This window comes from Pelobates fuscus, chromosome 1 (genome assembly GCF_036172605.1).
Source record: "Pelobates fuscus isolate aPelFus1 chromosome 1, aPelFus1.pri, whole genome shotgun sequence".
Taxonomy (NCBI): Eukaryota; Metazoa; Chordata; class Amphibia; order Anura; family Pelobatidae; genus Pelobates; species Pelobates fuscus.
In genome coordinates this window covers 206,000,192-206,072,280 of record NC_086317.1, presented here as the reverse complement: position 1 = coordinate 206,072,280, position 72,089 = coordinate 206,000,192, and the positions used below count along the sequence as shown (strand labels likewise).

Below are 72,089 nucleotides of genomic sequence, written 5' to 3'. Positions count from 1 at the left end.
CTATATTTCCCCTGCATATAATAACCGAGGCAACGTTGCAATGCATAAAAACCAAAAACATGTAAATAATGCAATCTCAATTTTTAGTGCACACATTTTTAAAGCGTCACTGTGCAAATATTGGCAACAAAAATAATATGCAATATGTGTGCCAAAGTGCATAAAGTGAAATAAAACACTTACAATACAAATTAGTTGTTTGCAGATGTAAAAAACTTGACTTCATCCAAGTAAACTCAAAAGAAAAGAAAACAACTGAAAAAATTGCATATTGTAATTCAGTATATAAATTATTTTAAAATCTATGTGTAAAATAGCACTCACAAGTGAGGAGCAGATGAGTCTGCTCTAACTTTTCAGCATGTTCAAATTCCTTATAGGATCAATAATGCAGGAACAAACAAATGTAAAAGTTGCTTCCAGAACTCACAGCTAGCAAGTCTTGCAGCTCAAAAGCCTTATGCTGAGGTAGCATCTCTGGAGAATCTTCTCAAGAATACCCGCACTATCTATATTTTAGTCCTGTTTATTTAATTTACTTCTGATTTCTTATTTGCCTCCCTCCCATGTAGTTTATCGGCTTAATTGATCATGTAAATTGTTTTTGTTAGTGTTAGTTATTGCACTCATAGTCCTGTCAATTTATGATCAACTTTTATTACTTTATCCTATCTGATCTTTACCAATCTAAAATGTCCTCTCCTCTGCTTTCCTCCCTTAATTGCTCTTTCTCACTTCAATATCTGCATGTCTCTCTCTAACCATAATTGATGTATTTTATCTAAACCCAGACTTTCTATTTCAGTCTGAGCCCCAACAAACAAACTCAAATGTTGCTCTCAGAACTCACAGCTAGCATGTCTTGCAGCTCAAAAGCCTTATGCTGAGGTAGCATCTCTGGAAAATTGAAGATTATGCTAGCATTAGTGTACTAATAATCCTAATTTTAGTAATGACAGGAGGCTTTGTATTTTGCATAATCTCTCTGTACTAGCTCCACACAGCAGCAAAGAAACACATAGAAAAAAATAACCAATCACAAGAGAGTAGGATGTACATGAGGTGTAATGACCTAATCACTTCCTCTTTCAGAAAGCGACATCAAGCAGAAGCAAACATATAACAAGCAATAGTAATAACTCCTAAATCCAACATCCAAAGGAGCAAACTTCCCCGTAAATTCCATACAAACAACCAAAATGTGTTCAGGGACGAATCAAAATCCGAAGGAGCAAACTTCCAGAGAATTTCACACGAACAACCAAATGTCTTCAGTGACGAATCATACTGAAAAGAAAATGTGTGACAGGTTTAGACACATAGTCATGAACGTGGAAATCCAAATAATGTATCATATACATCATTCCATAGTAGTAAATTGTTTATTACAATCTGATAACTGAATAACTATTATGAAAAATGCCAATGACAATTCCTTACCAAATGAAATAAAATCATCAATCTAAACACAAAACATAAAGAGCCCAACCAACCTTAGACCAATGACACATATAAAGAAAATGAACAGAAAGGGTGGGTGTCATGCCTTAATTATGATATCCTCTTACTTCCTGGTTCCACGGAGCTTAGCCACACCTCTTTATGACACGGTCTGCCTATTTAATCTGACCGCACCAGCTGATCGAGGCTGGATTATTGAACTACGTTCCGTACTCACGAACCGGCTGCAACATCGTTGTGAAAGCCCTCTGTTACCGGACCGGACTGGAAGACTTCAAGTTCCCTTCGCCTTTCCTCATCCACGACTAAAGCTGAACTCTCACCATTCAGGATAAACCGCCTCTGAGGAGATCTCGGGAACCAGTGTTCTATGTGCCGGAAGCTAAGTAAAACCTCTGTGATAAGCGTTGCATCTCAAAGCTGTTATTTCCTGTCTCCAAAGTCCTTCGTTAAAACAACCTCGTTACAGCTAACTTCAACTCATACTTTGTCTCAGTTAGCTGCATCTGTCTTACTTCAGTTTAAGTCTATGGAACAGCTATTGTAACTTCTTATCACCTAATTAATTAATACTACTAAAGGACTCTTTCTGCTTCAGTCATCGTTTACTACTTAAAGCTACAGTGCATATAATTGTGGACTTCAGTTATCGTTTACTACTTAAAGCTACAGTGCATATAATTGTGGACTTCAGTTATCGTTTACTACTTAAAGCTACAGTGCATATAATTGTGGACTTCAGTTATCGTTTACTACTTAAAGCTACAGTGCATATAATTGTGGACTTCAGTTATCGTTTACTACTTGAAGCTACAGTACCTGTAAATTGGAATTAAAGTCAATACCTTTTACTTTTTATAATAAATATTCAAACTATAAGAAATCTGCAGTTGTGTTCCTTCATAACAAATGTTTAGACGTGACAGTGGGATAGCAAAGCAGGGAGAGAAAATACGCACCTCCTGTCATTACTAAAATTAAAATTATTAGTACACTAAAGCTAGCATAATCTTCAAGTTTACAACATGAGAGGAGGCTTCGTGTTTTGCATTTTTAACACTGAGAAAGAGACCTAACACAGACCAAGCATAAAAGTCCATCAGTAGATGCCCAGTCCCCGTAGACAACAGAGAAGGACCTCCACATCCCATAAGCCGGAGGTGGATGTCACTGGTTAGTTGGTACACAAGAGGATCCTTGTCCATCGGGAGTCCGTAGACCAGGACACGGGCCGTTGAGCTGTCGATACCACCACATAATGGATCAGGGTTCTGTTACAAACACCAATTAGACCGGGAACGCCTAGATGGAGAGGTAGCATCGTCACATCCCTGGGGCCCAAGAGACTCCTAAGAGGTCCCTAGCAGCCTGCGATGGTCCGCCGATCTGCCAAGAATCCCAAAAAGAGTCCAGGCCACCAGGGTCAGCCGAACCTCCAGGAATAGAAGATGTGGGTTCCCATTCGGGTTTTTGAGAATAGTATTCAAAACTGGGACCTTAGGATGCAACGCCTGTGTCAGAGCCGCCTGAGCTGTGAAAGCAGCTAAGGCTAAGCTGGCAGCACAAGCAAAAGCTACTCCCGAGCACCGAAATCGCGGTGCATGGCTGTAGCAAGATGGCTGCCCTCAATCTCGCAGGATTGCGAGAGTAAATATGGCCGCTGCGACTCAATCGCGGTAAGCGAGTGAAGCAAGATGGTTGCCCTCAATCTCGGGAGACATGAGATTAAAGATGGCAGCCGCAGCTCGATCGTAAAGGGCCGCAAGTCCGGTCGGCCCCAAACTCAAGAGTGCGGAAAAAGGCCTGCGGTCGTGCCGGGATTACTGGAAAAACAGAGAGAAGGAGAGCTATCGCCCGTGAGCCTGCAGAACCAGCAGGAGGGTTGGGAACAAGCCCCAGCAAGGCCCAAAAGTAGTCACTTAGAGAAGAGAAAGTAAGGAGGGGAGAGGGTCAAGCACCTAGAATAAGGTAAAAGTGAAAAAATATGGAAAAAAAAACAGATGTCCATAGAATGGAAGCAAAACAAATAGCAAAGCCCATTGAAATACAATCCCAAAACAGCCCCAATCAGGCAATGTAAATACAAATAATGGAGAAGAGTAATACTCTGACCTGTCTGCCTGATGGAGCAGCAAAGAAAGAGGAAGTGATTAGGTCATTACATCTAATGTACATCCTACTTTCTTGTGATTGGTTCTTTTTTCATGTGTTTGTTTGCTGCTGTGTGGAGCTAGTAAAGAGAGATTATGCAAAATATGAAGCCTCCTGTCATGTTGTCAAATGTTCCCGCCCTCCCCATGGTAGCCACTACATTTATAGATAGTTCAAATTACCTGGTTTTCCAAACACACCAATTATGTCTATCATCTTCTCCTCACCTGTAATACCTCCATTCCCAAGCCACCAGTTCACCCTTCACCTCTCTAAGCTCTTCTATGGTCCTAGCTGCCCTTATAATTTTCTCATGTATAACAAAACACTACTTAGCAATGTTCTCTCTACTGTTTTTCTGTTTCACCCTCACTTCTCTCGTTAGCTGATGAGGTGGCTCAGTTGGTAAATTCATGAGTATAAAGCCTGTTCAAAAATGCAAAGTTACGGGTTCAAATTCTGGGTGGGTCAACTAAGCTCTTCATCTTTCCAAGGTCGATAAAATTAGTACCATCAATTGGGTAATAATAACATCTATTATTATTCAGCTGCTGATTTGGTTACTTTTGAGAGCGTGTGCTGAAAAGCGATTTGAGTCCCACTGGGATAAAGGTGCTATATAAATACTAGTTATTATTATTACTAAAATCACTCTATCTTTCTGCTTACCTGTCCCTACTGACACCATCTTAATTTCTCCTGGTTTACTTCCCTCCGCTCTCTGTTCATCCCATACACTATACTCATGCCTATCCACCCTTTCTCCTCCAACTCCTTGTAAATCCTCAATATAGAAACATCCAACCAAAACATGTAAATCTTACTCCCACCTTCTCTTACTTTCTATGCTTCTGCTCCTGGCAGCTGGCGATGTCTCTTCAAACCCTGGTCCGAACTCTACCTACCTACCTTGTGTCCACCCTAGAAAACTCTCCAATCTTATATCCATCCCATGTAACTCTCCTTTTAAGCCCTCCTTCCGTTCTGCCCTCTAGAATGCACACTCTGTTTGCAACATAACTAAATCTACTTCCATCCATGACTTATTCATCTCACGTTCCCTTCACTTACGTTCTTAACCCCTTAAGGACCAAACTTCTGGAATAAAAGGGAATCATGACATGTCACACATGTCATGTGTCCTTAAGGGGTTAAAGAGAAACTTGTCTCTCTCCTTCTGACACAGCTACCCCTGCCTCATTATCCTATGGTGGTCTACAGTTTACGCACAACCCAAGACAGTCTGACAGTAAAGGTGGCAGTGTAGGGTTTCTGCTTTCACCTCACTGCTCCTTCAAACCTCTACCCACCCTCCCCCCCTCCCTCTCTTTCTCCTCCTTTAAAATTCACTCAATTCGCTTTTTCAAACCCATATCTGCAAACATTGTAGTTATGTATCGCCCCCCTGGTTCTCCTTGTCTCTTCCTTGACCATTTTGCTGCCTGGCTTCCTTACTTCCTTTCAAGCTATATCCCATCCCTAATTCTCTAGGATTTCAACATTCCCATTAACCCACCCTTGTCCTCAGTAGCCTCAAAACTTATTTCAATCCCTCCTCCTTTGGGCTATCACAATGGGCTAATTCTCCCACACCTGTGACCTAGGGCAATACCCTAGATCTTATTTTTTTCAAATGCAGATTCAATCTCTGTAATTCTCCATTTCCTTCCTAGACCATAGAAAGAAAAGGGCATTTAAAGCATTTAAATCGGCCAAATCAGAGGTGTCCTATATAATAGGCATGTGCATGGGGAAAATATTCGGTTCGGTTCGGCATTCCGAAATTCGGGATTTGCGCAATTCGGGACTTCGGAACTTCGGCAACTTCGGAACTTCGGCAACTTCGGAACTTCGGCACTTCGGAACTTCGGCACTTCGACACTTTGGAAATTCAACAACTTCGGAACTTCGACACTTCGGAATTTTGGAATTTCGGGACTTCGGCACCTCGGGACTTCTCTTGCAGGTGCTTGGTAGATAACTCCTTAATTCCCACGGTATTAGGGAGTTATCTACCAAAAGGCTGAAAGACCTAAATTGGTCTTTCAGACAAATTTACTAATACTAAGTAAAAATTACTTAGTATTACTAAATTTTGTCCCTACTCGCTATACCGGGGCCTGTGGCTGCTCACTGTTTTAAAAAAAAAAATAGTGCCCCCCTCGGCCCCCACCCCTGAGCCCCTGATGGGGGGGGACCTATTGTCCTCCCCCCTGGCTCTCACCCCTGAGCAGTGGGTGGGGGCCCTTCAGTAAAATAAGGGGAGGGGGACCTAATGTCCTCCCCTCTGGCCCCACCCCTGAGTGGCGGGTGGGGGCCCTAAATTGTAATAAGGGGGGGACCTAGTGTCCTCCCCCTGGCCCCCACCCCTCAGCGGCAGGTGGGGGCCCTAAATACTAATAAGGGGGGGACCTAATGTCCTCCCCCCTAGCCCCCACCCCTGAGCGGTGGGTGGTGGCCCTAAATACTAATAAGGGGGGACCTAATGTCCTCCCCCCTGGTCCCCACCCCTGAGCGGTGTGTTGGGGCCCTAAATATTAATAAGGGGGGGACCTAATGTCCTCCCCCAGCCCCTACCCCTGAGCAGTGGGTGGGGGCCCTAAATATTAATAAGGGGGGGGACCTAAGGTCCTCCCCCTGGCCCCCACCCCTGAGCGCACGTGGGGGCCCTAAAAAAAATTTCCCCCCCAAGGTGACTAGGGGTCCCCAAACCACTAGTCACCCCCTCCCCCCCAATCACAATTATCCCCCTACCTACCCCCCTCACCCTAAAAACTAATGAGGGGGGGGGCCTTTAACTAAGTACCTGTAAAAAAAAACAAAAAAAACTTTCCATTCGATGTTTTCTTTCTTCTAAAATCTTTTTTTAGCCCTAAAAAGGGCCAAATAAAAAAACATAATAACCGAAGCAATTATAAAAAAAAAAAAAAAAACGAGCGCAAAAAAAAAAATCCTTCTTCACCCATGGAGGGCTCCGCGCAGACTGAGCTCTGAAGGGCGGGGCAAGGCTTATAAAGCGTTGTCCCGCCCTGCAATTAGGCTCAGAGCACTCTGATTGGTGGGTTTAAGCCATCCAATCAGAGTGCTCTGACAGGTAAATGAAGAGACTGACAGGTAAGTCTCTACATTTACCTGTCACAGCACTCTGATTGGTTGGTTTGAAATCCACCAATCAGAGTGCTCTGTGTCATTTTAAAAAGCGTGGGAAGTTCTTTGGAATTTTCCCATGCTGTGTAATTTGACTCATAACTCTCTGATTGGTTACTTAATCCACCAATCAGGTTGATCTTTCTCTCCTGTCGCTCCTCTCACACCTCACCCTTCTGTCGATCCTTACACTGGTTTCCTGTATCCTACAGGTGTCAATTTAAAATACTAACCCTTACCTAAAAAGCTCTAACCAGCTCTAGCCTCTCTTACATTTGTTCACTGACTCATAGGTATGCTCCCTCTCGGTCTCTCCGCTCTACTGGTGACCTTCCTCTCGCTCTCTCCTAAAGGGCCACTCTCCACTCTCACCTCCAGTTCTACTACTTTCCCACCATGTCTATTTACTGTCTTCCTCAATACCCTTCCTATTTTGTTTTTATACTGCATATCCTCTAGACTGCAAGCTCGTTTCAGCAGTGTCCTCAACTACCTATTGTTCCTGTTAAATTTTGTTATTGTCTCATTTGGTAAATAGCTGGCAATATATAAATACCAATAATAGTAATAAAGGATTGCAGCAGTAGATGTAAAAAAAATATTCTTTATTCACAAAATCTTTCAAATCGTTCACACTGTACCTCCATCCACAAGTTACTTGGGCTCTGTGTCCTCAGTCCTCCCAGTTCGCCATCGGCTGCGAACCACCAGGCTATCTGACACCTTTCTCGAGCCCTTCCTGGAGTTGAAGCAGACATCCGATTCAAGTGACGACGTAACGTGACGTATACATGATGACGCATTTCACCAATCGACTTTCTCAGATCACTACCTCCTCTCCTGCTAGTCCATATTTAAAGTCCGCCCAACAGGGTGGCTCCCACTTAGAATCATTAGACATTTTTGCAGCACCATTTTTACACTTTATTTTTATGACAATTTATTATATAGATTTTAGGATATTTTTTAGACATCATTGTAGCGTAATTTTTTACTTGTTATTTTTGTGTATGTTTTTACATTGTGATGCATAACAACCTTCTTTTCTTCCAGGTTTTAGGGTTTAGCAGAAAAAGTGATTTATTTGTTAATTTATTTATTTAAATGTATATATAGAGCAATGGCTTTTAAACATTAATACTGAAGTGACACAATTATAGTACAATTTAAAAGGCAAACAGTTCAAATACATTTAAAAAATGTATTGGCAGTAAATGTCTGAGAAAAAACCTGCGTATACCTTAGCTTATGGATTGTTCATATTTGTATTACTATTTGTCATTCTCTAAGACTCTTAGAAAATAGGCATATATTTGATGACAGATGTATTACCTGTTTTATATATATTTTGTATTTTATTTTTTTAACAGTTTTGCATTACTGTCCCTTAAAGCCTGGTTTGCTTCTGGGATACCTTACCATTACCAACTGATTTTGTGCTCAGAGCAAATTGACTTAATGCAGTTGTTTCCACTACTATCACTGGCTGACATGTGGCACCACAGGTTCCACTATAGAAAAAGGTTACATTAGAGAAATACCTTCCCTCTGCTGTCTTATCAATAGGAAAATGCAGTTGACAGAGTACACAGCTATTGCACTGACTCTCCTATCGAATTCTCTAGTCTAGATAGTGACATATTTCACTGGTGTAGCCTTGGCAACGGTCTACTTGTGGTTCTCAATGGGATCTGGATTCATATTAATAAGACATGTTAGTTTTGGTTAATAATCAATTGCCTTCAAAATTATCCGGTTCCTTGAATTTTGTATTTTGTTGAAGCTATAATCACCAAAACAATGTTAGCTTAATGAGGCAGTTTTGGTATATAGATCATTACCCTGCAGGCTCAGTACTCAATTCTTGGCCATTTAGTGTTAAATCATTTTGTTCATGCAGCCCTAGTTACACCTCCCTGCGTGTAACACTTCCTGTAAAGTGAGATCTAATTTTTAAACTTCTTTTATTGCATATTCTGTTAATTTCAAATGTTATATCTACTGCTCTCTTAATAGCCTTCTAGACCCTGCAGGAATGTGATTAAAGTTCAATCTACTTCTAAAACATGTTAACATCTGATACAAAAAATAAAACCATTTTTTTCATGCAGGCTGTGTGCATCACAGCCGCTGAAGGGGGGTGGAGGTGAGAGGGGAGAATAATTGGCAGACCATTGAACAGTGAAACTTCAGAGGCATGGTCTATACACAAAAACTGCTTCAGTAAGCTAAAGTTGTTTTAGTGATGTAACGGACCGTTTCAGCATAAAAGGGGAAAAATCCGTTTAGGCGATAATCCCCTTTAGATGGACCAGCAGCTACCATAAGCACCAACTTCCCGAACTCCCAAACTGCACGAATTCACCAACTCTCGAACAGCAGACACACTAACCCTGGAAGCTGCCGAACAGGAAAAGCAATAGGAACAGCTTACACTCCTGGCAGTCGGCATACAGTCCCCTTTTCCCCCCAAGAAAGAGACACACTCCAGCTTCAGGGTTAAACAGCAACAACAACTGATTTATTCACACAAGGGTTTATATGAGATTCTCCCATGCAAGGGAGGGGTTTACAGTACACCAATCCAGTTTAAGGTACAACCCACACATCTCCTCCCTCCAACATATCTGTTAACCCAATTAACAGGGACATATTTTTACCCAAGTTTTGGATGTACCCTAAATACTTGGGGTACATCCACAAATCCAATATCTCCAGATAGCCCTAGTCTGGAGGAACAACATACGTTAAAATCAGCCCATTCGGATAAACGGTTCGGGAGTTATGGGACTTTAAAGTATTGACCGACCGCATGGGTAAAGTATCCGAAAACAGTTCCATGCATTTTGGCCCTGCGGTCGGTCACAAACAGGTGAATGAAACATACGAATTACTGGTGTTATAGAGACTAAGGGGAGTTCGTATGAATCCCCTAGTTCGTACGTTTCTTTCTACCGAACGACGGGCCGTTCGGTAGTTTCCCCACGAAATCCTGGAAGTCTGGAGGTCTCAGCGGTGTTTGCCTAGTCGAGTGTCCGATTTCAGTTCCAGACACTCGACGGCAAAACACCGCTGTTCGGCAGTTAAAGATGGCCGCCGCCACGTGGTTGTCTCCTGAATGGCGGCCACCCAGAGGACAAAGACCACACTGCACTGATTGCCATTTACCCGTTTGCAACATTGTTGCAAACGGTAATTGGAGGCACACTTAGTCCTGGGTGGTCTGGGTGTTCGGTAGTTTCCTCAATACAAGGAATGGAGTGATTCTACCGAACAATCAGATGAAGGCTGCATATATATATAACCCAGGTTAACTGCATACATAAATACATATACAATATACAGGCAGTACAATAGAACATGCTTCACAGTCTTAAAGGGACAGTAGTCCCAAAATGTCCATCTGTTCCTAGATGCTTTTAAATGGCCGGTAGCAGCAATACACATTATTACATGCCCAAATATAGTTTGTACAGTACCATATGTCCAGGGCCATAGTCAGCGGGCAGGAGGCTAGCAACCAGGCTTCTCCAGTTCACAGTGGCGAAGTTGGTTTCGCCACAAGTGACTAAAGAGTCCTTTTAACATATAATTGCGTATATTATACATTAACATTTTTCTGATGCATAGCTTCATTTTTGTATCTTATTTTTTGGATAAATAATACCAATCCTGGTAGCATGTTATTTGCTGACTTTTAGCATTAGGTGCTGTACAGTAATCGTAAATTAAACATCTTCAATATAGTGATACTGTTGACACAATAACCATTTCATCTCATTGAATTGGTTATAATGCTTGGAGTCCATCAAATCGGTGTCAAACCACTGTTGAGCAGTTTACGACAGAATGGAGGTCTCTGGCCATCTACAGCCCAGCCCCCACTGGAAGTATGGCTAAGGCATAGAGTACACACTTCCTTCTAGCCTTATCAATTCATACAAGCAATGACAGTTGTGATAGGCTGAAAGCAGTCAGCTGATACTCTGTCAATCACTGCCGCCCATTACTGCTTACTCATTAGTCCAAGCAACCCAGAGGTGATGGGCTGCTAGGGACTTTCACTTAAAAATAAATGTTAAAAACAGTTTAACATTGATCTAACCCAGGACATACTTGAAAACGAGAGAAATCTCAATGTATCTTTCCTGGTAAAATATTTTATAAATAAAAAATATTTTATAAATAAAGCTAACACTGCAATGCAGCTTATTAGCTGTGAGAGATCAGCTGATATTCTCAGTCAATGAGAAACAAAAGGTAAAGGAGGCGAGGTAAGTGGTACTGGGCAGATGAGTACATCCAGCGAGGTATAGCTATTCGCCACTGCGGCTTCTTGCACTATCACTTGTACTGCTTTGGTCTGGGAACACGTGGTGGAGGTATATGAACGTGGTTACAATCAGCAGGACCAGTGGATACCACTGGTTCAAAATTAGGAGAATAGGTAAATTTCCTGCCATAAAGCTTTGCCCAAAATAGATTTCAGATGCGGTCAAAAGTCAAGAGTATGGGTTCCTCAAGGGTAGGTGGTGTACTCATGGCAGCAGGGTCTGGTAAAATGACCAATTTGGGTATAGGCCTTGTATAGGCCAATTTGCAGGTAAGAGGAAGAACACTATGCTCTTTTGTTTTTATTGCTCAAGTGGAAGAACTTGGTGAGGTGGATGCGCCAAAACACCAGCGGAGACCAGGATATCCTGCACCAGTCCAAAGGGGGTAGGGGATACAGGGCTCAGAGCTTGCCGGTTTCATATCAAGGTCGAGGACCAGCTGCCTCCCCATCCTCAGGTGCTCCTGTAGGCCACAAATAGATCAGTCTTGAGCTAGGTCTTCCAGTCACATGTAGGAAAAAGCCAAAAGATGGGCAGAGTATTCTCCAGGGTTTAGACAAGAGTGTTGCCCAGAAAAAAAGAACAATAAAGTCCAATTAAGGCTTAGTATTTTGAATGTAAATATTAACTTATGGACAGATGCACTGGGGTTACTGGAGAATATTTAGATCATTTGGGTTCATGTGAGATCTAGCCTATTTCTATTACTTAATATTGAGACTTCATAGTTACATAGTTACATAGCTGAAAAGAGACTTGCGTCCATCAAGTTCAGCCTTCCTCACATTTGTTTTTTTGCTGTTGATCCAAAAGAAGGCAAAAAAACCCAGTTTGAAGCACAATTTTGCAAAAAGCTAGGAAAAAAATTCCTTCTTGACCCCAGAATGGCAGTCAGATTTATCCTTGGATCAAGCAGTTATTACCCTACATTGAAAGATTATATCCTTGAATATTCTGTTTTTGCAAGTATGCATCTAGTAGCTGTTTGAACATCTGTATGGACTCTGAAGAAAACACTTATTCAGGCAGAGAATTCCACATCCTTATTGTTCTTACAATAAAAAAACCTTTCCTTTGCGAAATCTTCTTTCTTCCAGTCTAAACGCATGGCCTCGTGTCCTATGTAAAGTCCGGTTTGTGAATAGATTTCCACACAATGGTTTGTATTGGCCCCGAATATATTTGTATAATGTTATCATATCCCCTCTCAGACGACGTTTTTCTAAACTAAATAGGTTTAAATTTGTTAACCTTTCTTCATAGCTGATATGTTCCATTCCTTTTATTAATTTTGTAGCCCGCCTCTGCACTTTTTCTAGTGCCATAATATCCTTCTTTAGAACAGGTGCCCAAAATTGCACAGCATATTCAATATGTGGACTTACCAGTGATTTATAAAGAGGCAAAATGATATTCTCGTCCCGAGAATGAATGCCCTTTTTCATGCATGACAATACCTTACTGGCCTTGGCCACTGCTGATTGACATTGCACATTGTTGCATAGTTTGTTGTCTATAACAATTCCCAAGTCCTTTTTGTGTGTTGTTATCCCTAATTTGCTTCCATTAAGGGTATACGTTGCTTGTGTATTCTTTACGCCGAAGTGCATAACTTTGCATTTTTCAACATTAAATTCCATCTGCCATTTTAGTGCCCAGTCCTCCAGTCTATCTAAATCCCTCTGCAGCAAAGTAATATCTTGCTCACATTGTATTATTTTACAAAGTTTTGTGTCATCTGCAAACACTGAAACATGACTTTCAATGCTGTCTTTAAGATCATTTGTAAACATGTTAAATAGAAGGGGTCCCAGAACAGACCCCCGAGGGACACCACTTGCCACCTCTGTCCAGCTTGAAAATTTACCATTAATGACAACTCTTTGTACTCTGTTTTTAAGCCAATGTTCTACCCAAGAACAAGCATTTTCATCTAGACCGATTTCCTTGAGTTTGAACACTAATCTATTGTGTGGAACTGTATCAAATACCTTGGCAAAATCCAAATAGATCACATCCACTGCAACACCCTGATCTATACTTCTACTTACTTCTTCCTAGAACGCAATCAAGTGTAGAACAAAATACAAAACCCTTTCACTGTATAGCTTTGTGATAATACAATTTAACCAATGTGACATAACAACAGGTGTTGTAAATGAATAAAAAGACTTTCCTCTAAATAGTAGATTTTAACCCGAAGATATCCTCAGATCTTCCATATAAACATGAAACTAAAATATGGGTCAATCCAACTATAGGGAAATAAAAAGTAACATAGTGCAACTCTGTCTGTTATATGTGTAATAGTGATATGTGCCAAATGGATCACTCACACTTTTTCTGTAAAAACAGGGCGTATCACAACTCCTTGTTGTTCTCAGGTATTTCTCTGATTTCAAAATTGTTCAATCTCATTAACCCCTTCAGGACGGAGTCAATAGTGCACGTTCTGATCAAAACAAAACGTAAACAAAAACTGGAATTTGCACTATATGTCTGTTCAACCGTAATTCACCTCTTTCATATTAAATGTGCCCACCCTTATTATATATCATTTTGTTCAGGAGAAACAGGGCTTTCATTTCATATAAAATATTTATATATGAAACAATTTATTATGAATAAAATTAAAAAAACTGTGAGAAATTTGATTTTTTTTTTTTATTTGTAGTTCCGCCTCACATTTTAGCTGTAAATGTCATAATACTGTTAGTTTTTACTGCAACAAAATGCACATATTTGTAATCAGCGATGTCTCACGGGTACAACAGTACCCCCCATTAACAGGTTTTATGGTGTTTTGGAAAGTTACAGGGTCAAATATAGAACGTTCCATTTTCAAATTGAAATTTGCCAGATTAGTAATGTTACCTTTGAGACGGTGTGGTAGCCCAGGAATGAGAATTACCCCCATGATGGCATACCATTTGAAAAAGTAGACAACCCAAGGTATTGAACGTGGGGTATGTTTAGTCTTTTTTAGTAGCCACTTAGTCACAAACACTGGCCAAAGTTAGCGTTCATATTTGTTTTTGTGTGAAAAAAGCAAAAAACTAATATTTGGCCAGTGTTTGTGACTAAGTGGCTACTAAAAATGACTGGACATACCCCATTTGCAATACCTTGGGTTGTCTACTTTTGCAAATGGTATGCCATCATGGGGGTAATTCTTATTCCTGGGCTACCATACGGTCTCAAAGGCAACATAACTAATCTGGCAAATTTCAATGTCAAAAAAATGAAATGCAAGCCTTATATGTGACTCTCTAACTTTCCAAAACACCATAAAACCTGTACATGGGGGGTACTGTTATTCTCGGGAGATTTCACTAAACACAAATATTAGTGTTTTAAAACAGTAAAACATATTACAACAATAATATAGTCCATAAAAGTGCCGTTTGTTTGTAAAAAATGCAAAACCCGTCACTTTTACTTAAAATATCATCGTTGTAATACAATTTACCAGTTTTAAACACTAATATTTGAGTTCAGCGAAGTCTCCCGAGTAAAACAGTACCCCCTATTTACAGGTTTTATGGTGTCTTGGAGAGTTACAGGGTCAAATATAGTGCTTGCGAATTAAATTCTCTGCACTTTCTTCCTGTGTTGTCAGGCATGTCAATCAAATTTTAATTAATCAAATGACATAATTATGTTAAAAAATTACTTAAATATACACGTAGAATTTTAATATATATGCATTTATAGGTATTTAAATTCTACGTGTATACTAATGTAATCTTTTATGTAATTATCTATATATATATATTTGCGGTTATTTGTATTTTATATATAGATGGATATATATAGAATGTCATTCTAAGTGTATTCTGTTTCCAATATATATATATATTAATAACAAAATACAGTTAGAATGAAATTACATATGAATATATAATTTATTTTAAATTTTGTTTCAATATTTTATTTATTTAATTATTTATCTTATTTATTTATTATTTTAATTATACGTATATATATATATATAATATATATATGTAGATCTATTATATATATAATATATATACATATTATATATATGTAACGTCATTCCAAGTGTATTTTAATACTAATATATATATATTAATATTAATATTAAAATACACTTTGTATGACGTTACATATATATAATATGTATATATATTATATATATAATATATATACATATATTATATATATATATAAATACTTGTATTTTATTTTAACATGTGTATTCATTTATTTTTTTATACTTTCCTACCAGCAGGGGGACTGTCTAATATTTTAGACACCCCCCTGCTGGCAGATCCATAGCCAGCTATAGGGGGCCATGTGATCGCTCTTTGAGAGCGATCACATGGCCCCCGGGGGCCTCATTTGCCGGAGGGGGGCTGCCTGGGCTGTCAGGCAGCCCCCCAGAAGAGGATCGCGGCGGAGGTGAGTACACAGTACCTCCTGGGGGCTTCAGCCGTTACGGTGTTCTATGCCGCCGCAACGGCTTTAAAGCCCTTTAAAGCCGCGACGGCATAGAACGCCGTAACGGCGTTAAGGGGTTAATGGAGAAAAATACAAGGAGAAAAGACATCCAAAATGAAAAAGTAGAAAGGCTTGTGCAAAGTACAAAAAGCATTTATTACTTACACATAGGTAAGAATCAATCAGTGATAGATTAAAACAACTTCGCCAGAAAGAAACTTATTGGATACATTGTTTACAAACACTGGAGCCGAAGGAGTTAACCCCTTCAGGACCGCTGACGGTTCAGGACCGTCAGCGGTAAAACGTGCGTTTGGACCGCTGACGGTCCTGAACCGTCATAACGGTTTTGGGCTACTTACCTGATCGCCGTCGGTCCCACGGCGGCGATCAGCTCTCCTCCCGGTCCAGGGGGACTGCCTGTCTGCCCGGGCAGTCCCCCCTCGGCAGATCAGGACCCCACGGCCATGTGATCACTCGATCACATGACCGCAATAGGGGTCTTTGTATCTGCCTGCAGGGGGACTGTCTGTGCTGACAGGCAGTCTCCCTGCAAGTGAAAAATCAGAAATAAAGTTAAAAAAAAAAACAATCAGTGTAAAAAAAATTATAATATGTGTATATATATATGATATATATACATGTATTATATCTATATATATAATATATGTATATGTATCATATATATAATGTCACACTAAGTGTATATTTATATTTATATATACGTATATTAATATAAAAATACACTTATATTTAAATTACACACGAATATATACAATATATATAATAACTATATATATGGTATATATATATTATTATAAAATACAAATAATATGTTAATAAAAATAAATAACAAAAAATAAAAATAATTTTTAATAATTAAAAAAAAATTATATATATATATTCAATTTTATTCTAACAGTATTTTGATATTGATATATATATATTTATATCAAAATACACTTAGAATGTAATGATATATATATCTATGTATAAATAAATAAATAAAAATAATACGAAATATACATATGTCCACATACAAAATTACATTAATAATTTCATAAATATACACGTAGAAGTCAAATATATAAATATGTATATATATTAAAATTCTACGTGCATATTTATGTAATATTTTTACCTAATTAAGTAATTTTAATGATTGCAATTTGAGGGACCTGCCTGCCAACCCAGGCCAAAAGTCCAGATAATTTAATTTGCTAGCACTGTGCTTAACCCTGTAACTTTCTATGACACCCTAAATCCTGTACATGGGGGTACTGTTTTACTCGGGAGACTTCGCTGAACACAAATATTAGTGTTTCAAAACAGTAAAACATATCACAGCGATGATATTGTCAGTGAAAGTGAAGTTTTTTGCATTTTTCACACACAAACAGCTCTTTCACTGAGGATATTATTGCTGTGATATATTTTACTGTTCTGATACACTAATATTTGTGTTCAGCGAAGTCTCCTGAGTATAACAGTACCCCACATGTAGAGGTTTTATAGTGTTTGTGAAAGTTACAGGGTCAAATATAAGGCTTGATTTTTTTTATTGAAATTTGTCAGATTGGTTAGGTTGCCTTTGACAGCGTATGGTAGCCAAGGAATGAGAATTAGCCCCATGATGGCATACCATTTACAAAAGAAGACAACCCAAGGTATTGCAAATGGGGTATGTTCAGCCTTTTTTAGTAGCCACTTAGTCACAAACACCGGCCAAAGTTAGCGGTTTTTGCATTTTTAACACACAAACAAATATAAATGCTAACTTTGGCCAGTGTTTGTGACTAGGTGGCTACTAAAAAAGACTGGACATACCCCATTTTAAATACCCTGGGTTGTCTACTTTAAAAAATATGTACATGTTAGGTGTGTTTCGGGGATTTATGACAGATAACGGTGTAACAATGTCACTATTGATACATTTAAAATATATATATATTGAAACAGCAATTTCCTACTTGTATTTATAGGCCTATAACTTGCAAAAAAAAGCAATAAAGCATGTAAACACTGGGTGTTTTTAAACTCGGGACAAAATTTTGAATCTATTTAGCAGTTTTTTTCATTAGCTTTTGTAGATAAGTAAAAGATTTTTCAAGTAAAAGTCCAAAAACATGTTTTTTTTTTTTATTTTTCACCATATTTCATTATTTTTTTTAAATACAATATATGACATAATATAAATACTGGTATGTAAAGAAAGCCCTTCTTGTCTTGAAAAAAACAATATATAACTTGTATGGGAACCGTAAATGAGAGAGCGGAAAATTACAGCTAAACACAAACACCACAAAAGTGTTAAAACTGCTCTGGTCCTTAACGTACAAACATCGCAAAAACAGGCCGGTCCTGAAGGGGTTAAATGTGGATATTGATTTGGTTTGTTTTCTTGAACATTAGAGATTTATTGTATTATTATTGTACAATTGTTTTAGTTATGTGGAGTAATTATGTTGTCTATGTTCATTATATATTATTTATTATTAATGTTTTTTATGTATTATTATTAGTGACTCATTTGAGTTCACGTTAGGATTATTATTATCCTTTATCACTTATGCATTGGACTAGAGTTTTTTATAAATAATTAAATATAGGCATTTAATAAATCAAATGTGAAGTTACTCTAAATTTGGTGTCATTTTGACACGTTTTATGTTTTTATATTGATACTTTTTTCTCTTTCCAATGTTGAGTGTTAGTTGCTATATACTGACACTTTTTTTCCAAGTATAATAATTTGCCAATTGCGCATGTGTACGCAAGATTATGGGGACTCACGGAGGCCAGGGGCGGACTGACAGGTCGGGCAGATCGGTCATGGACCGAGGGCCCGAGGCAGTCAGGGGCCCGGCAGCACAGTCATGCTCTGGCTGAGGAGATCAGAGATCTCCTCAGCCAGAAAACATGATTCCTCCGTTATTCCAGTGATATGCTGCAGGGCCCCTGCAGCATATCACTCTGTAGTTAACCCCCTTCCTCCCTCACCCGTTTACTCTCTCTCAGGGAGACCTGGCAGTGAGTATTCAGCTCTTGCTGCCAGGTCTCCAGCCGTGCGGTGCTGTGTGTGAGGAGGAAGAGGCGGGGCCAGGAAGTGACATCACTTCCTGCCCTGCCTGAAGAGCACTGGACGATAAGTAGCTGGAGCAGCCTGGCAAACAGCACAGGTAAGCTTCTTATAATTTTAATTCAGGTCAGCACCCCCCTGTCTCCCTGTACCCATATCAGCCCCCCCCCCAGTACCCACATCAGCCCCCCCCAGTACCCAAATCAGCCCCCCTGTACCCACCTCAGCCCCCCTGTACCCAAATCAGCCCCCCCTGTACTCAAATCAGCCCCCCCCTGTACTCAAATCAGCCCCCCCTGTACTCAAATCAGCCCCCCAGTACCCAAAATCAGCCCCCAGTACCCAAATCAGCCCCCCCAGTACCCAAAATCAGCCCCCCCAGTACCCAAAATCAGCCCCGCCAGTACCCACCTAAGCCCCCCCAGTACCCAAATCAGCCCCCCCAGTACCCACCTCAGCCCCCCAGTACCCACCTCAGCCCCCCTGTACCCACCTCAGCCCCCCTGTTCCCACCTATGCACCCCTCTACCCACCTCTGCACCCCTCTACCCACCTCTGCACCCTCTACCCACCTTAGCCCCCAGTACCCACCTCTGCACCCACCTCAGCCCCCAGTACCCACATCATCCCCCCAGTACCCACCTCTGCCCCCAGTACCCACCTCTGCTCCCACCTCAGCCCCCCTGTACCCACCTCTGCTCCCACCTCAGCCCCCAGTACCCACCTCAGCCCCCCTGTACCCACCTCTGCCCCAATATCCACCTCTGCTCCCACCTTAGCCCCCCTGTACCCACCTCAGCCCCCAATATCCACCTCTGCTCCCACCTCAGCCCCCCAGTACCCACCTCGGCCCCCCTGTACCCACCTCGGCTACCACCTAAGCCCCCTGTACCCACCTCTGCTCCCACCTCAGGGCCCACATCAGCCCCCTGTACCCACCTCTGCCCAACCTCAGCCCCCCTGTACCCACATCAGCCCCCCTGTACCCACCTCAGTGCCCACATCAGCCCCCCTGTACCCACCTCAGCCCCAGTACCCACCTCAGCCCCCACCTCAGCTCCCCAGTACCCACCTCAGCCCCTAGTACCCACATCAGCCCCCCTGTACTCACATCAGCCCCCCTGTACCAACCTCTGCTCCCACCTCAGCCCCCCTGTACCCACCTCAGCCCCCAGTACCCACCTCAGCCCCCCTGCTCCCACCTCAGCCCCAGTACCCATCTCTGCTCCCACCTCTACCCCTCATTACCCACCTCAACCTCCTTTACCCACCTCAGCCCCCAGTACCCACTTCTGCTCCCACCTCAGCCCCCAGTACCCACCTCTGCTCCTACCTCAGCCCCCCTGTACCCACCTCCGCCCCCAGTAACCACCTCAGCCCCCAATACCCACCTAAGCTCCTCCTCCACACACCACATCTCCCCTTGCACCCACCTCAGCCCCCTTTCTCCCTGTACCCACCTCGACCCCCCTGTACTAACCACAGCTCCACCTGCACCCACCTCAGCCCCCTGTACTAACCACAGCTCCCCCTGCACTTGCCTCAGTTCCCGTGCACCTACCTCAGCCACCATTCCTCCTTGCACTTACCCCAGGATCTACCTATCCCTGTACCCACCACATCCCTTATGCCACCTCCAACTACCATAGCTCCTATCCCTTTCAGTACCCACCACAGCCCCTATGTCCCTTCCTGAGCTCACCACAACATCTATGTCCCATCTCATACTCTGTCCAGCCCCACCCCCCACTTCAGTCCCCGTGCCTCCCTGCGCCCACCTCAGTCCCCGCGCCTCACAGTGCCCACCACAGCCTCTGTGCCTCCCTGCACCTATTTCAGCATTTATCCCCCTACACACACACACTACAGCCACTATCCAACTTATACACAGTAGAACCTCTATTATCCAAACACGCACACACTACAACCCCAGTAACCACCAGATGCCTACTACAGATTCTATCCCACACACACTGCAACACAGCCAGCCCTCTCTACTCACATAATGCACTGCAAATAGCCCCATTCACACACGCAAAAACCCACAAGGAGCCTCACTGTATAGACACACCACAAGCAGCATCCCCACACATACAAAATGACATGCAGCCTCCCTTCACATACACATCACAAACAGCATACCCACCATTGCAATACTGCACACAGCCTTCACACACACAACTTTTACAATCTCTTATAAAGCGCCAACATATTCTGCAGCGCTGTACAATAGGTAAAACAAGAGAAAGGATTAATCTAACACAACACTTTGACATACAGGAACACATCACTAACCACATCCCCCACGCACGCAACCCCACAAGTAGACTCCAAACACATGTGGCTAGTTTTAAGGTTGTACATGTGGGGGATGCTGCTTGTGATGTCCAAAGCAAAATTAGTGGAAGTGTGTAATTAAATTTGCTTTATTTCAATTGCTGGGGAGGCACGCCAGCAAGGGTTACTCCATCTAAAAACAGTGTTTATTAAAACACTGGTTTTGGTTGGATTGACCCCTTAAAAGTAAATCTGGCCATTTTGGGGGGCACTCGGGGATGTGGGAGTCAGGGATTTGTGGCTCACACATCCATTCTGTGTGCTGGGCAGCCTACACATAATATATGTGTAAAAGCACCAGAAAGAAGGGGTAGAAGAATAGCAAGGAACCAGAAAACCTTGGACCAGGACCAGGAGGGCGGGCCCTTGATCAGTCCGCCCCTGACTCTACCACATATGGTACTTGGTTCAAGTACCCTATATCCTTTGTAGGTGCTAATGTGTTAAAATCTCACACTTTTTAATTCACATGGAATACCTGGCAGTCCAGGTCCATGTAACTTAGAATTTACCCATGCACCTGCACAGCATTTCTCAATAGATGCACGAGGCATCATACAGAAGCCAAGTCAATGTGAACGCAGAAGTACAGTATAAGTAAGCATGCTTTGTACTTAAAGGCTTTCCTAGAAGTGGCGGTTATGCACTATGGAGATATTTTACCATTTTGGCAATAAGTACGACATAAATAAAGCCATAAAACTTGAAAAAAAAAACAGAAACTCATCACAGCAAGTAGGACTGGAGAAAGACTTAAGAACCTGCTAGAAGGTTGTCATGATTTATGAAGATCTTCAGCAAGATGCAAGGCAGCAACTCTACCAAAGGTAAAGCATGGAATGAGATATAGGTATTAACCGACCCAAGAGTGTCTGAGCTTAACGCTATGGAGGAAATATGAAATAACAGGACTACACTAAAAAATATATTCAAACCAGAAAGAGACAAAATAAAAAATAAGAATAAGTAAAAAAAATAACCATAAGACACATCCAGGTTGCAATGACCAGATATAAAAGAGATTTAAAAAGAAAAAAGTGAGTTCAAGCACATTTTTAATAAAAAAAAAAAAAAAAAAAGTTAACATATCAAATATATCTATGACAGCCTTACCTGCATACCTCATAAACATTGTGATGTCACGGGCAGACAGCCTTATTTCCTCCTTGCTTTGCACATTGTTTGCACAGTGTATAGGTCATACGCCTTCAGTGCAGTGGTCACCCATCACTTATAGGTTAATATTGACTTTAATTCAAGAAATTCAAGAAAAGTGAGAATATTTGTACATTTACAGGTTAGTATTAAACCTCCTTTGATATTTAATTCTTGTTTAGAAACCTATTTGCCAAATACATATCAACCACAAGCCTTTACAATAACATGTGGACAGAAAAGGACTAGAAGGACAGTCTTTTGAATAAATAATTATATTTACATCAACATTCACTATACTACATTTACTAATATAATTCAAATTGAAGATCTGTGTTGGTTGACTACTGTGTTTTCAGAATTTTAGGCATTGACATAGGAACCAATTATCTGCTATTAAAAACATACTTTAATGAGAAGAAATGATGAAGTATTAAGAATAATTGTCTGTTTAAAGGGACACAAAGCACCATAACCACTACAGTGGATTCCAATATACAGTAGCCAGAGGTGGTATCCGGAGGTATAGGAAGAATTCTTCTATGGGGATGTCACTGGAAGTAATATAATGGGAGGCAATGACATTCCCGTAGAAGAATCCTTCCCATACCTCCGAATACCACCTCTGGCTACTGTATATTTACATCTATATTGGTATACTAATTTTGGACTTTCTCAACCTCTGGACTTTAAAATCTGGACATTTCTGTATTTATTACCATATTTTTCTTATTTAAGCTGTTTTCCACTGTACCTTAAGGATTATTAATCTGTGACCCCTTCTGTTGTTTTTTCTTTGTTTACTGTCCATAAGCGGGGAAGAGGGATCCCCCCTTTTATTATTTCTAGCAGGTGTTGTCAGCGCTGTCCCTTTTTCTATATCTCTTATTATCTCCATATTTGCACTCACACCTTTTTGGAGTAATAGTGACAAAAACATGCTCTTCTGATAATATGAAAATTACACTTCTGAAATCTGAATAAGAAATTGCCAATCTATCTGACCTTGAATGGCAGTGTCAGACTGAGAGAACTGGAAACAAGTTCTCATTGATGCTGCAGAAGTATAAATTCTACATTATCAATGTGGCTGCAAGGGGATTCCTGTTTTATGTTTAACTGCTCCAAAATGGTTTGTCAGCAAACTGGTGGACAACACCCATGGACTTATAGCACCCAGACCACTAAAATAATCTGCAGTGCTTGGAGTGTCCATTTAGCTTTACAGCCATCTTATTTCTGCCCATAGAGATTAGAAAAGCAAAAGAATGTGGCTTCTTCAGAGATAATTTCCTAATACTGTGTAAATGTAACTATTTTTCCCCAATATGTGTATGATGTAATATGGCTTTGTGTCCTCAGGGCGAACATGATTGCTATGAAGAAATTTATGCGCCCCAATGTTTATACAAAGGTGCCTGATGGAGGCTGGGGCTGGGTGATTGCCGTGGCCTTTTTCTTTGTGGAAGCCTTCACATACGGAATCATCAATACTTTTGGAATTTTCTTTGATGAACTAAAAGACTACTTTAATGAAAGTAACGACAAAGTATCATGGATCTTTTCTATCTGTGCATTTGTCTTCACAGTCACAGGTAAGTGGTTTAAAGGAATAGTTCTTTGGAGGTCAGGTAACCTGACTTTATATGAAGGGATAGAAAATGCTTTGATCTACAAGAACTGCATGTTACCTGCAGACATTTATTTGACATTTTAGCCCCACTCTCACGTAGAAAGACACCAGCTCATAGGCTGGAAGTTTATCTGGTTATTTTAGTCAATCCACAATTCAGTGATAAGGGAATCACCAAAGAAATACTCAGCATTAAATTCAGGCTCTCTTCATGAAAGGTTTTATATTCTAGAAAAATTATATTCTAGGAAGGGTGTCAAATTGACAAAGGAATTGCAAGATGAAAAAAGGCTATAATTTTCCTCAAAATGTGCAATTCCCAGTTGAGTGAATAACCCCTAAATGTATTTAGATTTGTTATGGAACACTCTTAATTACAGGAACAAAAGTGTCATCTGTTTAATTTTAGCTCCCATTGCTAGTATCCTGACCAGTCAGTTTGGACATCGTCTTGTAGTCATGGCTGGAGGATTGCTTTGTAGTATTGGCATGCTGGTAACCACATTTGCAAGCAATGTGAACACAATGTACATCTCAATTGGCGTTATGTCAGGTAAGTGCCCCAATCCCAAAATCATACAAAATTGTACCAGAAATGTTAGTAAGTGCCCCTCATTTACACCTCTTAGTAGAAAAGAAAGAGTAAACCCTCCTTGCTCCTATGGCCAGCATTGTGCGACTGAGTGAAAGAACTTTGTAGTGGCAAAACTAATATTTCCCAGTACAATACATTCACACATGGAAAGTGCCATAAGATTTCCGTCTGAGGAAACCTTACCTGAGGGATCCTGATTACTGATGTCGCGAACATAAAATTTTCCGTTCGCGAACGGCGGACGCGAACTTCCGCAAATGTTCGCGACCGGGCGAACTGCCATAGACTTCAATAGGCAGGCGAATTTTAAAACCCACAGGGACTCTTTCTGGCCACAATAGTGATGGAAACGTTGTTTCAAGGGGACTAACACCTGGACTGTGGCATGCCGGAGGGGGATCCATGGCAAAACTCCCATGGAAAATTACATAGTTGATGCAGAGTCTGGTTTTAATCCATAAAGGGCATAAATCACCTAACATTCCTAAATTGTTTGGAATAACGTGCTTTAAAACATCAGGTATGATGTTGTATCGATCAGGTAGTGTAAGGGTTACGCCCGCTTCACAGTGACAGACCAAACTCCCCGTTTAACGCACCGCAAACAACCGCAAACAGTCCATTTGCACAACCGCAAACTCCCCATTTGCACAAGGTTGGATACCAAGCTAGCCATGTCCCGTTCCTTGTCCTCACTGATGTCATTCCTCCACCCAGCCACGTACAACACCAAGGGTCCCCGAAAGGTGACAACAAGCCCCTTGGGACGCCTGCTGTGTTTGGTCTTCCACCTCCTCAAAGCCACCTTCCTCCTCTGACTCCTCTTCTTCAGACTCCTCTCTCTGCGTTGCCTCTCTCTGCGTTATTATAAGGTGTGTTAAGTAGTACTATTGCTATCAGTTTAATCCCTGTTACGTACCCTATCAGAGGACGTGTATATGGCATCGATTTTAGGAACCGGGAGATGGAAAAAGATGCTTGGTCGGTCCTCCTACTTCAAATTTGGGGCACTGCGCGTGTAATCTAATGTGCCACCAAAAAGGAGTGGTGTGTTAAGTAGTCCCCCTCATCAGGCCTTTTTTAGTCGAATGTATCGCCCACTGTCAGTTCTTAATAAAGGTGAGGTAATCTAGACTTTTTTGACCTAGGCGACTTCTCTTCTCAGTGACAATACCTCCTGCTGCACTGAAGGTCCTTTCTGACAGGACACTTGAAGCGGGGCAGGCCAGAAGTTCTATCGCAAATTGGGATAGCTCAGGCCACAGGTCAAGCCTGCACACCCAGTAGTCAAGGGGTTCATCGCTCCGATATCTGCAGTTAAGGCGAGGTAGTCTGCTACCTGTCGGTCGAGTCGTTCTCTGAGGGTGGACCCCGAAGGGCTGTGGCGATGCATAGGACTTAAAAAGCTCCGCATGTCCTCCATCAACAACACGTCTGTAAAGCGTCCTGTCCTTGCCGGCGTGGTCGTGGGAGGAGGAGGATTACTTTCACCTCTTCCCCTGTTAGATTCCCGTTGTGCTTTGACATCACCCTTATACGCTGTGTAAAGCATACTTTTTAATTTATTTTGGAACTGCTGCATCCTTTCCGACTTGCGGTAATTTGGTAACATTTTAAGCACTTTCTGCTTATACCGGGGGTCTAGTAGCGTGGACACCCAGTACAGGTCGTTCTCCTTCAGCCTTTTTATACAAGGTCCCTCAACAGGCACGACAGCATGAAAGACCCCATTTGCACAAGGTTGGATGCCGAGCTACTCATGTCCCGTTCCTCGTCCTCAGTGATCACACTGAAGGTATGTTCTTCCCCCCAGCCACGTACAACACCACGGGTACCAGATAGGTGACAACGAGCACCCTGGGATGCCTGTTGTGGTTGGTCTTCCTCCTCCTCCTCAAAGCCACATTCCTCCTCTGACTCCTCTTCCTCACAATCCTCTTCCAGCGTTGCCGCAGGTCCAGCAAGCGATGCTGATAAGGCTGTTTCTGGTGGTGATGGTGACCACAACTCTTCCTCTTCCTCTTTACGCTCATCTACGGCCTGATCCAGCACTCTTCGCAGGGCATGCTCCAGGAAGAAAACAAATGTTATGATGTCGCTTATGATGCCTTCGGTGCGACTGACTAGGTTTGTCACCTCCTCAAAAGGACGCATGAGACTACAGGCATTGCGCATGAGCGTCCAGTAACGTGGCAAAAAAATTCCCAGCTCCGCAGAGGCTGTCCTAGCACCCCGGTCATACAAATACTCGTTAACGGCTTTTTCTTGTTGGAGCAGGCGGTCAAACATTAGGAGTGTTGAATTCCAACGTGTCGGGCTGTCGCACATCAAGCGCCTCACTGGCATGTTGTTTCGCCGCTGGATATCCGCAAAGTGCGCCATGGCAGTGTAGGAACGCCTGAAATGGCCACACACCTTCCTGGCCTGCTTCAGGACGTCCTGTAAGCCTGGGTACTTATGCACAAAGCGTTGTACGATCAGATTACACACATGTACCATGCACGGCACATGTGTCAACTTGCCCAAATTCAATGCCGCCAACAAATTTCTTCCGTTGTCACAAACCACTTTGCCGATCTCCAGTTGGTGCGGAGTCAGCCACTGATCCACCTGTGTGTTCAGGGCGGACAGGAGTGCTGGTCCAGTGTGACTCTCTGCTTTCAGGCAAATCAACCCCAAGACGGCGTGACACTGCCGTATCCGGGATGTGGAATAATACCTGGGGAGCTGGGGGGGTGCCGTTGATGTGGAGCAAGACGCAGCAGCAGAAGAGGACTCAGCCGAGGAGGTTATGGAAGAGGATGGAGTAGGAGGAGTAGAGGAGGTAGCAGCAGGCCTGCCTGCAAGTCGTGGCGGTGTCACCAACTCCTCTGCAGAGCCACGCATTCCATGCTTGGCAGGCGTCAGCAGGTTTACCCAATGCGCAGTGTAGATGATATACCTGCCCTGACCATGCTTTGCAGACCAGGTATCAGTGGTCAGATGGACCCTTGCCTCAACACTGTGTGCCAGACATGCCATTACTTCCTTTTGCACAATCGAGTACAGGTTGGGGATTGCCTTTTGTGCAAAGAAATTTCGGCCGGGTACCTTCCACTGCGGTGTCCCAATAGCTACAAATTTTTGGAACGCCTCAGACTCCACTAGCTTGTATGGTAAAAGCTGGTGGGCTAAGAGTTCAGACAAGCCAGCTGTCAGATGCCGGGCAAGGGGGTGACTTTGTGACATTGGCTTGTTACGCTCAAACATGTCCTTGACAGACACCTGACTGTGGGCAGATGAGCAGGAACTGCTCAAGGCGAGAGATGGAGTGGCGGATGGTTGAGAGGGGGCAAGGAGGACAGGGCTGAAGATGCTGGACCAGGAGGAGGATGGCGGCTTTGAGTTCGTGTGCTGCTTGTACTCATGTGTTGATCCCATAGGCGTTTGTGATGTGCGATCATGTGCCTTCGCAAAGCAGTTGTACCTAGGTGGGTGTTGGACTTCCCACGACTCAGTTTCTTTTGGCACAGGTTGCAAATGGCATCGCTGTTGTCAGAGGTAGACACACAAAAAAAATGCCACACTGCTGAGCTCTGCAATGACGGCATTCTGGTGGTGGCAACAGCATGCGTTGATTGGCGTGCTGTCTGGCTGACCCCGGGTGCCGATGCATGCTGTCTGACTGTGCCACTAGCTCCTTGCGACGACCTCCCTCTGCTTCCAACTTGTCTCCTCCTCCTCTCTGTGTCCCCATCTGAACTTTCCCCCTGTTCTTCTTCTCTTCTAGCCGGCACCCATGTGACATCCACGGACGCATCGTCATCATCAACCGCTTCACTTGTATCTGACAACTCAGCAAAGGAAGCAGCAGCGGGTACAACATCATCATCACCACACCGTACGTCCATGTGTGTAATGCTGCCTAACTGAGACATATCCCTGTTATCTACATCCTCTGGCAATAATGCTTGCGCATCACTCATTTCTACCAACTGATGTGTAAATAACTCCTCTAACATATCAAGTGAAGCGGCTGTGGTGCTAGTGTTGGTGGTGGCGGCAGGCGGGCGAGTGGTAACTTGAGAGGTACCCGAAGCTAAGCTGGAGGAGTGTGGTGCGTCAAGGTTCTGAGCGGAAGCTGTAGAAGATTGGGTGTCCTGTGTTAGCCAGTCAACTATGTCCTCAGAACTTCGAGTTCAGGGTACGTGGCCTCTGAACACTGGGCATTATTCTAGGGCCAAAGGGAATCACAGCACCACGACCATGACGGCCCCTGAGGGGTGGCCTGCCTCTGCCTGTCATTTTTTTTTCGATTAGTGGTACTATGCGTGCAAGCTACTGTGACAACAGATATGAGTGGCACTGTGCACTGGCAGAAGTTGGCAGAGTAGACGCTGTAGGCCTGACACGCATGCTTGCAGACAACAACTGCTATTCAATCTATCACATTTAAAAAAAAATTTTTTTTTAAATGTACACTGCTGTTACACCAGATATGAGTTGCACTGGTGTGACACGGTGCCCTGGCAGGCCCTGAAACGCACACGTGTGAAGGAAACTGACTGCTATTATTTCACAGTCAAATTTCTAGTTTTGTTTTTAAATGTACACTACTGTTACACCAGATATGAGTTGCACTGGTGTGACACTGTGCCCTGGCAGGCCCTGAAACGCACACGTGTGAAGGAAACTGACTGCTATTATTTCACAGTCAAATTTCTAGTTTTTTATTTAATGTACACTACTGTTACACCAGATATGAGTTGCACTGTTGTGACACTGTGCCCTGGCAGGCCCTGAAATGCACACGTGTGAAGGAAACTGACTGCTATTATTTCACAGTCAAATTTCTAGTTTTTTTTTTAAAATGTACACTACTGTTACACCAGTTATGAGTTGCACTGGTGTGACACTGTGCCCTGGCAGGCCTTGAAAGGCACACGTGTGAAGGAAACTGACTGCTATTATATTACAGTCAAAAAAGTTGTTGTTTTTTTAAATGCAAGCTATTGTGACACCAGATATGAGTGGTGGCACGTGGACACACACGCTGGCTGGCAGGCAGGCAACTGCAATTAGATTACACAGAAAAAAAAAAAAAGCAGACTGATGTTCTAGCCCTAAAAAGGGCTTTTTGGGGTGCTGTCCTTACAGCAGAGATCAGATGAGTCCTTCAGGACTGTAGTGGACACTGAATACACTAGCCTAGCTATCGAATTCCCTATTAAATCATCAGCAGCTACACTGTCCCTCCTCTCACTAAGAATGCAGCTTCAGAATGAATCTAAAATGGATGCTATCCAGGAGGTGGGAGGGTCTGGGAGGGAGGGTCTGCTGCTGATTGGCTGGAATGTGTCTGTTGACTGTGAGGTACAGGGTCAAAGTTTACTCAATGATGACGAATAGGGGGCAGACCGAACATCGCATATGTTCGCCATCCGTGGCGAACAAGAACAAGTTATGTTCGCCAGGAACTATTCGCCAGCGAACCGTTCGGGACATCACTAATCCTGATATTTATGTTGGACTTTTGTTCAGTGTAGGACTGACGACTCGGGCAGATAGGTCATGGACAGAGGGCCTGAGGCAGATAGGGGCCATGCTCTAGTTGAGGAGATCATAGACCTCACCGCCTAGAAAACATAATAAATCACATAATTTGTCACTACTACTTCAAGAGTGTGCCTGACATAGTTGTGGTGGTGAAAGGGTTAAAGATCACTATTTGTCTGCACTAAAACGGAAATAATGATAAATTCCCACTTAACACTACCCAAACTTAACCATAATACCGTATATACTCGAGTATAAGCCGAGTTTTTCAGCCCATTTTTTGGGCTGAAAAACCCCAACTCGGCTTATACTCGAGTCAAGGTCTGTATTATGGCAATTTGCATTGCCATAATACAGACTGGGGGAGAGGGGGGCTGGCAGAGCTGTACTTACCTGTTCTGCAGCTCCTGTCAGCTCTCTCCTCCTCCGCGCCGTCCGTTCAGCACCTCGGTCAGCTCCCAGTGTAAATCTCGCGAGAGCCGCGGCTCTCGCGAGACTTACAGTGTGAGCTGATAGAAGGAGCTGCACGGACGGCGCGGAGGAGGAGAGAGCTGACAGGAGCTGCAGAACAGGTAAGTACAGCTCTGCCAGTCCCCCTCTCCCCCCCACTGAACTGCCACTGGACCACCAGGGAAGGAGAGCCCCCCTCCCTGCCATGTATCAAGCAGGGAGGGGGGACGAAAAATAAATAAAAATATATAAAATAAAAAATAATAATAATAATAAAAAGGGGGTATAAGGACCACTATGGGAGGGAGGGGGTGGGATAAGGACCACTATGGGAGGGAGGGGGGGTATAAGGACCGCTATGGGAGGGAGGGGGGTATAAGGACCACTATGGGAGGGAGGGGGGTATAAGGACCGCTATGGGAGGGAGGGGGGGATAAGGACCACTATGGGAGGGAGGGAGGGGGGGATAAGGACCACTATGGGAGGGAGGGGGGGATAAGGACCACTATGGGAGGGAGGGGGGGATAAGGACCACTATGGGAGGGAGGGGGGGATAAGGACTACTATGGAAGGGAGGGGGGGATAAGGACCACTATCGGAGGGAGGGGGGTGGGATAAGGACCACTATGGGAGGGAGGGGGGGAGAAAAGGAACACTATGGGAGGGAGGGGGGATAAGGACCACTATGGGAGGGAGGGGGGGATAAGGACCACTATGGGAGGGAGGGGGATAAGGACCACTATGGGAGGGAGGGGGGATAAGGACCACTATGGGAGGGAGGGGGGGGATAAGGACCACTAGGGGAAGGGAGGGGGAAGTAAGGACCACTAGGGGAGGGGAGGGGGAAGTAAGGACCACTAGGGGAGGGGAGGGTAAGGACCACTGGGGGAGGGGGGTGAAGGAACACGGGGGTGGGGAGGTAAGGACCACTGAGGGAGGAGGAGGGGAGGTCAGGACATATGGGGGGGGGGGCAAATATCCTTGCACCGGCCCTGCACACACTGCATTCATACACTGCATTCATACACACACTGCACTCATACACACACACTGCACTCACACACACTGCATTCATACACACACACACTGCATTCATACACACACACACTGCACTCATACACACGCTGCACTCATACACACGCTGCACTCATACACACACACGCTGCACTCATACACACACTGCACTCATACACACACTGCACTCATACACACACGCTGCACTCATACACACACACGCTGCACTCATATGCACACACTGCATTCATTATACACACACTGTAAATAAATATTCAATTAATATATTTTTTTTAGGATCTAATTTTATTTAGAAATTTACCAGTAGCTGCTGCATTTCCCACCCTAGTCTTATACTCGAGTCAATAAGTTTTCCCAGTTTTTTGGGGAAAAATTAGGGGCCTCGGCTTATATTCGGGTCGGCTTATACTCGAGTATATACGGTAATATAAATATTAAAATGTTAACACTGCCACCACCAAGACAATTTATAAATGGGGTGCCTTCGTCCCCCACGTAAATTAATAAAAAAAAACACCAAATACAACTTAGCACAATATTTATGTTATTGCATAACACTAATTAGTCTATTCTGGTAACGTGATTCTTTACCAGACAAAGGCAGAACACAATAAAGGAATATTTATTATGAGCATCAAATAGTCACAATGCATACAAAAAATAGATGATAAACAAATTATTTACACCAACAACAGATAAAAAACTAAAAGGAAAAAATAACAGAAGTCCCTGTAGCGGCACCCCGGTGTAGTAGGGGTTTACGCCGCTGAGAAGGTGTCCTTTCCCCCAAGATGAAGTCAGCTAAAGCATAACAGGTTCCCAGTAATTACGAATCCAAGTAATAGCCATCCCCTCCAAGCACGAGACGAGACTCTGTGTTGAGGGTCAAAGTCGGAATAATGTTTATTCTGCAACTCGGGCTTTTATGCCGTACAACAACTCCTCCCCGTATCCGGAGGAGATAATACATTTACAGTGGGAGTCACTCCCACTGTACCGGGCAGAATATTTCACGATTATTACATGTTTAATAACACACACAATATATAACGAAAATGCAATGTGCTACGTGTATTAGGGAGCGGAGATCTAAGGGAACAATATACGGGAAAATCCCCTAGATCGGTTGGGCCGTTCGCTAGATACACGTTTGCACCATTTACTCAGGAACCATATAACATAAACAAAAACTCTCTCTTGGATCCGGTGTCTCTATTTCGGTACTTTGGATCTGTCGACCAGCATGGGCGTACGTTACCGGTAAGGTTGAAATTCGTCGTGTGGAAAGTTCGTGAGTGTTCGGTCATTAGTTCATGCGGTCAAAATGGCCGCGACCCATTGTTCTCTCCACGTGGCGGTGTGTACCGTACGGATCCACAAGTACCCGAAATCCACAATAATCCAAATACAATGGCAATTCTCCGAGATGGTGTCTGTCACTCCAAAAGGGGTCTGTCACACGGCTCCCTCCTAGTGGTACACTCCGGCAGACCTGGCTTGATCCTTTCGGATTAACTTAGGGATGACCGGAATTCACTTGTCCGGAGAATTGTCAAGTTGTCGAGACAGCCCATCGGCGTTGCCATTTAGCTTACCGGGTCGATAGCTGATGGTGAAATTGTACGTTTGCAGGGCCAAGCTCCATCTTAGCAATCGGCCATTGTCTCCTGCGACCCGGTTAAGCCATACCAATGGATTGTGGTCGGTTACCAAGGCTAAATTAATGTCGATGCCGATCATAGGGGATGGCCTCGTGCAAAATTTCCCATTGCTCTTCCCCCAGGGGCTGGGCTTCAATGCAATGGGCCCCTGAGGTAAAGGGCCGGGTGTTCCCTTCAGCGGGCTTCCTCCAAGAAGCTTGTCGAGCTGGATCTAGTGGGCATTTGTCTCTCAGGTGGCCCACCTGTTGGCACCTATGGCACCGCCGGCGGTCCGGGACACTGGACTGGGCGAAGCGGGAGGAAGTGTTGTAGCTAGGTTGATTAGCGGGGGTGGTTGGAGTAGGGCCGACGGGGCGGCTTTCTACTCGGGGAGCTGTCTTTTGGACCGAGGGGTCGGGTTTGCGGGCGTCTGCATACTCGTCGGCCAGCCGGGCGGCTTCGGGTAGGGTAAGGGGTCTCCTATCCCGAATCCACTCTCTGAGCTCCTTGTCCACCTTTTCAAAAAAATGCTCCAACAAAAACAATTGTAATACCTCCTCCGCGGTGGTAGCTTGGCACCCATCCATCCAGTGGCCAGCCGTGCGTTGTAATCGGCAGGCCCATTCGGTGTAGGAGTCACCGGTTTGCTTTCGGGATTCCCGGAAGCGTCTCCGATATGCATCGGGGGTTACCGCATATCGGGACAATAGAGCTTCCTTGACCAATCGATAATTTCCCACCTCATGGTCCGGGATCGCCCGGAAAGCATTACTGGCTCGTCCGGATAATTTGCCAGACAAAATTTTAACCCACTCCTCGGAGGGTACTTTATGTAAGGCACATTGACGCTCAAAATCCGCTAAGTATTGGTCAATCTCCCCCTCTGTTTCCACAAAATTTTTAAAAGCGGCAAAGTGTACTTTCCTCTTTTCCTCGGGAGTTTGAAAAGTCCCAGCAATTGGACTGGCGCTGGTTGAAGTCTGGCGCCGGTTGGCATCGACCGCCGCAATTACTTGAGTCACGATCCTAGGTGAGGGGTTTGGTCCGTAGTGAGCCAGCCTTACCCTCACCTCGTGGTCGAATCGTTCGTCTTCCGGGGTTCGGACCAATGCGATCTCCGGTTCTGGGTTTGGTTCGACACCCAGTTCGCCATTCTGTTCAGCTAAGTCCAATGCGACCAATTCTGCCAAAATGTCTCTTTTCTTTTTGTTGCTAGCCGAACGACCACGGCTCTCCAACAAGTCTTTTAGGGTAGATCGTTTCAACCTTCCGTAGTAGGCCTCCATCCTGATTGCTCTCGGTAGCTGTCCCTCTGGGGTGAAAGAACGATCCCGCCGCTGCCACCAATTGTAGCGGCACCCTGGTGTAGTAGGGGTTTACGCCGCTGAGAAGGTGTCCTTTCCCCCAAGATGAAGTCAGCTAAAGCATAACAGGTTCCCAGTAATTACGAATCCAAGTAATAGCCATCCCCTACAAGCACGAGACGAGACTCTGTGTTGAGGGTCAAAGTCGGAATAATGTTTATTCTGCAACTCGGGCTTTTATGCCGTACAACAACTCCTCCCCGTATCCGGAGGAGATAATACATTTACAGTGGGAGTCACTCCCACTGTACCGGGCAGAATATTTCACGATTATTACATGTTTAATAACACACACAATATATAACGAAAATGCAATGTGCTACGTGTATTAGGGAGCGGAGATCTAAGGGAACAATATACGGGAAAATCCCCTAGATCGGTTGGGCCGTTCGCTAGATACACGTTTGCACCATTTACTCAGGAACCATATAACATAAACAAAAACCCTCTCTTGGATCCGGTGTCTCTATTTCGGTACTTTGGATCTGTCGACCAGCATGGGCGTACGTTACCGGTAAGGTTGAAATTCGTCGTGTGGAAAGTTCGTGAGTGTTCGGTCATTAGTTCATGCGGTCAAAATGGGCGCGACCCATTGTTCTCTCCACGTGGCGGTGTGTACCGTACGGATCCACAAGTACCCGAAATCCACAATAATCCAAATACAACGGCAATTCTCCGAGATGGTATCTGTCACTCCAAAAGGGGTCTGTCACAGTCCCAATCACTTACTCAGGTTTAAACTCAGGTAAAACTTCTGCCCTGGGGGTCTCTGGCAAGGAAGATGGTGACTCACTCAAAATTAGATTTTGGCCCCAAGCAAGTACAATATGCATTTCGATAGCATTGGATATATACCCTGTGGATTACCAAGCCTGGCCCAGAGGTGAAGAAAAGGCTAACCTCTAGAAACCTCTAGTGACCACCCCCTTGTGTTCCAGACCAACATGAATCCAAATAGAAATGTTTTCTTCGATCTCCTCTTTTGTACGTGCCAACGAAATAATAATTGCATCTATGAATTTGTTACCATTTTTCCATTCCATAGATACGGCACACTTCTTACTTGTGACCCAATATAGCGGACATCACAATCCCTTCCCATATGGTTAAGTTACGCCAATCATGTTTGGGATTGATTAGAAGATTGTGCTTGTCCCATTCTAAATATAATAAAAAGTAGGCTTAATTATTAATCTGTGGATAAGTATTAATGTTTCTTTTGGATCTAATACTGGAACACAAGGGTTTTTTTTCTTGAAAGCTAATGATCATTAATATTTTAAGAAATTAACTCATCAATTAAGAGTTACAGGCCATATGGTTGAAGTCAGTTAGTTTACATTGGAACTAGACATACAGGCTTTTCAAGTGTAGAATTTCACAGTCCACCTTGCAGAGCCTTTGATTAATCAAAGAATCAATCCATGTTGTAAGTCATCTGACCCCTTTCACATTCCTACCCCTTCTGTCATCTGACCTCTACCAAGTGGCCAATTCATATATGCACTACGTAAATTACATTAAATGGGAATATTCTATAGTGCAACAATGAATTACATACCCTTGGCATGACACCTCCCCCAAATAAGAGACGCAATAGGAGAAGGCTCTCATGCTTCTACCTTGTGTATCAACACTTGTTCTTTTTTTTGCCTTCACACCATACACTCATCTTTTTCATAGCACTGTTTATGTATGAATGGGGTAGCCCTCATGTGTTCTCACACCTCCCCCAAAAAGGCTTGTATTTAGTCCCTAAGCCATATAACAGCCATATCCACAACAAACATGCCTGATTTGCCTGTTTCCATTTCCCACTGCTCTCTGGTCACATCCCTTGGGCCACACCCACTGCACCCATGTAGAATCTCTAAGGGGAAGAAACCAACAGATTTCTGCAGTACCCCCCTGTAAACACACAAAAGATGAGACAGAAAACACTCCCATTTGATTGTATCAACACCCTTCATCTCTTTTATTGTGTGGTCTGTCTGCTGGGCTCATTGCACTATCTGACTCTGAACCTTTCGTTCAGAACCAGACAGTTGCTTAGAGACAGACTCCTGCTCCTGAGCTGGCTTGGGTGTATGCGTGACGTGTGGTGGTGATAAGGTGACAAGGTTCCTTGTTTCCCTAACAGTATGCTCCCATGCGGCCATACTCCCTGGATCCACAGGCTGAGTCTGTCCCTGCCCTTCACTTTGGGCAGACTGTGGATGGGTCGACTTTCCTACCGATGAAACCACTGTCTCTCCCTCGCTTCCACTCCATCTCCTCACACAAACAGAACCTTGGGAACTGGCTGAGTCTGGCACGGAGTACGGCTCACAAACATTCTGCTCTCCCTCATAGCCATGCTGTCCCTCCACATTTTATACACAGCACATTAAATACATTTGCTTCAGGCACATTTTTGCACATATATTCATTCAACCCCCTCTTGCTAGAAGGTTTTTTCTGTACATTTTCACAGGACACCTTTGACACCCCATGGTCAGGCACAGAATGTTGCCCACACTTACATAATTTCCTCACCCAGCCAGGCCATCCTCTCACATAGACCCTCAAACTCTCCTGGTTCTCGCACCTGACCTATTCCTGGTTGAGGCACAGGTGAACATACCAACTCATCCTGCCCTGACTCCCAATGAGTTAAACCACTTTTTTTTTCACATGGCATCTCAAACATTTCTGGCTCTGGCACAGATAGGCACACACACTCATCCTCCCCTAGCTTCCTGTGAAGTTGTTTTTGCCCATTCCCTCATGGTATTGCATACATCTCTGGCTCTGGCACAGACTAACACACAATCTGCCCTCCCAGCAAAGTTGTCAAGATCTCTTACCTTATTCCATCATGCCCACGTGGTGCAGGATCCAGGGCAGACTCCTCTTCCAACGAGTTAAGCATGTAACACGCCGGCCGCTGGAGTCACCCCCTTTTTATGACGTGGCGCATGCGCTCCAACGTCATGACGTCATTGACGCGGCCCCGTGGCCTTAAAGCAAAAGACGCTCCCTTATAAAAGGGGTGCCTTTTGCCTTGTTCCTTGCCCTATTGTGGTTCCTTATTTTCCCCTTAGTGCTCTTTGATTCGTCTTGCATATTTACTGTTGGTTTTGTATACTGACCCGGCTTGGATTTTGACGTTCCTGTTTTCTGGTTCCCTGACTCGGTTTGTATTTTGACCTCCTGATTTCTAGTATGCTGACCCGGCTATTCTTGTATCATTCTCCTGATCTCTGGTATTATGATTTTTGTCTATCCTCTGACTACTCTTTTTCACCTACGTTAAATCCGACCATTTTAAGGTTCAGTAATACATGCTTGGATTTTTTGTGGGTTTACATACTGCGTGTTGGGTTATCACACGACCGTGATATTAGAATAGGACCTTGGACCCTGCAAGTGTCAACCCACAAGCTTCTGGCCATGATGTGCGGTTCGAGGAAATGGACCAGTTTGCCCTTGCTCTGCAGACTTTACTGGCTCGTACAGCACATCTGCAAACCGAAGCGCAAAATCCTATACCTGTAGTTGCTTCACTTAACCTAGAGGTTGCCACAGTTAATACGTCCACTCATATGACGTCCCCTTTACGTTACGGAGGTGCATGCTGAGGGTTTTTAAACCAAGTCAGCATACACTTCGAATTACAACCCAGGGCCTACCCTATCAAAAGGACTAGAGTGGGTTTTATGATCAACCTACTTGTAGATAGGGCATTGATATGGGCAAACCCTTTATGTTAAAATAACAACCCCTTGGTATACAACTGAGTTTGTGGCTGCATTCAAACAAACCTTTGATCCCCCAGGAAGATGAGTGAATGCAGCCAAAACTCTTCTTAAGATGGAACAAGGATCCCTTCCTCTTGTGGAGTACGCTTTAGAATTTCGCACTTATGCTGCAGAAGTGCGATGGAACAACCAGGCATTTGTAGACATATTTATGAATGGTCTCTCGGATACTTTGTTGGATGAGGTTGCAGCTAGGGACTTGCCAGAGGATTTAGAAGAACTCATAACCTATCTGTCCCATATAGACGAGGGCCTCAGGCTTGACCTTAACGCTCCCAACTTCAGAAATAACCACTGTGGCCATCCCTGAACCCATGCAATTAGTGTGAGAACAGGAATGAACCGTTAAGATTATGGACCAGCACTGGTACATTATCAGGAGTGTGTGAACTGCTCCGGGAGGATGGCTGCGTGATATGGGTGAGCTTAATGCAAGGCCTCCTTCTAAACTTACCCTAAGCCCTGGAGGGCCCCGGGGTGGGGGGAGGGTTGGGAACATAGCGGCAAACTGGGAATTTCTCGGGGCTAACAAGATAGAAGCATCTCAGCTGGGGGTAAACTGTGTGTGACCTGGTTATTATTGTGTCCGGGGGAGTCAGGTATCTGCTGCGTCGGTCGGCATCCTGCGTGGGTGCGGGAAAGCCCAGTGCCTTACAGAATGCCGGGACCTCTGCTAGTGTGGAGAGTTTATGGACAGTTCCCCTGTGTGTGACCACCAGGAACCTGGGGGACCTCCAGTGATATTCCAGTCCCGCTTCTCTGAGGGTGCTGGTGACCAGGTGCAGCGATCTTCGCCATTGTAGCGTGGATCTAGTGAGGTCTTGATAGACTGTGAGTTGTGCGCCTTCAAATGTTAATGGTGTCTTGCCCCGGAGAGCTGTCATCAGCCTGCTCTTGTCTTGGGAGGTGGTGCAGCGTACAATCACATCTCGAACCGCATTTGGGGCTGCTCTGCCTGAGGATGGTAGGCGGTATATCCCATCTGTGTTACATTTTTTGGCATGCGTTGGCGGCAGGACAGCGGCTACGAGGCGCCTCATATAGTGAGGCAGTTCGTCAGATATGATTGCGTCTGGTACTCTCCTGATCTTAAGGTGGTTGCGCCTTGTTCTGTCATCAAAGGCGGTATAGTGGAGAGAGATTGCTTGCTGTTGGGCTCGTAGGGCCAGGACCGAGTCATGTAGGGTTGTCAATCCCTGCTTAATGCCGGAAATATCGTCCTCTGTGGACTGCACCCTGTCGGCAATAGCCTGCACATCTGTTTTTATGGATGCTGTGCTGGATGCCAGGAGGGTTTTGAGTTCCCCGACCAGGTTCTGAAAGTCCCGCTGGGTAACTGGGGCAGACCCATCTGGTATCCCTTTGGGTGTCTGTGCCCTTACTGGGGGTTGGTCTGGCGGCATGGGGTCTATCGGTAAAAATGTATTTTTTATGTTATTGATAGCTAGGCATGAGCATGGGGAAAATATTCGGCTCGGTTCGGCATTCCGAAATTTGGGACTTCGGCAATTCGGCACTTCGGCAACTTTGGCACTTGAACACTTTGGCACTTCGGAACTTTAGCAACTTCGGTACTTCGGTACTTTACTTGGAGCCGCTTGGTAGATAACTCCCTAATTCCCACGGTATTAGGGAGTTATCTACCAAAAGACTGAAAGACCTAAATTGACAGACAAATTTACTAATACTAAGTAAAAATTACTGTGGCTGCTAACTGTTAAAAAAAATAAAAAAAACCTAATGTCCTCCCCCCTGGCCCCCACCCCTGAATGGTGGGTGGGGGCCCTAAACAAGCATAAGGGGGGGGACCTAATGTCCTCCCCCCTGGCCCCCACCCCTGAGTGGCAGGTGGGGGCCCTAAATACAAATTAGGGGGGGCCTATTGTCCTCCCCCCTGGCCCCCACCCCTGAACGGTGGGTGGGGGCCCTAAACAAGAATAAGGGGGGGGACCTATTGTCCTCCCCCCTGGCCCCCACCCCTGAATGGTGGGTGGGGGCCCAAAATACAAATTGGGGGGGCCCTAAATGCAAACTTAACCCCCCTCCCCCAGGTGACTAGGGGTCCCCAAACCCCTAGTCACCCCCTCCCCCAAAAAGTAAACCCCTACCTACCCCCCTCACCCTAAAAATAATGAGGGGGGACCTTTAACTAAATACCTGTAAAAATAAACATAAACTTACCATTTGATGTTTTCTTTCTTCTAAAATCGGTTTTTTCAGCCCCAAAAAAGGCCATATAAAAAGCCATAATAACCGACTCAATTAAAAATAAACAAACACTGTGTAATTTGACTCATAACTCTCTGATTGGTGGATTAAGTAACCAATCAGAGTGTTATGAGTCAAATTACACAGCGTGGGAAAATTCCAAAGAACTTTCCCACGCTGTGTAAAATGACACAGAGCACTCTGATTGGTGGATTTCAAACCAACCAATCAGAGTGCTGTGACAGGTAAATGTAGAGACTTACCTGTCAGATCACTCTGATTAGATGGTTTAAACCCACCAATCAGAGTGCTCTGAGCCTAATTGCAGGGCGGGGAAAGGTTTTATAAGCCTTCAGTCTGCACGGAGCCCTCCCCGGGTTGAAGATGGATTATTGTTTTTTGTGCTTGTTTTTTTTTAATTGCGTCGGTTATTATGTATTTTTATTTGGCCTTTTTTGGGGCTAAAAAAAGAAGATTTTAGAAGAAAGAAAACATTGAAAGGTAAGTTTATTTTTATTTTTACAGGTATTTAGTTAAAGGTCCCACCTCATTATACTAAGTAATCTTTACTTAGTATTAGTAAATATGGCTGAAAGACCAATTCAGGTCTTTCAGCCTTTTAGTAACTTACTAAAAGGCTAAGTAACTTACATTTTATATGAATGTATGTTACTTGATTGTTGTAAGTGTTGCAAATGCTTACAGCTGAATCCTGGCTATGTTTGTATACATTTTATTTGAAATTGTATACAGTGTAACATTCTTCTTCTTTCACTGGGTAAGTATAGCAGCTACTGGTAAATTTCTAAATAAAATTAGATCCTAAAAAAATGATATTAATTGAATATTTATTTACAGTGTGTGTATATAATGAATGCAGTGTGTGTGTATGAATGCAGTGTGTGTATGAATGCAGTGTGTGTGTGTGTGTGTGTGTGTATGAGTGCAGTGTGTGTGTGTATGAATGCAGTGTGTGTGTGTATGAGGTCAGTGTGTGTGTATGAGGTCAGTGTGTGTGTATGAATACAGTGTGTGTGTGTGATGCAGAGTGTGATGCAGAGCCTTGGTGGGGAGTGGGCATTTTTATTATTATTTTTTTAATTATTATAATTTTAATATTAATATTTTTTTGTTATATTAATATTTTTCTTAATTTTATTATTATTATTATTATTAATATTTTATTATTTACATTTTTATTTATTTTTTCGTCCCCCCTCCCTGCTTGATACATGGCAGGGAGGGGGGCTCTCACTCCCTGGTGGTCCAGTGGCATTGGCAGTTCAGTGGAGGGGGCTGGCAGAGAGCGTTTACTTACCTCTCCTGCAGCTCCTGTCAGCTCCCTTCTCCTCCGCGAGGTCCGGTCAGCTCCTCTGTCAGCTCCCAGTGAAAGTCTTGCAGCCGCACTCTGACCCCGCGGCTCTCGCGAGACTTACACTGGGACTTGCAGAGGGAGCTGACCGGACCAGCGCGGAGGAGAAGGGAGCTGCAGGAGAGGTAAGTAAACGTTCCCTGCCAGCCCCCCTCCTACACAGCCCCTTGTCTGTATTATGGCAACTTTTTTTATACTGTACTTTTCTAAATAAACCTACGTCTCTGTGAAAACTGAAGTTTTTGTTTTTTTGCAGCCTATATAAACTTAAACCTTGTTTATTTTGCCTGTGTTAGCCTTTGAGTTTGACATGCTTCTTGTAAGCCATCTGGCCCTTTTCACATTCCTTTGCAATTTACATTACCCCTTCTGTCATCTGAACTCTACTAAGTGGCCAATTCATATATGCACTACATAAATTACATTAAATGGCAATATTCTATAGTGCAACAATGAATTATGCACCCTTGGCGTGACAATCAGAATTGACAATCTCAGCCAATCCAATGCTTTCCTATGGGGAAGCATTTTAATTGACTGAGATCATCACTTCTGATGATGTTAGCAAAAGAGGCAGATATGGGGCAGAGACCGCACCAGCAGACTGGAATATAGTTAAGATATTACTATATTTAGGGGGGCTAGATAGAATTGCACTTGCTAGCCAGCCACCACAACAAGAAGGTGTAAAATAATAATAAATAAGACTTATAGGGCGTCTTTAACTGCATACACCCCTTGAGTATCAAAGGGGTGTATGCAGTTAAAGACGTCCTTTTCCTATAGATGGAGCTATGCTGCAGTATTCTCCAGATGTCATCGCAGCCGATCAAATCTCCAAATAGGTAGTAGAGCTCTTACAAGAGCTAGTGATTAGTTGTGAAGCAGGTTCCCTACAAGCACGAGACAAGGCTACGTGTTGAGGGTTAAGCTGAACTGATTTTTAATGGGGCCACACTGGCCTTTTATGCAACTTTTCCCAACAAGGATGACACCCAGGTGGACAGTGAAGTCAATAAACATAGAGTCAGACAGAGAGACACACCATACATTACACACATTCCCTCCCCTCTGCTTGGGAGATATTTGAGTTAATTACTGTATCAACTCAATTGTCTCCAAATGAAAAAGAGGGACAATTTTATGCATTTCTAGAAACACCCCAAAATCACATCAGAACCCCATATAACATACATCTCCTGATAACCCCTATCTGGGGGAACAATATATTTAAAAATCATTCAAATCGGTTCAGGGGTTCGAAAGTTAGGTGGAAGTCCCATTTCTGCCCGGCCATGCACGAGGCTCCTGCCCAGAATAGTTCCATGAATTCAGCTGGTGCGGCTGGTCTCTTTCGTGCATGGTAAAATGTCGAACAATAGTTCAAATACTCATTCGTGCGTACGATGGTCGTGTGCCGCTTACCGTGTTACCGAATGCCGCCTTCTTCGGATGAATGAATACGAATCTAAGTTGGCCTGGAATTCTCAGCAGTGTTCGGGCCATCGAGTGTCTGAAAATAGTTCCAGACACTTGACGACCAAACCCCGCTGAACGCGTTCGACAAAACAAGATGGCCATCGCCACGTGTTTGTGCATACGAATCGACAGCCACCCAGTGAACCACTTAGAACGTTAGAGTTTGTAATAGTGTCAAATAAGTCAATTGACTGCACACGACTGTCTTGGGTGGTCGAAAGGTTCGGTAAAACATTCTGTATACAAATTAGCTGGGTAAAGTTTGTTTGTTTCTATTCGTATGCCGTTTTAGGTGAATGGTAGTGTAAATGAATAGATAGCAACAAAATTAGAAATCCAACGAACAGGGCATCTGTTACAAGGGGTCTGTATGAGTAGTCAACCATATTAATTTGCCCCATTCATTATGGATCGTCGGACTTTAGTAAATTACAGTTTGAATTAATCACTGCAAGCAGCAAATAGTTGCTCGGACTCCTTGAGATGGGTTGACAATAAAAATCAGCCTCAACCAGAATTATGGATAAAAAAAGGGTCTTAATAATAGACATTTACTAGGAAATGTAATATAATTAATACAAAAATTGTGATTCACAAATTTGAATGGAAAAAACGAGTCTGGGAATATTTCCAAGTCTAGTTTTCCCTTAGTTTGTCATTTGGATTTTATTCATGAAAATGTAGAGCTAAACAAATAACTCTAAACAAGAAAAATTTATGAAAACTAGGTAGTAACTTATAACATTGCTATACTCGTTAGATTAACTAATGTCTCCTTATTCTAAATTTAAATATTATAGTTAGTAATAATTATAGATCTGGTCAATAATAATTATTTATGAATAAAGGGTTGATGCACAGTCAATTTGCCATAACAATTAAGCTTGCTACCTAGAATCTGAATGCAGCTAGGTGGTAGCAGTTCTGTTTCAATGTTAATTCTCGATACATATATATATTTTTTTTCATTTAGGACTTGGCTTCAGCCTTAGCTTCTTCCCAAGCCTCACCATTTTGTCACAGTACTTTGACAGGCGCCGGTCCCTGGTTATTTCTGCTGCAACCACAGGGGAATGTTTTGCAGTCATTGTATTTGTTCCAGGTAAGATCTATAATTAACTAGTGTCTGCCCTCCCTAAAGTAACAATAACCAACAGGTCAGTGCACAATGGACCAGATTACACCTGTGGGAATTTTGCAATACAACCTTTTGAAAGTCCACCACATTTAACCTGTCCAGCTGCAACAAAATGGCAAAAATAAGGACCCAGATGCAAAAAATCTGGACTATTTGTTCCCTGCTTTAGAAGTCAGCAAGAAAATCATTAAAACTCCAAGGTAGTGCAATGTTTATGTATGTGGAGACTGTCCAGTACAACAGACAGCAGCCACAGGGATTTTTTTTTTCTTATTTTATCCGTCACCTGACTTATTCCTAGTTTGAGCATTTCCTGTAAACAGTGTGCAGCCATCAAAAGTGTTACCTACCATGCTTGCGGTCACATGACCGGTAACCCCATTACTCCTGTGGCATCATAGGTTTTCCCCTTTGATAACGCCTTTGTGGGCATCATCTGAGTATTTTGAAGTAGTGGTCATGTAACCACATTGATTGGGAATCACATTTCTGTGTGATTCCAAGTTTAACCTCTATTTTTTTATTCTTACGTGGGGCTATTATTTACATGTTTTGTTAATTATGTTATGCTCCCCCTCTTTGAGAGCTAAGATTGTCTCTGATGATATCATTGTGTCAGGAAATTGACATGTGATCTCTCATGAGGAATTTTATTTTTGTAGTAACCAGAAGTACCAAACCAATTAGTATGTGATATTGTGTTTTGTAATTGAATGATTTAATTCTATTTTAGTTACATATAATTATATCATTATTGTACTGTCACTGTTGTGACAGAACACCCTGTCACTGAAAATATTTGTTCGTATCCTTTTTCCGTTCCCGTTCGGTAACCAAACAAAACCACAAATTTTCCCTTTTTATACCCCCTGTACACAGCCCACCTTGGAGCCTGTTAACCCTATTGACCTCTCTTGACACCTCCATCATCGGTTCACACCTAATTGTTTCAAGTGTTCTGCTGGGTGGCCGCCATTCACATGAACGAACATGTGGGAACTGAGTCAGAGGCCATCTTGTTGCATGAAAGCAGGGAGTGGTGTTCGAACGTCGAGTGTATAGAACTAAAATGGACAGACTAACTTGCAAACACCGCTGAACTTCTATCCTCGCCTGCTCCCTTTCCAAACATCTCAGCAGAGCGCTGTTCGGTAGGATTGTTTGCAAAAACTAGGCGAACAATAGCTACCTAGGAACAAGATAATCTGTTTGGTGCTTTATTCGTTTTGGGACTTCCGAAAGTGACCAACCACCTCCACTTTTCCTCTGGAACTATTTTGGGCAGACGCCACGTGTGCGGTCAGTCAAAACTTTACCCCGGTGGCGACTCCTCTGTATTCGTGGGATCTAAGCGCTATTTGGACACTTTGGGTGCTCGGAACCAGGCTATTCGGGAATATAGGACTTGTATCCCCAAGGGGTCCCTTGTAATATTGTATTTGTTTTGGGGTGTTATGTGTTTTACACATGGTACCTCTGTGCCTGGGAGATAATAAGTTTAAGCAAAGTACACTCAGTTATCTCCCAGACACAGGGACACCAGGGAGGAGTTTGTATTGAACTGTACCCTGTGTATAAATTGCATGTACCATGCCCCAATAAACCAGTTCACTCCCAGCATTATGTCTTGGCTAATGTCTGTGGGGGAAAGCTATAATCATTCAGCTTGCTAGAATCACTCAGCAGCTATAACCACTGAATCCAGCGCACCAGAGTTCCAGAGAGGGGGAAAAGGAAATCCTTGGCAGCGAGACCCGTGTCCCTACCTGGGTGGCTGCCACATCTAGTGGCAGCTGTGGGATTTTTCTTTTCCCCAAGAGTGGATGCTGAACCCGGAACTAGCAGCAGATGGAGAATGGCTACGAGCAGCTCAAGCGATCCACATTGAAGGATGTGCTGGAGAGGCAGGGATGAAATGCTAAAAACATACGGAAAAGGGCTTTAATTGCCAAACTAATGAAGCTGGACCGAACCAATCCCAGCGTCAAAGCAGTTTCACGAACACTGAAGAATCTGAACAGATGCGGGACGATCGGTTTCGCTTGGCCTTGTTTGGGCCAAACCCTCCTGACAAAATAATAATGAAAGTACTGGCGGACTCGGTTGCAGAAGCTAGAGCCAAGCGGGAATACCAACTACACTTAGCCGAAATACAGTGTTCGGGAGCTCCGCTGACTGAAAGCCCCACTCCACAGCCAGAACGGAGGAAGGTACCTTTCACAGCCTTAAAAGCATTTCAAGAGACAGATGAGATTGATGGAAATCTCACAGATTTTGAAACCAGTGCGCTCTACACAAAGTACCAGAGGATGACTGGGTAATGATACTGGCTGGAAAATGATCAGGATGAGCTGCTGAGGCATTCAGGGCCATACCAGATGGGGAGATTCATCAGTATGAAAGATAGAAAGAAGCCCTGCTAGCCAGGTATGCAGTCACCCCTTAAGCATACCGCAGGCGGTTTATGGAATTGCGAAAGGAGGATAAAGACTCCTATGCAGAATGCCGCCTCCACAGAGATGCCTTATACTGGCTTATACTGGATATAGGGTGCCCAGCCTTGTCGGGAGAAGATATCCTACAATTATTCTTAATGGAACATTTTTTTAACCTACTTAACCCAGATCTGAGATAGGAGACTGCACACTTTACCAGAGGCTGCCTGCCTGGCAGATGTATACACAGACACCTGAAAAACTGAACGACCACCAGTAAGACCTGCCCCCGCACCGAAGTTGCTGCTCCAGGAACCTCCAACCAACTTCAACCACCTTACAGGGGACTACCTGGGAACCAAACAGCACCAACAAAGACCGGGCCCAGATGCTTCCGATGCCAGCAACTAGTGCATGTAAGGTGCAACTGCCCACTGGAACCCCCAAGACCCTCGTGGGGTCATACCAACCCTGTACCACCCAGGGCCACAGCCCACTGCTTAGAAGCAGAGAACACGTATCCCTGGAAAGAGTCCCAGCCTATACCAGAAGATCCTGGAGAGTATTAGATGAAGCTGATCCTGTTCAGGCTGCTACCATGGACAACCCTCAACAACATACACAGTTGGTCATTGTAAACAGACAAACGGCTAGGGAACTGAGAGACACCGGAGCTACCCTGACATTAGTACAACGCTACTTGGCTCGGGACAATGAACATACTGGATAATCTGTGGCCATTAGGGTAGCCGGGGGCGCTATTTACAGACTACCCACTGGCCGAGTTCACATGGATTGGGGAGCTGGATGCAGTACTGTGAACGTGGGGATTATGAAAGACTTGCCCGCGGAGGTACTGCTCGGGAGTGATTTGGGGACCCTTACCTCAGCCTACATTACCAGGAACACTGCGGAAGCTCATCCAGTAATTACTCATCTTCAAGCCCGGCTGGCTCACGTTCTGAGGAGATCCAGGTAAGCGATGACTCCCCAACCCCGACAGTAGACCTGGCCTAGTTAGCTTGGGACACCCCAGAGGAGTTTGGGAGGGAGGCAAGGGAAGACCCACACTCCAAAATTATAGGACCCAGGCAGACACCGAACAAGGGGGTTTAGAGAGGAAAAAGTTTATTTGAGAACAGGACAGGCTATATCGGTTAACAGAGAATCATAATAGAGGGGCAGCCCCATCCCAGAAGCACCAGCTTGTAGTTCCCAGGAAGTATCAGCTGGAACTCCTACGGATCGGACACAATGTACCTTCGGCAGAACATCTGGGCATAGAGTAACCCAGAACTTCTTTTGACCGGGAATCAAGATGTTCAGCAGTACTGCCAAACTTGTGATGTTTGTCAACGGGTGGGAAAGAACGGAGATCACCCCGAGGCTCTGCTGCAGTCCATGACGATCATTGAGGAACCATTCAGCCAAATAGCGGTCGATATAATAGGAACCCTAGTGAGACCTAGTCCCTCCGGTAAAAAGTATATACTTACCATAGTGGACTACGCTACCCGCTATCCTGAAGCAGTCGCTTTGACTAACATCCAAGCAGAAACCGTAGCAGATGCACTAATCTGGATATTCTCTCAAGTAGGTTTTCCCAGGCAGATCCTTTTGGAACAGCGCACCCAATTCACAGCAGACAGAACTCATCAGCACCTTTAACTCTCTTCTTCGCCCTGCTGTGGCCACCCCCCAAACTAACCTTACAGCCGATGCTTTGCTTGCTACTTTACTGACAAGATTGAACCGCTACGAAAAGAATTCTCCCCACCTGGCCATTCTCTTTCTCAAGCGCACGTAGATCATGCCTTTCCTGCCCTTCAGACTTTCTTCCCGGCTACTAAACAAGAGGTGGCTGCGCTTCTCCTTTCCTCTCGCCCGACTACTTGCCCGCTCGATCCTGTACCATCTCACCTTATCATATCTCTCTCCCCTGTTCTTGTGCCTCCCTAACACACATCTTCAACTGGCTTAACCAGGTGGCAGGAGACAATGCCCGATTACTGCGGTGGAGTCTAGCTTTACAACCATACAACTTCACCATACACTACCGGCCCAGCAAGCAGAACGGGAACGCCGAAGGGTTGTCAAGGCAAACTGAGCTCACCAACTAACAACCAAGTCCAGACATATCGAAGTTGACCCGAAAACTGTTAAGCCATGTCTGCTGAAGCACCATACAAGGGGGGGAGCGGTATGACAGAACACCCTGACACTGAAAATACTTGTGTGTATCCTTTTCCCGTTCCCGTTCGGTAACCGAACATGACCACAAATTTTCCCTTTTTATACCCCCAGTACTCAGCCCACCTTGGAGCTTGTTAACCCTCTTAACCTCTTTTGAGGTGTCTTTTGACACAGAGACGCCGAAGAGGAGTTTGTATTGAACTATATGGAGACTCTCTGCTGGGGGTCTGTGTATAAATTGCATGTACCATGCCCCATTAAACCAGTTCACTCCCAGCATTAAGTCTCGGCTAATGTCTGTGGGCGAAAGCTATAACAGCTATAATCACTCAGCAGCTATATCACCAAATCCGGCGCAGCAGAGTTCCAGAGAGGGGGAAAAGGACATCCTTGGCAGCGAGACTCGTGTCCCTATTGGAGTGGCCGCCACATATGTATCGATAGGCACGATCTTAAATTTATGACTTGAAAAAGGCCAGTGTAGGCTGAAACATTGTCACCCTGTTTGCTGTAGAAATAAATATATAACTATGGCAGTCAGCTACTGCTCCTATCAATACCTCATCCACTGAGCAGAAATGGAGGGATAATGGTATGTTCCACCTTGTATTTTTACTTTATTACTAAGTCCCCACTTTATACAGGGGTTAGTGTAGCTGTACAAAGAACTTGTCCACTACCTATCAAGTGAATTATTACTCCACGCATGATGGTGGAAAAATAACCCTCCAGACAATTTAAATGTCTCCCACATGATGCCAGGTGTGGGTGCAGGGGGTGGGGAGGTGGCTATAAACTTAATGGTGTATTGACATGAATTGACTAGGAAATTACTAAATTTAGGCAAAAATAACTAAAATGGGGGTAAATTTGTAATTCCCTGGTGAATCCCTAACATTTCACAGGTTTGAGAATAAACTTGTTACAGTGGCAACATTTTTTTGAATGCTGGAAAGAGATTCTCAGGGCTATTTAATAGAGTGAGAATTCAGAGTGAATTTAAAATTTAAGGCCAAAGTAGCTGAACTGAAGGCATTCCTGCTTAAGGAATTTTCTAGTTCATCTATTTTTAAAATGAAAAGTGACATTAGAAAGAGCCACACGTTATATGGATATAACATGGACACAACATTAGAATTTCAGTGCTATCTAGTAGTTTATAACGCTGTCGTCAAGCATTTGTGACCAGCCCTCTTTTACTTTAAATAAAAAAGGTGTGTTTAAAATGGCTTTGCCACTTGAAAAGTGTCTTAAATCTAGTCTAAAAATGTTTGGTCATAGAACTACTTTTCAGCAGACTGCGAAGCACAATTATATGGATAATGACTGAATGCTAGTGAATTGCAAACCTAATAACAAAAATAGCCAAGTTGTGACTATACATTTCTTTTTCTTTTTCTTTTTTAAATGTGGTTTGCAATTCACAGTTCGGTGAGTAAACCCAACAACAAACAAAACTGTAGTGAATTCAGGAACAGTTCTGCAAATTGGGAACTGTGTTTCAACTCAATAATGATCCCAGTTTGGCAATGTTTGACCTAAGCACTGTAAATTCCGTTTCTAGTTAATCATTGCTCCTTTTTTATTATTATTATTATTATGATTATCATTATTATTATTGACACTTATATAGTGCCAACAAATTCTGTATAAACGAATACTAATATGAAGAACGTTTTAGGGGTTTTAACTATGTAAAAACATATTGTGAGATTTATATTTTTCTGATGATTGTTTCCCACTTACATGCTCATAATGCTTTTTTCTTTACTTTCCAGCTTATACTGCACTTATGCAATACATGGGCTGGAGAATTTGCCTGTTCGTCATCGGAGCTCTGCAACTTGTCATCATGGTTTGTGGATTCTTGCTACAGCCAATCATTATTATACCAGAAGAAGACCCAAAACAACATTCAGAAGTTGATAATAAGGACACACGCATTACTATAGACATCACAGATTCTGTAGACAATACAAAGGCAAAGACTGACATGCCCAAAGAGGAGAAGATGCTTGAGCCAGTAGAGTCTGAAAAGGATGAGCTTGTACTTGATTTTTCTGTATTGAAAAATACTAGCTTTATATTTTACACACTATTTGGATTATTTGCTGTCTTTGGCACTTCTGTACCTTCCCTATTCATTATTCCTTACAGTGTAAGTCTGGGCATACCTGAAGAACTTTCAACACGCATTCTTATCTTCATGGCCTTTGCTGAACTCCTCGGAAGAATTAGTGGAGGCCTTATCATGCACAAGGAGCCAATTAATAAGATTTACATTGAACTGACATTTGTCATCCTGCTGTGCCTAGCTCTTGTTGCCATCCCTTTTGCTCATACTTTTCTGGGACTGATGGCATGTAGCTTCTTTTACAGCTACATTATGGGAGCTGTTGCAGCAACTTACATTCCGCTGATAGGGGAAAAGGACATTGTTGGCATCGAGAAGATGGAATCAGCAGTTGGAGTCTTTGTCTTTATTCAAAGTTTCACATCACTGACGGGACCCCCATTAACAGGTAACTAATACAATTTGTTATAATTATTTTTTTTTATCTCCCCACTAGCCCATGAAGTCACACAACAAGACAAGCACTTGGTTAGCACCAGCTGTGCATGGGCCAGCACTGGGCATCATTTGATCTTCATTGTTGGCCTCTGCCAATGCCCACTCCAAAATTTAAAATAATGATAACCTGCAATACTCTGAGTGTCTCCACAGGGCTCGTTTCCTTGTGCCATCATAACAGAATCATATATTGTCTACAATGATTAGAGTCACCCTATTTTGAGTATTTGAATGAGCTATGCAACACTGCGAACCCTGCAATATGACAGATGTGACTGTTTTGGTCAGTCCAGCATCCTCTGGAAAACTGTTTATAAACTCCACAAGTATCAGGCGCTGTGTGAATGTGTAATAATTACATCTGACTCAGTGCCTGCTCACTAGTTCATAATCCTAGTCCTAGTTTTATACAAAAAAGCAGGAATGTTTGCACTGATGGAGCAAACACTGGGGCTAAGAATTCTGTGAAATATATGTTTAGCCCCTTAACGCCGTTACGGCGTTCTATGCCGTCGCGGCTTTAAAGGGCTTTAAAGCCGTTGCGGCGGCATAGAACGCCGTAACGGCTTAAGCCCCCAGAAGATCGCAGCTACTTACCTCCGCCGCGATCCTCTTCTGGGGGGCTGCCTGACAGCCCAGGCAGCCCCCCCATGGCAAATGAGGCCCCCGGGGGCCATGTGATCGCTCTCAAAGAGCGATCACATGGCCCCCATAGCTGGCTATGGATCTGCCAGCAGGGGGACTGCTGGTAGGAAGAGTAAAAAAAATGTATTAAACATGTGTAAAATTAAATTAAAAGTATTTATATATATATATATATATATATATATATATAATATGTATATATATTATATATATAATATATATACATATTATATATATGTAACGTCATACAAAGTGTATTTTAATATTAATATTAGTATATATATTAATATTAAAATACACTTAGAATGACGTTACATATATATAATATGTATATATATATTATATATATAATATATATATAATAGATATATACACATATATTATATATATAAATACGTCTAATTACAATAATAAATAAATAAAATAATAAAATAAATAAATAAAATATTGAAACAAAATTTAAAATAAATTATATATGCATATGTAATTTCATTCTAACTGTATTTTGCTATTAATATATATATATTGGTAACATAATACACTTAGAATGACATTCTATATATATATATATATCTATATATAAAATGCAAATAACCGCAAATATATATATAGAGATAAATACATATAATTACATAAAAGATTACATTAGTATGCACGTAGATTTTAAATACCTATAACCTATACTGTTTTACTCGGGAGACTTCGCTGAACTGAAATATTAGTGTTTAAAACTGGTAAATTTTATTAAAACAATGATTATGGACTATATTATTGTTGTAATATGTTTTACTGTTTTAAAACACTAATATTTGTGTTTAGTGAAGTCTCCCGAGAATAACAGTACCCCTCATGTACAGGTTTTATGGTGTTTTGAAAAGTTAGAGAGTCACATATAAGGCTTGCATTTCCTTTTTTTGACATTGAAATTTGCCAGATTAGTTATGTTGCCTTTGAGATCGTATGGTAGCCCAGGAATAAGAATTACCCCCATGATGGCATACCATTTGCAAAAGTAGACAACCCAAGGTATTGCAAATGGGGTATGCCCAGTCATTTTTAGTAGCCACTTAGTCACAAACACTGGCCAAATATTCGTTTTTTGCTTTTTTCACACAAAAACAAATATGAACGCTAACTTTGGCCAGTGTTTGGCCAGTGACTAAGTGGCTACTAAAAAAAGACATACCCCACGTTCAATACCTTGGGTTGTCTACTTTTTCAAATGGTATGCCATTATGGGGGTAATTCTCATTCCTGGGCTACCACACTGTCTCAAAGGTAACATTACTAATCTGGCAAATTTCAATTTGAAAATGGAACGTTCTATATTTGACCCTGTAACTTTCCAAAACACCATAAAACCTGTTAATAGGGGGTACTGTTGTACTCGTGAGACATCGCTGATTACAAATATGTGCTTTTTGTTGCAGTAAAAAACAGTATTATGACATGTACAGCTAAAATGTGAGGCGGAACTACAAATGTAAAAAAAAAATTAAATTTCTCACAGTTTTTTTAATTTTATTCATAATAAATTATGTTTCATATATGAATATTTGATATAAAATTAAAGCCCTGTTTCTCCTGAACAAAATGATATATAATAAGTGCATATAATATGAAAGAGGGGAACTACGGGTGAACAGACATATAGCGCAAATTCCAGTATTTGTTTACGTTTTGTTTTGATCAGAACGTGTACTATTGACTCCGTCCTGAAGGGGTTAAATAGCTGGCTAAAAGTCAGCAGGTCTAAACGTTTTGTAAATATTGATGGGAATGTAGGCACCTGGGAAATCAGGCCATGTACTATCCCTTTTGTAGCAAGATAAGTATCAGAAGCACTGAGAAGTTTTAATGGAGGTACAGATAGAGTGAAAAGTTTAGTTTAACCCCTTCAGGACGAAGTCAATAGTACACGTTCTGATCAAAACAAAATGTAAACAAAAACTGGAATGTGTGCTATATGTTTGTTCAACCGTAATTCACCTCTTTCATATTATATGCACCCACACTTATTAGATATCAGTTTGTTCAGGAGAAACAGGGCTTTCATTTCATATCAAATATTTATAATTTATTATGAATAAAAGCAAAAAAACAGTCAGAAATTGTACATTTTAAAAAAGAATTGTAGTTCTGCCTCACATTTCAGCTGTAAATGTCATAATACTGTTAGCTTTTACTGCAAAAAAAAGCACATATTTGGATTCAGCAAGGTCTCACGAGTACAACAGTAGCCCCCATTAACAGTTTTTACGGTGTTTTGGAAAGTTAAAGGGTCAAATATAGCACATTCCATTTTTCAGTTTTTTCACATTGAAATTTGCCAGATTAGTAATGTTACCTTTGAGACCGTGTGGTAGCCGAGGAATGAGATTTACCCCCATGATGGCATACCATTTGCAAAAGTAGACTACCCAAGGTATTGCAAGTGGGGTATGTCCAGTCTTTTGTAGTAGCCACTTAGTCACAGACACTGGCCAAAGTTAGCTTTCATATTTGTTTTTGTGTGAAAAAAGCAAAAAACTAATATTTGGCCAGTGTTTCTAACTAAGTGGCTACTAAAAATGACTGGACATACCCCGTTTGCAATACCTTGGGTTGTCTGCTTTTGCAAATGGTATGTCATCATGGGGGTAATTCTTATTCCTGGGCTACCATACGGTCTCAAAAGTCAACATAATCAATCTGGCAAATTTTTATGCGAAAAAAATGAAATGCAAGCCTTATATTTGACTCTCTAACTTTCCAAAACACCATAAAACCTGTACATGGGGGGTACTGTTTTACTCAGGAGACTTTGCTGAATACAAATGTTAGTGTTTCAAAATGGTAACTTGTATTACAACAATAATATCGTCAGTAAAAGTGCCGATCATGTGTGAAAAATGCACTCTGCACTTTTTGCCTGGGTTGTCAGGTATGTCAATCAAATTTTAACTAATTAAATCACATAATTATGTTAAAATATTACTTAAATATACACATAGAATTTTAATATATATACATATATATGTATTTAAAGTCTACGTGTACACTTATGTAGTTATTTATGTAATTATATATATTTGCGGTTATTTGTATTTTATATATAGATAGATAGATATAGAATGTCATTCTAAGTGTATTTTGTTACCAACACTATCCACCAGCAGGGGGACTGTCTGACACTCCAGACAGTACCCCTGCTGGCAGATCCACAACCAGCTATAGGGGGCCATGTGATCGCTCTTTGAGAGTGATCACATGGCCCCCGGGGGCTTCATTTGCCGTGGGAGGGCTGCCTGGGCTGTCAGGCAGCCCTTCAGAAGAGGATCGCGGCGGAGGTGAGTAAATCGGAGCTGCTGGGGGCTTAAGCCGTTCTCTGCCACCGCAACGGCTTTAAAGCCCATTTAATGCGGGACGGCATAGAACGCCGTAACGGCGTTAAGGGGTTAACATAAGTACAAGCTATGTCTGCAGAAGATTATATGGCTGAAAGTAATGTTTCTACTTTTTGGTTTTATTTTCTTTTATTTAGGTTTACTGGTGGACAAAACAAAATATTATGGGTCTGCATTCTACTTCAGTGCTGTCGGGATGGCACTTGGTGCTATATGCTTGGCCTTTGTAAAACCTTCTCAGAATGGTTTGTGCAAGAATAAGGCACCAGCTACACAAGACTCAGCTGAATTCCAAGATGCACAAGACATGCCAATAAACATTGCAGTAGTAGATGAAAACCCGTCAGGAACTGAGGAAAACTCCAGTACTATAGAGATGGAACTACGTGCCATAGTAAGACCTTGCATTAATGGACAGTGCAAGAAAAAGTCACCCGATACACAAGACTCCACTGAATGTCAAAATGTCCAAGATGTGGTGATAGAAATCCCAGAAATTAATGGAAACCTGTCAGCGGATTGATCTGAAAATCATTGGACACCTTGCCACCCATGGGTTTTCGCATTCTTTCTGTTCATCTGCATACATGTGGCACAAGTTTTCTAAAAATCTACAGTTCAGAGGGGATATGAGAACTCTATTCAAACATATACAGGGCCAGTCTCTGCGCTACTATTGGTCTTTTTTATTATTATTATTATACTATTTATTAACCCCTTAAGACCGGAGGGCGTACTATTACGTCCTATTATAGGCGGCTCTAAATGCCGCCGGGCGTAATAGTACGCCCTCCGGTCTTTCCTTACTTACCCGGTGCCGACGATCGCGGTTGGGGGGACTCCCAGGGAGCCCCCCCGCGGCAGATCTTCCTCCTCCGGTCCCCCCCGGCCATGTGAGAGTGAGGTCCTTGCGAGGACCTCACAATCACATGGCAGGGATAGCTGGCTTCTGTATTGCCAGCAGGGGGATTGCCTGTAATGACAGGTGGTCCCCCTACTGGCTGAAAATAAAATAAAATAAATGTTAAAAGTGTAAAAAAATAATAATATATACTTAGATCATATATATATATATTATATATATATATGATCTAAGTATATATATACACATATACATACACACACATACACTGTATAGGTGTATTTCACTATTAATATATATATAATTATATATATATATATTAATATCAAATTACACGTAGACTGATACTGATTAAATATATATAGAATTATTGTTATATATATATTTATATATAATATAAAAAAATTTAATATGTAAATACGTTAAAAAATAAAATAAATAAAATAATTTAAAAAAAATAATTAAAAAATATATAGATGTGTGTTATTTCGTTCTAACTGTATTGTAATATTAATATATATATTTATATCAAAAAACACGTAGAACAAAATAATATATATATCTATATACATAAATATATACTTAAATATCACTATATATATACCTATATATAAATAAAAATATTTTAGAAAAATTATATATATATATATATATTCACATACGTATATATATATACATATATTAATTCTACATATATATTTATGTAATATTTTTACATAATTGGGTATCTTAATTATTTACAATTAGCGGGACCTGCCTGACAACCCATGCCGAAAGTAAAGGGAATTTAATTTGCTAGCACAATATTTAACCCTATAACTTTCCAAGACACCATAAAACCTGTACATGGGGGGTACTGTTCTACTCGGGGGACTTTGCTGAACACAAATATTAGTGTTTCACATTAAAATTTGCCAGATTGGGTATGTTGCCTTTCAGACCCTATGGTAGCCCAAGAATGAAAATTACCCCTATGATGGCATACCATTTGCAATAGTAGACAACCCAAGGTATTGCAAACGGGGTATGTCCAGTCTTTATAGTAGCCACTTAGTCACAAACCCTAGCCAAAATTGGCGTTTTTTGCATTTTTCACACACAAACAAATACTAACGCTAACTTTGGCCAGTGTTTGTGTACTGTTTTACACGTGAGACTTTGCTGAATACAAATATGTGTATTTTATTGCAGTAAAAGCAAACAGTATTATGACGTTGACAGTTAAAATGTCATGTAGAACTAAAAAAATAACAAAATTTCTTATTTTCTCCCATTTTTTTCATATTAAATTATGTTTCATAGCTAAATATTTGATATTAAATGAAAGCCCTGTTTCCCCTGAATAAAATGATATATAATAAGGGGGGTGCATTTAATATGAAAGAGGTGAATTACGGTTGGACAGACATATAGCGCAAATGCCAGGTTTTGTTTACATTTTGTTTCGTTCACAACGTGTGCATTTGGCTCCGTCCTTAACCCCTTAAGGACAGAGCTTCGGAAGCTTGTCTTTCACTTAATGACAACGGCATTTTTTGCATTTTTTTGCTGTTTGCGTTCAACTGCAATTTGCATTTGACTAATTTATTGCACCAACGCATATTATATACCATTTTTAAAGGACAGAAAGGGCTTTAATTTGATGTAACATATATATACATAAATGCTTATTTATTATTAAAAAATACAGAAAAATGAAAAATGTTGTGTTTTTTTTGCAGTTTTTGCAATAATAATGTGTGCACAATTAGTGCAGGTTAAGGAAAGTAATTAAAAATAAATTAATTTAGTTGTTCTGATTTACAGAATAAATAATGTGTCTGGGATTTTAAGTTTTTTTTTGGTAGTTACAGGTCACAAAGCACAAGGAGTAAAATAAACTTTTAATTTGGAGCGATTTTAGAATTTGGTATGTTTGTCTTGTAAGCTTAATAGCCATAAAAGAAAACAAAATTGCCACACAAAAGTATATATTTATATAAAGTAGACACCACAGGCTATTTACCTAAGTTGTTTTGACACTTTCTACGTAGCCATTTTACCGCCAACCTCTGCTAAATATTGGAGTAAAATTGTGTTTTTTGGGGGTTTTCGCACACAAACTTATAACAAAGAACTTCTCATGTGTATTTTGTAAAGTTGGTGTGTGCTATTCCTGTACAAAGCTTTATTATGTGTTCAGTTACTTCTGCTGAGTACAACGGTACCCCCATTGTATGTCTTTGGCACTATTTCGTGAAGCTACAGTGCCATATAGGAGACCTGTCCTCTTCAGTATTCACAGTAGAATTTTGAGAGACGGATTTAATGAGCCTATGCTTCCATTTGGGGTATTATAACAGTTTGACTGTTCAAAAAAACCCCACAAAGGTCTACCATTTGTAAAAGTAGACACTCCAGGGTATCTCATAAGGTGCATATTGTGCCTTAACATGCCCCCATTTTTTTACCATTACATGCCAAAGTATGTGGTAAAAAATAATTTTGTGCATTTTTTACATACGGATTGCATTTTTGCTGGGCATTTTGTATATTTCATATGTGCCACTAAGTTCAAACCCCCCAAATTATGCTCAGCTAAGTCTTCTGAGTAAAAGGACACCCCCATTGTATGTCTATGGCACTATTTCGTGAAGCTACAGTGCCATACAGGAGACCTGTCCTTTTCAGTATTCACAGTAGAATTTTGAGAGACGGATTTAATGAGCCTATGCTTCCATTTGGGGTATTATAACAGTTTGACTGTTCAAAAAAACCCCACAAAGACCTACCATTTGTAAAAGTAGACACTCCAGGGTATCTCATAAGGTGCATATTGTGCCTTAACATGCCCCCATTTTTTTACCATTACATGCCAAAGTATGTGGTAAAAAATAATTTTGTGCATTTTTTACATACGGATTGCATTTTTGCTGGGCATTTTGTATATTTCATATGTGCCACTAAGTTCAAACCCCCCAAATTATGCTCAGCTAAGTCCTCTGAGTAAAAGGACACCCCCATTGTATGTCTATGGCACTATTTCGTGAAGCTACAGTGCCATACAGGAGACCTGTCCTTTTCAGTATTCACAGTAGAATTTTGAGAGACGGATTTAATGAGCCTATGCTTCCATTTGGGGTATTATAACAGTTTGACTGTTCAAAAAAACCCCACAAAGACCTACCATTTGTAAAAGTAGACACTCCAGGGTATATCATAAGGTGCATATTGTGCCTTAGCATGCCCCCATTTTTTCAGCAATATATGCCAAAGTATGTGGTAAAAAATAATTTGGGGCATTTTTTTACATACGGTTGCATTTTTGCTGGGCATTTCAGTTCAAAACCCCCAAATTATGCTCAGCTAAGTCTTCTGAGTAAAAAGACATCCCCAATGAATGCCTTTGGCACTATTTTGTGAAGCTACAGTGCCATATAGGAGACCAAGCCATATCAGTTTTTACAGAACTTTGAATTTTGACGCTGGGCCTATGTGTAATTTCCAAGCATCTTCGCAGGTTTTAAATTCAAACTACCCCACAAAGGTCAACCATTTCTTAAAGTAGACACCCCAGGGTATTTCAAAAGGCATATTTTGAACCTTAGCGTGGGATAATTTTTCCGCTAGCTTGTACCAGGTGTAGTGGTAATAAGCGTTTTTTCTGCCTTTTTGACACACAAAGTGAGTTTTTGCACAGTATATTTTGCAAACCTTATGTGTACCACCACTCTATAATACTTTATATGTTGTTCAGCTATGTCGGCTTAGTACAAAAATACCCCCGTATGTACCTTTGCCAGGTATATGTCATTACAAAAAGGGATCATTGCATAGGTTAGTACCCCTACATTTGCGGTATAAGTCAACAGGTATGCAAGTTCTGATTGCATTAGACTTGTCCTTGGTTAATATATATGTTAATAAAGATCTTTCCTTTCCTCTTTTTTTCTTTTCCCTTTCCCCCTTTCCCCTCCTTCCTTGATTTAAGCAAGGTACAAGTACCTAATGTAACCAGCAGGAAGGGGATCAGAGCTGTAACTTGCGCAGCATTTTGAAATATACATTCAGATTTAACCCGAGCTTATGTGTGTACGGATAAAAATACTGGCCTACCAAAAAAAACAAAACAAAAACTATAACAAAACCATAAACAAACAAACCCAGAAATGGTACCTCGTACAGGAGTGAAAACGGCCTTTCTGTATTCCCCAAGGTGCTACAGATTTGAGGTATCTCATGCTCTCACGGCCCACCACAGGAATCGATCAGGGCAGAGCTTCGGTATTGGGTGCGGGGGTTGGGAGGGTTGGGAACAGGCATCCCCAGTCCTCCCTCTGTCTAATATTACTATTAAGTGAAACCAAGGTGAGAATTTGCAATACATCCTAGTAAGCCAATACAGAGCCATCCCTGCCTATCCATACACTGATCCCAGGTAGCAAAAGGCATATTTTGAACCTTAGCGTGGGATCATTTTTCCGCTAGCTTGTACCAGGTGTAGTGGTAATAAGCGTTTTTTCTGCCTTTTTGACACACAAAGTGAGTTTGCACAGTATATTTTGCAAACCTTATGTGTGCTACGACTGTATAATACTTCATATGTTGCTCAGCTATGTGGTCTGAGTACAGCAATACCCCCGCATGTACCTTTGCCAGGTATATGTGGATGTTGAAGGGGCACATTTGAGACGCAGTCATTCAGTTTTTTCTAACTTTGAAGTTTTACGCTGTGTCCATGTTCCAATTTGGAGTAGCTTAGATGGTTGGTTATTGAAACTTCCCCACAAACACATACTATTTATTAAAGAATACATCCTGGGGTAATTCAAAAGGCATATTTTGAACCTTAGCGTGGGATCGTTTTTTCTCTAGTTTGTTTTTAATTTAATTTTTTTAAACTTTTTAAACTTCCTAAACTTTCTTAAAACTTTTTTTTACAGATTTAACATTTTTCTAAGATTTTTTTTTTTACCATTAACCCCTAACTAGCAGTAAGCAGCACTAACTGTAAATTCCCCATTTTCCCATAACTCCCACCCACCCCACCTAGAAAAAAAATATTTAATTATACAATATTTAAATTAGTTAATTAAATAAATTGAACCCCTGAGGATTAAAAAATAAATAAAAGTTAATCGTCAGGGGTTAAAAAAAATTAGATCACAGTATAATACTGTGATCTGTGTTTTGATCACTGTAGGCAGTGATCGACTGGCAGGGAAGGGGTTAATTTTTATTTGGACTGGGTAAAGGGGGGTGTTTTTTTTTTTTTTTACTTAAACGTTATTAAAACTTTTTTTAACTTAATCTTTAACTTTTTAAAGCTTATTTTAAAACTTTTTTTAACGTTAACCCCTAGTTAGCCTAACACCAAATCCCCCAATTCCCCACTAACTTCCACCCTCCCCAGCTAGCTAAATATATAATTTTAAAATACTTAAATTAATTAATAAAATACATTTAACCCCTGAGGGTTAAAAAAAAAAAAGAATTAACCCTCAGGGGTTAAAAAAAAAATCAGATCATATTAAAATGCAATCCCTGCCAATTGATCACTGTAGTCAGTGATCAATTGGCAGAGAAGGAGTTAATTTTTTTATTAAAATGGGGGTGGGATTTTAAATAAACTTTATTTTTTTTCAGCACTGATCCGTCTCCCTGCACTTCACACTGAACCCGGAAGTGCAGGGAGGCGGAAGGTAAGTATACACAGCACATGTGCTCGCTCTGACATGCTGTCAGAGCGGGCACATGTACTGGGACAGCCCGATCCGGTGCTCCTGGTCTGCCTCTAATTCAGAGGCAGACCAAAGCACCATTAACCCCACGATCGCCGCGATTGCTGCGATCTGAGGTTAATTTTACCGCGTGACGGACGAGGTCCGTCACTCGGCCTTAAGGGGTTAAGGGGTTAAATTACTGCAGAATGCACAGCTGAATTGAAGTGTTTTACTAGCATATCAAAGTAAATAAAAACTTTATACGCTAACATTACGATTAGAACTTTGCATTTTTCCATAGCACCTTAGCTTTTTATATTTATAAACAGGGCCGGTGCAAGCATTTTTGCCGCCCTAGGCAAAAAAAAAATTTGCTGCCCCGTTTGCTCCACCCAATCATGCAGACTAATACACATGCTGACTCAAGTACACCCATGCAAACTGACACACACGCTCTAACCCATGTAGACTGACGCACACTGACCCCATGCAGACACACACATATAGAGACACACTGACCTCATGCAGACACACACATATAGACACACACTGACCCCATGCAGACACACACAGTTGAGACACACTGACCTCATGCAGATACACACAGCTAGAGACACATTGACCTCATGCAGACACACACATATAGACACACTGACCCATGCAAACTGACACACTCACTAACCCACGTAGATTGACGCACACTGACCCATATGTACACGCTGATCCATGCAGACACAAACATACAGACACACACAATGGCCCATGCAGACACAGACACTGACCCACACAGACACACACAATGACCCATACAGACACACACACACTGACCCAGGGTCGATCCTGGGGTCACTGATGCCTGGGTGAAAGAATATTTTTGGTGCCACTGGTGGATGTGGCTATATTGCTAACTCCTCCCTTTACAAACATAATACTTCTAACCACACTCAATTTCTATGGAAACCACACACCCTCAACCCAGGTCACATGTCACCCACTTCCTACAGTGCCAGTTATGCTCGCAAAAAGCTTATTAGTGCTATATTTGCATACATACAGCTTCCCAGTGCCATCTTTGTCTTAAAATAGCTCATCAGTGCTATCTCTCTGTCCCAATATAGCTAATCAGTGCCATCTTAGTTTTAAAATATTTTTGTCCCCATCATATCAGTGCCACTTTGGTGTCCAAATAGCCATTTTTGTGCCCAAATTGCTGACCAGTGTATCTGTTGTCTCAAAATTACTAATCAATGACATTTATTTTTTAAAACAGCTTACCAGTGCCATCTTGGTATTGTTTTTGTATGAACTGTCAGGGCTGGATTAACGTAGGGGCTGATGGAGCTGCAGCCCAGGCCCAGGCCCAGGCCCATGGAATAGGCCCATTTAAAAATAAAAATAAAATATATATATTTTTGAAAAATTTTTTTAACACTACTCTTAGGTTTGCCACCTGTATGTACGTAGTGGGCATTGGATAGCATTCCACTCATCCCCCTAAAACCATAACTTACCCCTTCAAATAACGACAGACAACTTCTTGGGAAAAACAGGACACATCATTTATTAACATAACCAAATACTGTTGCTACACTCCTAGCCATTGAGTTATTATTTCTAATGTCAAACTGTACCATATAATCTAGTTACGCCATATGAAGCTGGAGTCTGTCTTTTTTTGTGTTTTGTCCACAATGACTGTTTGATCAGTCTAATGTACTTAGGCAAGTGGTGCTACCTTTAATTATTTTTTTATCAATAAACTTGTTTATTATTTTTCTATGTGGTTTGCACCGTGTCCGAGATACACTTTTAATGTGATTTATATAGAGTGTTCCACTGGTGTACTGGTTTTATAGGGATTTACTTCCTGTTCAGGAAAGTTTCTCCCTCATTTCCTCTAATTTATAACCAAATACTGTATAACTCCTTAAACGTATAACATAATAATAAATTAATAAATTAACATAAACACTTTTCATACAGTCATACAGTAATAAAGAAACCGTCCTTGCCAATCTAACTTCCCCAAGGCTCTCACCTCCCCCCAGGCATAATAAAACATCTTCCTTTTCAGGGCTCCCCACCAGCTGGATTTCCGCTCGGTGGGGCCCAACCATAATGCTCCCCACCGGTCGACTTACAACCCAGTGGGGACACGTCCAACCTGGTACCTCCTCCAGGTTCACCATAAGAGACAGCGGGAGGATGAGACCCGGCCATTATCCCCCTTTTCATCTAATCTACCATCCCTTATTTGGCAAGGACATGCCCCCGCCTCGCTGTGACAATCCCCCGGGCCCAAAGCAGCAAAGGGAGGGTGGGCGGGAAACTTGTTGCTGGCCCGGCTCCTAAGTGGCACTGAGGTCAGTCTGCTTTGTCACCACCCATTTCCTCACATCTCACACTCCCACACGTAGCACATAGCCAATCATGCATCATCCATCCCACACTCATACATGTGCCCCTGTCCGCTAAGCTGCGCACTCTCCCTGGGGCCATGTATGAACATAGTGGGCATTGGAGAGCATTCCCCTCATCCCCCCATAAAACCATAACTTACCCCTTCAAATAACGACAGACAACTTCTTGGGAAAAACAGGCCACAGCATTTATTAACATAACCAAATACTGTATAACTCCTTAAACGTATAACATAATAATTAATTAATAAATTAACATAAACACTTTTCATACAGTCATACAGTAATCAAGAAACTGTCCTTGCCAATCTAACTTCCCCAAGGCTCTCACCTCCCTCCCTCGGCATAATAAAACATCTTCCTTTTCAGGGCTCCCCACCAGCCGGTTTTCCGCTCGGTGGGGCCCAACCATAATGCTCCCCACCGGTCGACTTACAACCCAGTGGGGACACGTCCAACCTGGTACCTCCTCCAGGTTCATTATAAGAGACAGGGGGTGGATGAGACCCGGCCATTATGCCCCTTTTCATCTAATCTACCATCCCTTATTTGGCAAGGACAAACCCCCCATGGCCTGTTCCAAAGCTTCTTGAAGCGCCAAGTTAAACAGGTGGAGCCTGACTTCTGTCAAATGCACCCCATCCGGTCGAAAAAAGTTCACCGCAGTTTTTTTCAAAAACCTGGTACCGTATTGAGATTCCCCCAACCCCTGTTACAAATTTCGCAATCCGCCGATTACATTTTTTGCGGCTGCACTCCAGCGCACTCTGGCTGTGGGCATGCTGCCAAAAATTCCTTGCCACTACCTCTGACCAAATTAAGGATACGTTGGGGAAAATGATCAAGATCTGGGACAAGTCCCTCCTGACCATGTCCACCAGGCCCCCCACAGGCACGGTCCCCAGATCGTTGCCCCCCCAGATGAATAATCAAAACTGATGGAGCCGGGGTGCGGGGCCTGACTGCCGAGCCAGGCGGACGCGGGTAGCAAGAGCTCCTGCGACAAGAGACTTACTGAGCGAAATTTCCACCGATACGTGCGTCATCTAGACACACACAGGCTGCCAGATGACGGAGAAACTTGAAACCTACCATTAGACACCAAACACGTGGATTTGTCATCCGTTCCCTCCCGGCTCCAACACGCGGCCTACACACTGGGACGGCACGGGGGAGACGGCTGCTCTCCTGCCGCCTCCAAACTCAATGGCTATCAACCAAAGCCCGCGTTCCCCCCCTCTGGACTGGCGGGGGTTATCCCAGTCCGCACCGAACCAGCTCACAATCTGCTGCAGATCTACTTGTCCCCCTGCAGCCCGAACGAGATGGTCGGGGCTGATCATGCTCCCACTCAAAGGCCCGCGCAGACCCTGCACGAGCGGCTAGATGCTCTATTCCACCGCTTCTGGGAACAAATAGAACGTAGAACTGCCCAACACCCCCCATCTATACATGGAGAGGTGGAGGGGCGTGAGATTGCGGGGCGAAGCAGGCCCATCCCGGGCGAAACGTCGCACCAAACTAGCGCTAAGCAAAAGAAGAGCCCTTCCAGGTCTGGGGTCGAGAGGGAACTCCCTCCAAGGCATCGACCACGACGCCGTAAGGCCGCTCGCCGCTGGTGGCGGAAGATCACCAGGCCTTACCGCAGCGCCCAATATGGGAATGACCCTGCCTCACAGAGGCCTCGAGTCAGTAGCCTACGGATGCTGACCCTGCATGGAGCCTGGAGCTGGGGAGGGACCGCCTGCCAACTGCGACTCCTGCCGACAAGCCGCAACCCCCAAGTGCCGAACACAGAAGCCCAGCAGAGGAATAGGCTGACACACGGCCTGGAACCTACGCTCCCCATGTCCCACAGGCGGACAGACGAGAAGGGGATGATGTCACAGCTTGCTACCGGACGGAATGCACAACCCCTCGTCTAAGATCACTTGTGGACAATGCACTGCCACCTTGCCAGCCAAGAGGCTTGCCAACTTGGACCCACCTGCAAGCTATACTGTAGTTTCACAGCTCAGCCAAGCACGGTTCCTGAAAGACTTTCCAACTGGCAGGGCTGGCAGCAGCACGATGGACACACTTGTTCTTTCTGATATCAAGCCAGCCGGTACAGACACATGGGGCAGTCTACCGGGGGAAGGAGGGGCCAGGGACAGTGGCAGTATGTATAACTCACTAGTTAAAATACCAGCTTGGTTTGCTTATCATCCTGTATATATGGATAGTTGTGTATATGTATGTGTATCTTACTCCATTTAACCCACTATTGTATTGCATACATACCTCAGACCTGTTTCATGACAATCTAGCTTGTTATACTAAGAATTTAGCGACTCAACACATACATAGCCGTTCAACTACTCACTCAGTTTACAAGCATGTTTTAGTATCCTAGCCTGCACAACTAGTTGGCCTTAATATGTACAAGTTTTATTGCATAATGCCTAAATCTGAAAAACACAGAGCAGTGCTTGGGATCCTTTTCCCCAATCACGCTCGCCAAAATGGAAAACGCCCCCACCCAGTTCCCGAAAGTTTTTGTAATCTTCCTGTAACTTTTCCTTATCCTTGTCCGACTCTTTCCCCTCCTTGTCCCCCGGAGGAGGGGCGTCCTCCAAGGGCAACAGGGAAAATATCTCCACAAATTCCCCCTTCCAGATCTTGTCCCTGACCTCGGGCTTTAGATGTAAGCCCAAGGGACCCGACCAGCACATATAGGCTGCCCCTCTAGCCACGTCGGCGACGCCTGCTGTACTATCCAGCACCCCCCTGTCACTTCCCCCTCCCTCCCCCGTGGCCGCGGTGGGCACCGGAGGCTGAGTCACATGAACGCTAGCCACTGCGCTAGGAACTGAACCCGTCTGCGGAGGGGACCCCACCGAACGCAGCTGACCATCCAACCCTTGGGATCCCTGCGCTAGCCCCCCTCGCTCCCACTGGGAAAACAGCTCCCGCAAACCCGACATGAACCCACCCAGCGTGGACACCCCAGCAAGCGCAGGAACATGTGACTCACCTGGCGGTGCCCCAGTGATACCGGAGAAACTGACGGAAGCCAAGCACAGAGAGATGGACACAGGTTTCTTCAGGAAGGAAGAGATTCTTTATTGGATCACCGATCGGGACTCAGAGGAACTAATGTCACCAAAATACAGCAAGCTCTGAGCCCCGGACAATAGTGCAGGCTCCTTATATAGGCACATAACTCCTCCCATATTAAGCTCCACCCGCACATTCTCTTGACCAATCAATACAAATAAGAATTAACTTCCTGCTTGACCGCATGGCTTGTCCAGCACAATGGAGGAGGGGAATACTATATCCTGTATTCTTGCACATGCTCCGTACACTACTGATCGTATCTTGCCTCGTGCAACCAACTGATCGATACGTCAGCATATGCACGTACACATGCCACGTGGTAATCTCGGCCTACTAAATTTTTTTTTACCGAGATTCAACCACATTCCCCCCTTTGATGCCTCTTGATATTTCACAATTACTTGAGGCATCACTTAACCTTGGTTTGCATACACCGCAAGTTACCTTGAACCAGACCAGACTTATCTTATGATGTGAATCTTCAACACTCATCTTCCTGCATTGGTTCTCCCTGATCTAGAGCCTTATATTTATAAATTGCCATTATCTGTGCAGCAGCCTTCCTCTCTGCTATATTTTCTATCAGGCTTTGCACAGACCTAACTACTAAGGGTATAAGACACGGCAGGAGTAGACACAACATTAAAATTAGTAGGACTCCACCAACCACTGCCTTAACCCCTCCAAACCACTCATACCAGCTACCAAACCAACTACTTGGATTATACCCTTTCCATACCTGTGTAGGCACATGCGCTAGTTTAACCATATGGCTAGTAAGCTCAGCTATTGCTTGCCCTTCGTCATCTATTTGAAGACAGCAATTGCTCAGGTTAAACTTCCCACATACACCTCCCTCTACTGCCAAAAGGTAATCCAAGGCAAATCTATTTTGGTATACTGCTGTCCTCATCCTGGTATTGTGCTTCGCTAGAAGATTGAGCGCTTGTGATGTCTCGTTAGTAATGATCTCAACCACTGCCTGTAATCTTATAATACGGTTGAGCATATAAATTGGGGTTCTATAACCAAAGGTACCATCCTCTGCCCACGTGGCTGGCCCATAGTAATCTATAATACGCTGGGGAGGCCATTCATTATCTTCCCAGGTGCCTATCTCTATGGGTCCTCTTTTCTTCCTATGATTCACATCATACACTTTAACACCTAAAGTCTCACCTGTTTCAATAGGTAACAAGAAGAAGGATGGTTTGAGCATACCCAACACACATGCCCCTTCCCAGTCCTGTGGCAACTCCGAATAGGCTTTCTTACAACAGATCCAGTAGGGCTCTCCAGTTAGATGTGATGGATAAATCAAACCATACATCCTTTAAATTGGCGTATCTAGCAAACGGGTTAGATGGTTCTGAGACATTTGAAGCCGACCACCAAGTTGTATTCTTTGTATCATCATCATAAGCTTTTTGCCCTAGACAAGTTAATTCTCCTACAGAAGTATTATACATCATTCCTTTCCTTGCTATGCAAAAATAACCTATGATGGAGGTCTTTAATCTCCACTCAGATTTACCTCTAACACTCATATGATAATCGGCTTGTGTAGATATTAATTGGTCAACTGCCTCAGAACCGGACATTACCTCCTTTGCTTCCCAAGGCCATTGGTCTCCCATGTTAGTACCTCCACACACATAGCAGTTGGTAACATTAAGACTACCGGCAATACTTTCAGCTAAATCAATAAACAGGTTTTTAGCATTATGTGGGATCTTATTATCTATGCTCATCTCTTCATAAAAGGAATGGTATACTTGATGAGTCTGGGAGGATACCGTATCAGTCTCTATCCCTATAAACAATACTGTCCCAGGATCTAAACCCGTCCCATATATTTGAAACCCAAATAAATTACCATATTTATCTAAGAACTTGTCGGGGTTATTTATAAGTATATGGACTGGATTGCATTCCATAGACTTACAATATGGACTGGTAGGCAACTTAGTCACAATCATGTCCTTGTCTACTGTCTGTCCCCAAGTTGCCCACCCCACACAAGACCAATATGGGCAAAAGTTATAATCTCTATTTGGGCATCTAGGGCTCACATACTTATTTTTACTACTGGGACAAATATATTTATCGTTAGACCCATACGTCCTCTCCCATCTAAGATCCCCACATACATTCCACGGCTTTCTACCACTTGATATCGCCTTACACGCATCAAATAGCAGAACACCCGAAGAATGTACGGATTCTAATACCGTCTTATTAATTAGGGTCCCCTGAGGATCTCCATTCCTGAGAGTCAACCAAATTGTACGGGGTTGGACTGAAGCACTTAGGTTCTCCTACTCCTAAATGGCACACACTATATTCTATATTTAAGTATCTACATCTTGATACATCTCCTTTACACTTGTATTGCGAATGCCAAATTAGGGTTTGGGAAATATGGTTACCTGTTCTTGTAGTCTTAATGCATACCTCACAGCTAGGAGTGTCGGTACCTCTACCTTCCTGAATATGAAAATACACATATAAAAACATTATTAAGAATACATCTTTCGTCGTCATCCTCAGTCTTCGTCCGTGCGAAGGCACCTCAGCTTCCAGGATGTAAGGGCTGCAGGGAATGGAGTTCTGCTCGTCTTCACAGGGGTCCCTTCGAGACTTTTCCTGACTTATACACTCGTTGGTGAGCGGACAGGCTTTATTATGGCCTTCTCACTCACTTACCAAATCTCTGAAACAATAAAATTTGTAATCCACAAGGTTCCCTCGTCACTCGACTGAGTCGTGCGCTTTAACCGGATCTTGCAGGGATTCTCTGGATCTGCTGTAGCTTGCCAAGAATCGACTGCTGCTGGTTTAACCCTGGAGTGATGTATCCACGGAGTCACTTCGGCTACTTTTATCGCTGTAGGGGTAGACAAAAGAACAACATAAGGACCTCTCCACTTGGGCCCTAACGGTACATTATTCCACTCTTTAATCCACACTTGGTCTCCTGGGTGGTAACTATGAACTGGGGGATAAATATTCACATGTAATCTATCTTGTACCCATTTCTGTACCTCCTCCATAGTCTTAACCAACTCTACAACCTGCTGCCGGGTAATTCCTTCTCCCAACTGACTCAAATCCCCCCTTAAGTTACCAAGTACGGGAGGTGGACGCCCATACATGATCTCAAAAGGAGAGAGACCCATCCTTCTGGTAGGTGTACTGCGAATTCGCAACAGAGCTATGGGCAAGAGAACGTTCCACTTAAGTTGGGTTTCCTGACACATTTTAGCCAACTGATTCTTAATAGTTCTATTCATTCTCTCTACCTTACCAGAACTCTGGGGTCTATATGCCGTATGAAGCCTCCACTTTATACCAAGCATATGAGTCAGTTGTTGTAGACACTGATGAACAAAAGCTGGACCATTGTCCGATCCTATAGAGCAGGGTAGTCCATATCGGGGTATTATTTCGCGTAGCAGGAATCTCACAACTTCTCCTGCTTTCTCTGTACGAGTAGGACATGCTTCTACCCAGCCTGAATAGGTACACACAACTACCAGTAGGTAGCGATGTCCACCAGATTTAGGCATCACTGTATAGTCAATTTGTAAATCGGACATGGGGAGTCCCCCCATAAACTGGACTCCTGGTGGCTTTACTGGTCCTTGCCTTGCATTATTTTTAGCACACGTTACACATCTTCGTACAATGGCCTGAGTCAAGTTGGACAATCTTGGTATGTAGAAATGTTTTCTGAGAGATTCTTCTGTACTGTCTCTCCCAGAATGTGTCCCGTTGTGATAGTTTTGGACAATTTCTACCGCTAGTGATGCTGGAATGACTATTCTTCCATCTTCTAACTGATACCATCTGTTCTCCAAATACTTTCCAGGTTCAGTCTTTAACCACTCCTCTTCTTGAGCTGTATAAACTGGAGTCCATTGAGACAGTGGAGTTGGTATAAGAGCAGCTATATGCTCCACATACTCTTGTCTTCCCGATTCAGCGGCACGCTTAGCTGCACTATCTGCCATCCGATTTCCTTTGGTTACATCACCATCTCCTCTCAGATGCGCTCGGCAATGTATAATACCGACTTCTTTCGGCTCCCACACTGCTTCCAATAGTTGTAGGATTTCAGCTGCGTACTTGATTTCTTTGCCTTCTGAATTCAATAGTCCTCTTTCTTTATACAAAGCTCCGTGGGCATGAGTGGTTAAAAACGCATACTTGGAGTCCGTGTAGATGTTCACTCTTAAACCTTCAGCCAATTGTAACGCTCGGGTCAGTGCTATCAATTCTGCCTTTTGTGCTGATGTTCCTTTTGCCAGTGGCCGAGCTTCTATCACCTTGTCTATCGTTGTTACTGCATATCCTGCATAGCGGATCCCTTCTTTCACATAACTACTGCCGTAGGTG

The 72,089-nt window shown here is 42.9% G+C and overlaps 1 protein-coding gene across 1 annotated transcript; it reads left to right on the top strand.

Moving 5' to 3' along the window:
* The first annotated feature begins 23,494 nt into the window (after positions 1–23,494).
* LOC134608806 (monocarboxylate transporter 7-like) lies at positions 23,495–56,128 on the top strand. Its single transcript, XM_063451951.1, has 5 exons — positions 23,495–23,720; positions 24,168–24,311; positions 44,210–44,338; positions 50,781–51,524; positions 55,743–56,128. Exons 1-5 carry the CDS (start codon positions 23,495–23,497, stop codon positions 56,126–56,128), a joined length of 1,629 nt encoding a protein of 542 aa, XP_063308021.1.
* The last annotated feature ends 15,961 nt before the right edge of the window (positions 56,129–72,089 follow it).

Coding starts and splice junctions, on each gene's coding strand:
- LOC134608806 (XM_063451951.1), top strand. CDS start 23,495: ATGATTGCTATGAAGAAATTTATGCGCCCCAATGTTTATACAAAGGTG. Junction 23,721..24,167: donor ATTTGTCTTCACAGTCACAG/GTAAGTGGTTTA, acceptor GTTTAATTTTAG/CTCCCATTGCTAGTATCCTG. Junction 44,339..50,780: donor AGTCATTGTATTTGTTCCAG/GTAAGATCTATA, acceptor TTTACTTTCCAG/CTTATACTGCACTTATGCAA.